This window comes from Silene latifolia, chromosome 1 (genome assembly GCF_048544455.1).
Source record: "Silene latifolia isolate original U9 population chromosome 1, ASM4854445v1, whole genome shotgun sequence".
Classification (NCBI taxonomy): domain Eukaryota; kingdom Viridiplantae; phylum Streptophyta; class Magnoliopsida; order Caryophyllales; family Caryophyllaceae; genus Silene; species Silene latifolia.
The window spans coordinates 19072467-19144555 of NC_133526.1; the positions used below are offsets into that span (position 1 = coordinate 19072467).

Below are 72089 nucleotides of genomic sequence, written 5' to 3' on the forward strand. Positions count from 1 at the left end.
TTCATTGTTCTTTTTTCTTGCCTAGACAAAGGAATCGTCTTATCCTACAGAGATTTCGTGATACCCTAAGGCTATAGGGTCGAAATACTCTAAGGAAAGTGTGTTTAACACGATTCGATTAGGTGTAATAAACCGTCTTACATTGTTTTCATTTCTGTTTTAGTGCCTTTGTTTGTATTATTTACATACTTGTAATATTTGTAATACAAAAACTACAACAACCGGGACGAAGTCCAGCACTTGAGGTTTCTAAGGCCGCCTACTGCATCGGGGTTTCCCAAGCCCCGGCAGTTAAGGCTCAACAGACTCATGATGCCCAGCGGGGTTGAGTAGGCTCAACCACCGCCTCAGGTGAAGGTACACCCATCATAAAATGAAGCTTCTTCGACACAGGACACCATTCCTCCTCCCCTTCTACATCCATCTCCCGTCCCCTCTTCCCCCCACTTAGCTCCCCATCATCATTATTGACACTATCCTCCCTTGCATCTCGTTCCAGCCTCCTCCAAGTGCCCACCTTCGACCCCTATATACTTCCCTTGACTTGCAGAGACATCTCCTCGCCCATCCCAGCATCTCCCACATCCAGATTAGCCTTCTTCCCCTCAGTCCTCCCATCCATCTCTACCGCCATCTCCCCTCCCCCTACCCCTTCTCCCCTCAGCCAAATTATCAGAAACAATCGGTTCTATCCATTCGTCCCTCCTCTCCAACTTATTCTTCTTCCACGAAACTGCAATATTTTGTAGTTTAGAAATCATATTCTCTATATCCAACTCCTCCTTCCTAGTATTTTCTGCCTCAACTCAGCATTAAGATCCTGTGCTGCTCTCATAGGAATACTACCCGCTGGTTTCACGACCTTCCACGGAGATGCACGAAGACACTCCCCATATTTCAGTTCATGATCATCATACGGGCCCTCATCGCAGTCCTTTGCTCCATGCCCCAGTAGCCCACACCCATAGCAGAAAGTTGGTAATCGTTCATACTTAACATCGAAATTAGTTATGCTCCCCCTCTTCATCTTGATAGCTACTGCACTCTTGACTGGCACCCGAACATCATGTAGGATACGCACCCGAACTGCTCTCTCAATACCAATCCCTCCATCCTCCCCCTTCGCAACATATACCCCCAACTGGCTCCCTAACCTCCTGATATTACTATCATTGTTTCTACCACTAATAGGTAGGTCATAAATGCGAGCCCATATTGGTAATCGATGTAAAGGCACATCAGACATCTTGCCGTGTTCATTCGGCTCATTAAAACACCACACAAATTTGTCAAAATGCCAAGGCTGACCCTCCAGCACCTTCTCCTTCTCACGGGCATCAGGAAATTTGAAGATAAAAATTTTCTCCTTCATATCAACTATATTGCCCACTATTGGTTTACTTGGGTTCCATATTTTCGTCATTGTGTCAATAACCGCCTTCGCATTGACAGATTTCGTGGTCCAGATCTTCCCAACCAAAGACAGAGTCTGTTTTTGCTGTTCCACCCCTTCACCAGGTTCCCATTCAAAAACGCCCTCGATCCCCGCTTCGACATCCCCCATAACCTCTTTCCCCAGCCTTCGATTAGGGTTACTAGTACTCATTCCTTCAAAACTTCAGCAGCCACACCAAATCGAACAAAAAAGAAAACAAAAGAGAAGAGAAAGAATAAAACGAGACACACCAGAGAAATCCCCACGTAAAACGGAAGAAGAAAGCCTTGAAATCAGAAGGATTGAGCAAAGACGCGCCTAGACAGACCTCTCCATAGGAAACCCTAGGAAAACCCTTTTTTTTAGAGACTAAGTTGTACTCTTTTTTACATTTCCTCCATATTATTTGATACTCAAAATTTTATAATTTTTATTGTCTAACTATTATCCAAGTAGAATGTTTTTTTTTTGTTTTGCTTCCGTTTAACGTAATTTATTTAGTGTATGTTTAATTTTTATTATCTAACTATTAACTCGAACAAATAGCTATTAACTTGGTTTTTGTTTGTTTGGCCATGGCTGAACAGTGGTTGGACGGCGGTTGGTGGTGGCAGTCGGCTAGGGGGTGGTAGTGGTGGAAGGTGGGTTGTATTTTTAGGGGATTTTGAATTATAGAGGAAAAGGGTGTGTTAGTGAAAGAGGGAGGGTAATATCGTCTTTTAGAATGAAAACGTCACCGATATTTACTAAACGTCATCGATGTTTTACAATTGGGTATGGTAAAAGTAAAACAACCGACTTTCGTAATTTCTAAACCGTATATAATTTGAAAACAAAAATGGGTAAATAATTAATATTATAATTAGTATTAGTATATCTCTCTTAACATCGGTCTTTTTTAAATGCAAAATTAGACGGAGAAAGTTTGACCCATTTATTATAAAATGTGAACGATTTACTATTATAAAAACACAAATTGTTATATAAAACTGTCTCATGATATAAGACCAGTACAATAACAACAAGGCCCAAAAAAATTAAATCAATCACAAATTGTGTTAACTGTGTAATTCCCCTTCTCCTTCAACTGGCTTCTTCAACCACGTTCTCCGTTCTCTAAAAACCATGAATGCGACCTCCACCCGACACCAAATAACGACCATACTCCAAGTCTTCATCCAAATCTTTCATCTAATATACCAGCTTATCCAATTAAAATTGGAGGTTAAGAAGCTAAAAAACTCATCTTACAAAAAATTCAAAGTTTTAGAAAGAAAAAAAGCAATTATAAGGGTTGGGTTTTCATCATAACTAAATCAACTTTTCAAGTTAAAATTGTAAGTTTTGAATGTTAAACTCTATGTACACTTGAGTAAAAATCCAATACTTCACTTAAAATTCAAAGCTTTCACTATAAAACTAGCTTTTGTACCCGTGAAAATCACGGGTGCGTTTGAGATTAATTGTTTAAGTTTACGCAAAATTGAACCTCATTAGAATGAAACATGTTGACATTTTTGTTTCTCATATATTTTCATTATTTTCATCATTAACCGTGTCAATTTCACACGAACACCACTTATCGTAGGCCGTGATTTTTTTTTGGCATTAATTTGTTCTTTTTATTGCAATATATTCTTTTTTGTTTCATAGGATAACATGACTTTAGAAGAGTATACGTGGCGTTCTCTATGTTATTCTTGTATTGATATTTTAATTTACTAAGCTATATAATATTTGAGGTACGTTATATGGAAAAAAAATGTTATTTTATTTTTATAAGCTCTTTTTATATGTAACCAATTCATTAAAATTAATGGCTACAGTTATACAACATAATATTGCACAATTAAATTAATATGATGTTGTAACAATAAAATAATAAAGCTTATTTATATGTTCTAGTAAGTGAGGATAACATTTATAAACGAAGTAAAAGTTATAGTGATGTAATGTGATTTTTTTTTGTACGAGATAACTTATTTTACAATAAAATCTTAGAATTAAAATTTAGAATTTAGTTTGATGTCTAATTGTTGTTTAGGGAATTTAATTTACTTTAAAGTTAAAAAGATAATTTTTTTTTAAATAACAAATAATAGTGTGACATGCTAAAACTCGTTTAAAAGAGAGAATAGTGTTATCTAGTGCTTTGATTTTTTTTTTTTTGGTCTTTTTCTAATAAGTGACTTGGTGATGTAGAGGTGGGTTGTGTAAATACTTGAAAATGTTGATGCGTCATTAAGATAGATGGTGATCTATATTGCAAGTTAAAATAACTACTCATTGTAACAATTTGGAAATTGAATTTTAAAGCTCAAAATCGAAACGTGAGTGAATGTTGTTAGTTGGTGTCCATTGGACTGCCGACGATGATAAAGAAGGGAAGGGGTCAACCAAAGGAGATAGGATCGTAATAGTGGTACGACTATTGAGGTTGTGACGGAGCGATGGCAGCACGCAACAACGATCGGAGTTGGTGTCGGGTGTGGAGGATATGGTGGGTTGGAGGATGTAGTACGGATCTTTGTTTTTTTTTCTTTTTCCTTTTCTGGTTGTGCAGTTGTGTTTATTTATATCTCCTTGTTGGTTGGGCTAGATTCTCCTATTGGGCCATCTTATGCTATAGGACGATCTTATAGGAGAGTTACTGTTATAAAAATAGTAAATAGTTAAGAAGATAAGAAAACCCCTTGTCTTAGGCGTGTCTTTCCAGAAAAATAAACAAACAAACTTTCATTCAAATTCGGATTGAAAGAAGCACAATTGACACAAGACACGATCCAATAGCTGAACACGTGAAAAAAAATTTAAGGCCTTAAACAACTGTTCAAGAAGGACCATTCCAAAGTATTAAGCCTTCTGTAAATCTATTTTGTACATGTATCTTGGGGATACGACCTCTCTCCCTTGTGAAATCCGACAAGATCTTGACAAATTAGGATATTCTCTAGATAACTTCTTCTTTTCGCAAACGCTCCTTGTTCCTGACACAACAATCATTAGACAACCTGTTGCATAGTATCTTGGAAATTGTTATTTATAACATTGCAGTATGTAATGCGCCTGAACTGAAGCACAGTTTGAGGCCTCTCACACTTTGGAATCAAGGTTAGAGTAGTGGCATTAATTTGTTTGAGAATATTCCGTGAAAAAAGAAATTCATCCATAATAACATTCATCACATCTTTCCAAATCACCTCTCAAGCATCTTTGAAAATTTATGAAAATAAATTCCTTAATTTTAACCTTTGTAACTGGAACCAAGAGCTCATTCCAATGGATTTCATAGTTACATACTCGAAGTAGCGGCTTATCAACCCAATTCTTGAACAAGCACAGCGTATGGTGTGCAATAGGACCTAAGGCTCAATCTTTGAACACTACTCTCCACCTGTAATCTCCGAGCAAAGGAGACTAGATGCACCAAAGAAGAAGAGGTCTGATATTAATAAGGCTAGGATGATCCATGAACATAATTACATTTTTTTTTCGAATAAAGGAATTTAGAAATAGATTATCGTATATCAACTTTTCTAACAATGAAAAAGGGACTTAACATGGAAATGGTTAACATATTCTTTTAACCTTTACACTACACAAATGCAAATGAGTATTGTAATACATTAATATATACTAGTATAGATCTCGCGCGTGTATGCACATTATATCTAGAGTTTTTATTTTTTAGTGCTATTATTTATAGATTTCAAGTTAAAATGTTATCAATTTTTCATATTTCACTTCATTGTATTTTTTTATGAAAAAAAAAGAAATGTAATGGATTACAAATAAAGAGAATTGAATAAAGTTGTGTAATGTGTATTTTAATGACTATTTTTTTTACTAAAAGCCTAATGATTTCATTTGTTATATAATCTCAATTATTTTAATGATTTATTTTTTTTGTCATAAAGCTAATAATATTTTTTTATTAGTTTATTTTACACGGAACTAAGTATGTATCAAGTCGTTTTCTAATAAGTAATAATAACACTAACAAAATATTTAACAATTTATAGCATATAATTTTATAGAAGTTTTGTTTCATTTTAATTAAAAGATTATAATGCAGAGTTTAAAAAAAATTATAGTTTAATTAATAGATTACAAAGTATTTAATGAAAAAATAATAGCTTTATGAAAGAATTTTTTTTTTGGTTTAATTACTTAATAAAATGCATTTGGGAGTTTATTCTCTTAGTATATATAAGGGATTATGTAAATAATAGACAACGACTACTTAAATATTTTAATTTGTGCTGTAATATAATCCTTATATTGTATAATATAGCAATTCTTATTATAAATTTTATTATGTGATTATCTCTGCATGGTTTATTACTTCATCACTTAACTAAATAATTCGACCTTATAGTAAGAAATTATGGAGTCTTTTGAATTTATGTCAAACCTCTATAGCTATGAGATCCTTCGTCGCTCATGAATACTGTGATAACACTTCTCACCACTCGACATAAGTCATCACTATGAGTAGTCATAGTTTCGCCTTGACTTCAATTTTCATTTTGTAATAGCTATTTTGCAACAAAAAAAAAACTCAAATAATTTGACCATTTTCAATTAGAGAATACATGGATTTTATATTGACCAATATTTTCAAATGATTTAAAAGATTTTAAATCACTAACCTACATATATCAATGATTTAAAAAAGATCTCATAATATAACTGATGGGGCATATTCTGCACCGCTGACCAAGTCAACACATTGAGCAAGGTCAAGGATATCCACAGCGAAGTCAACGACTTAGACAGTCTAGCCGATGCAACCCATCGGCCTGTCACCTGGGTCTCGGCTAGGCAACTAGCCAGCCGGGATACATATCCGCGTACTCATATCCAAGACCCTCGGCCGGCCTGCCATGGGTCCATCGGCCGAGGGTAGAACGGTCTTTCCACCTGCTAGCCACTTGGCCACTTGGCCACTACGTGACAAAAGGTGAAAGTCTATAAATACTCCTCAACCTTCATTGAGGAAAGGATCCATAAATTAACCTAAGAATCACTATTCATCTGGTAATATCTTCCTTATCTCTCTACAATACGCATTAAGCAAAGTAATAACAACTTATCCCTCTAAGTTTACTGACTTGAGCGTCGGAGTGAGTACGCTTGGCACAAAGCCAAGCCCTCAGTTCGTTCATTGTTGCAGGGGAGGCCGAGAGGAACGATAGAGACGAGGGATCCAACTCAAGACATCATTCCACAAGCCACGGGTGGTAACAATACTTGCTCTGGAATTACACCCGGAACAATTGGCGCCGTCTGTCACACCGACAAGAGCGGTAGTCTCCATAAAGAAGCAGGCGCCGTCGCAGTCACCCCAAGTAGTAGACGCCACGGCAGTCACCCCAAGAGGTTCGACGCCGTCGCAGTCACTCCAAGTGGTAGACACCACGGCGATCATTAACAGGAAGAAGACGCCGCTCACACTCACACACCGACAAGAGCGGTAGTCTCCATAAAGAAGCAGCGCCGTCGCAGTCACCCCAAGTAGTAGACGCCACTAGATCCCCCAAGAGGTTTGACGCCGTCGCAGTCACTCCAAGTGGTAGACGCCACGGCAGTCACTAACAGGAAGAAGACGCCGGCTCACACTGTCACACCGACAAGAGCGGTAGTCTCCATAAAGAAGCAGGCGCCGTCGCAGTCACCCTAAGTAGTAGACGCCACGGCAGTCACCCCAAGAGGTTTGACGCCGTCGCAGTCACTCCAAGTGGTAGACGCCACGGCAGTCATTAACAGGAAGAAGACGCCGGCTCACACTGTCACACCGACAAGAGCGGTAGTCTCCATAAAGAAGCAGGCGCCGTCGCAGTCACCCCAAGTAGTAGACGCCACGGCAGTCACCCCAAGAGGTTTGACGCCGTCGCAGTCACTCCAAGTGGTAGACGCCACGACAGTCATTAACAGGAGGAAGACGCCGGCTCACACTGTCACACCGACAAGAACGGCAGTCTCTATCGGCAAGCAGACGCCGGCTCATACTGTCACACCGACAAGAGCGGCAGTCACCATCAAATAACAGACGCCGGCTCACACTGTCACACCGACAAGAGTGGCAATCACCCTCAGGAAGCAGACACCGCGACGGTCACGACCAGCGCAGTTGATACTCGCTGAAGCGATCAAAATGCCTTGGAAGCGTTAAACGCAATTGAGATACGCACTCTAGACTGCCTCGGCCAAGCCGAGGCGGAAACAAAAGAGACGCTCAATTAATGACGTAAGAAGACAACTCGGACGAAGACGAGAAAAGACCTCGGCCAAGCCAGAGGCAAAGTAAAAACGCTAAGTACAGTTGAGATGCTCAACTATTAGCACAAGGAAAAGAAATGAGGTAAAGACCTCGGCCAAGCCGGAGGCAGAAGAAACGAACTCTTATTAAAAATGATAACAGATTACAAGCGAGGAGAATACGGACGACGGCCGTCCCCATAGGGATAAGCCAAAACACAACCTACCGAGGTTGTACAAAATACAGGGAAAAGAGCAGAGAAGAGTTACTAATATGTCATTTGGAGCGCCAAAAGATGGCAGGGAGGAAGGGCTTAATAATTAGCTCCCGAGCAGCTTAAGCTATCCGAAACGCCGTGTGAGCCTGGTGACAACCGCCCGCCTCCCTATGCCTGTTGCTGCTTGCCATCAGCAGCAGTAGCAGCATCTTCTTCGATGGGCAACCCGGCGCTTTTCCTAGCGACCTCGGCTTGGCGACCTCGGCCTTAGCCTCGGCGGCCTCGGTGCCCTCATTCTCTCGGCTTCCTCCTTGGCGCCTTAGCCTTCTCGGCAAGAAGGGTCGCTTTCTCCGCGACCGCCTCTTCCTCTATCTTCACCCTCACCGCCTCCTTGGCCTTCTCCGCCACGGCCTTCTCCTTAGCTTCGAGCTTGTCGTCAAACAGCTCGTCAAATTTGCCCCACGGAAAGGAACCATCAAGAGGGAAGAGCTCCTCAATCACTTCCCCTGGCAGCGCTTCTTCGGCGGATCCGGAATTCGGCGCACATGTTAGGGAGCATGACGGTTTAGAGCATCTCAATGTCCTCCTCCTTTTGTCTAATGATGGCCTCCTTGCTCCGAATCACCTTCCCCTGGATCTGATGCATGCCCCTGAATTCGTTCCTCTGCTGGAAATAAAGGTCGGCGTGCCTCTGAACAAGGTTACACTTCTCCAGCAGCTTTGCAACTTCGGCCGCGGCAGCCTCGGCCTTGGCCCTCTCAGCCAGGACCTCCTTTTCAGCGTCCTCCCTGAGCTTTCTCTCAGCCAAGAGCGCTTTCTCAGCATCTCCCCTAAGCCTCTGCTCATTGAGGAGATCCAGCTTCGCCTTCACGGCCACCTTCTTAGTGGCATTAAGCTCAAGAGCGGATTGAGCCACGACCTTCTCCTGCTCTATAATACGAGCACCGGCCAGCTCGTTCCACCTTGCCAGCTTCTTGATCAACCTCGCGCTTTCCGCTACAAGCTGGGAGGGGGAAGCCTTCTGGGATGAAGAGTTAGTGGTGACGTTTCGATCACCAGCCTGCAGTCGGGAGGGGGAAGCCTTCTGGGATGAAGAGTCAGTGGTGACGTTTCGATCACCAGCCTGCAGTCGGGAGGGGGAAGCCTTCTGGGATGAAGAGCCAATGGTGACGTTATGATCACCAGCCTGCGCGGGGTTCTCCTCCACTTGCTGCTCAATAAGAGCGACGGCCGACAGCAATGGGGCGATCCGCAAAATTTAACGAAAGCATCGGTATCAACATGCATAGACATGCCAAAGAGCTCATCATCGGCGGCGCTAATGAATCGGCTAAAACTGAGCCACGGGATAGATCGGTACCATGCTTGGCCTTCTTGGCGGAGGACGCATTTCCTCGCCAAGAAGGAAGCAACGATGGCGTAGAGGTCAGTCTCCTTTCTCTTACGGACAAGGGGAGACCCCTCCTCATCGGAGTCCTCCCCATTGGTGATATCAACGATCTCCACCGTTGCCTTCTGAACAGGGGGAATGGGAGGTGGAACTGATGTCGACGCCATCGCCGCCGAAGACTTTGTCTTTCGCGTATGGCGCGGCATGTTACTAACAACCTTCGCCTGGGCCTCCACCACATTCAAGCTTTTCAGCTGCTGATCCATGAGATCATTCGGCGACGTCCTGCGGTCATGGGTTAGAGCCTTAGGATGCAAGTTAGCAATAGTTTTATCTTTGTGCAGCCCCATCCTCCGGAGGATATCCTCAGACAGGTCCGGTCCAAAGTGGTCTGCGAAGGAAACAAAGCAAGAGTTAAGTAGAAGAAATAAATCGAAGTTCGAGAAACAGGAACATTGAGAGCGGTGATGGGCCTCACACCGACCCCACTCACCCTGTGCCAGGGCCGGTATGAGGCCGACATGGCGGAGCGGCTCATCCTGGAGGATGATCTGCGTTGGGGGAATCCATCTTTTCGGCACCCCACTCTTGTCCGCCTCAAAGAGCCTCATCGCTAGCTTCTCATCCTCCTTAAGAGGGACCTTGCTGGCATCCATCTTGAGCTTTTTCCGGGTGACCCATCTGTCGTGCTCCGCCTTAGTCTCACACCGCAAATTAACTTGATCTTTGAAAGGAGCGGGCGGCGGATAGTCATCCCAAGACCTTAACGTACACCCACCGATCTTTCCAGTCCTTGCAAGAAGTAAGTTTGTCAATAGAGACATAACCCTGCTCCGTTTGCACACTGTACCATCCGACGCGGCCAGAGATTGATGGCCGGAGATGATGAAGCCGGCGGAATAGATTCACCGTTGGGGCCTCTCCCTTGAAGAGACAAAGCCAGACAAAGCCGACTATGGTCCTCATAGCCAACGGGTGCAGTTGGGCAACAACAACGTTCATGGCCCTAATGATGGCCATAACGTACTCATTCAGCGGAAACCGGAGCCCGTACTCCAAGTGCCGCATGTATACGCCGGTGTAGCCCGGTGGAGGGCAACAGACGGCCTGACCCTCCTCAGGGATAACAATTTTGTATCCCCTGCCAAAGAAAAAATGGCCCTCGAAAAATTTCTCGCCGGAATAACTGGCGAACTTATGGGTCCAAGCACGGTCAAGGCGGACCTTACAGGCGTCGCCGTGATCCATAACGTGCTGCCTCCCCTCATTAGGACGAGCCTTTTCAGCATCACCACCAAAATCGTCTGCGTCATCATCGACATCATCGTCGTCCTCCCATTCCTCCAAAATTTGAGGATTAACTTCAGGAGAAGGAGACCTAGGGCCCCCAGACCTTATCGGGATGGCGTCTGGCTTCCCCTCCTCATCAAGACGCGACGGGAACCCCGGCGCGAAGTGCTAGTCCCGGCGTCGTGAAAGACATGATAGCAATGATTACTTAACAAAATAAGAAGTGAGGAAATTTGTTTGTTTACCTTGAAGAAAAACACTCGCCGGAGTAACAACTCTGAAAATTAGAAGACAAAGAAGCCCTTGAAAGTTTAAGAAGAAGAAAATTTTGGAGAGAATGAAATTGGTGGCCAATTTCACGAGTAATCGCCCTATTTATAGGAAAAGCCCATGAAGAAGGACCAATCGAGAAACACCCATGAAGCGCCAAACCAATCAAGAACAGACACGTGTCGGACATGCAACCATGAAAAGTCAATCGTCGCAACGATCAAACGTCAATCAATGCAACAGTGATCAAGCGTCTTCAACACGCCCCTTCACCTCTCTTCACCTATTCATATTCCTCAACAAATTCCTAGGTATCGCTCTCCGCCACCACATGATCAACCAAGCTAGGAAGCACCGCCTGGGGCAATCAAAAAACAACCGGCACTCCCACCCTGGTCTCGGCCAAATATCACTTTCTTTTCCACATCGGATGCCCTTTACACATCCATGTGGAGGGGGATATGGTACGGCCTAAGCGAAACCAGGCCGAGGTAGAAGAAGCCGATACTAAAAAGTTTCGAAATTACTTGCGCAGAATATACGCTCGGATACATCGGAGCCCATACCACGGCATAGACTACGGGGGGGCAAATTGATGGGGCATATTCTCGCACCGACCAAGTCAACACATTGAGCAAGGTCAAGGATATCCACAAATGAAGTCAACGACTTAGACAGTCTAGCCGATGCAACCCATCGGCTGTCACTGGTCTCGGCTAGGCAACTAGCCACCGGGGATACATATCCGCGTACTCATATCCAAGACCCTCGGCCGGCCTGCCATGGGTCCATCGGCCGAGGGTAGAACGGTCTTTCCACCTGCTAGCCACTTGGCCACTTGGCCACTACGTGACAAAAGGTGAAAGTCTATAAATACTCCTCAACCTTCATTGAGGAAAGGATCCATAAATTAACCTAAGAATCACTATTCATCTGGTAATATCTTCCTTATCTCTCAACAATACGCATTAAGCAAAGTAATAACAACTTATCCCTCTAAGTTTACTGACTTGAGCGTCGGAGTGAGTACGCTTGGCACAAAGCCAAGCCCTCAGTTCGTTCATTGTTGCAGGGGAGGCCGAGAGGAACGATAGAGACGAGGGATCCAACTCAAGACATCATTCCACAAGCCACGGGTGGTAACAATACTTGCTCTGGAATTACACCCGGAACAATAACTCTCTCCTTTTACTAGAAATTTAAAATGTGATATTCCTCGTTTGTTTTTATTGCCTTATAACAAAACGTTTATAACTAATGACATAAATTGAAATTCAAACGAAATTATTTTCTTCAACTAAAATCAGTATACACGAGTATTTCGTTTTACATGATAGAGTTATTATTATTATAGTTATAAATTTTTTTACTTTATTTTCATGAACTAATGTTTATTTGTAACATGTAAGAATAATGTTTATAATTAGAATTGTTTGTAACTAACGACATAAATAAATGAACTATGGGTAGAAACGTAGTGCATGCTTAGTTGTACTATAAACTTTCACATCAAAACTAAAAATAATATTCCCCTTGATAAGTCTCAATTACAACAAAAAAAAAAAGATCATTAGGGGAAATTAAAGGAATAAATAATCAAATTTTAGGGGATTAAAAAAAAGTAAAAAAACATGTGACTTTGGGGAAATTAAAGGAGTAATCAAATTTAAGGAAAAATAAAAAAAAAAACAACGAAATTACTTCTACAAAATGAAAGGGAAATTACCCAAATACCCACAAAACAAAAGGGAAGCTACACTCACCGCCTCTAAAGTTAGTTAAAGTGAGCATAAAACCGTTGTATTAAAATTACTTAAATACTCCATTCTTCCCATTTTTGAACCCCGTCGTATTTCATACAAAACCCATTCTTTTTTCTCTGTTTTTTTTACTGTAGAGTAAATTCTTCATTCTTGTTTCCTCTTGTTTACCGTTTACCCAATTTTATTCCTCTTTGTTTAATCTTTACCCAATTCTTTAGTCAAATTTTCGTTTTAACCCATATATCTTTAACTTTGTTTTTTCGTTTAGGCAAGAATTATGTTGTTAAACGCAATTTACCCACATTTCTTTTTTCTTTTTTTCTCAAAATATTCGGAACAAATGTCGGGGACGAAATTATGATCGATCATGATGATGATGATCAAATGTACTTATACGTGCATCGTTATCGCCGGGTTCTGAGTACTTTCCTTATTATCCCACACACTTGCTTCATCAAATTCAAATCCGAATTTGTTCTCTACTGTGCTGAGCTTATAGCGAGGAGCGACTTAGTTTCATTGCTATTCGAGTTCGAGAACGCTGGTAGAGTGACCCTTGTGTTGGAGTATGGTGTTGCTCCAAATTAAAATGTGTAGTAAACTTATCCCACATTGGTATAATAGTGGGGAGTTACTACTTTATATATAACGCCGCCGCCGCCGCCGTTTGTCACGAGCCACGTGCCACGTGCCACTTGGGGCTACATTTTTGCTCCGGGTCCAAATTAATTCCTCATATTCTAGCCGTTGAATAGTAGTCTTTGGGACATTATTACACAATTATATCTACACTTAATTTACGATTTTATTAACATTGATTACTGGTTTTATGACAATTAATCTACAGATTAATTTTGGCATCTCTACGTGACTGTTGGAGTAACCTCCCTTCCCTATAAAAGCTTCCATTCTCAAACAATTTATTATGTGATTATCTCTGCATGGTTTATTACTTCATCACTTAACTAAATAATTCGACCTTATATTAAGAAATTATGGAGTCTTTTGAATTTATGTCAAACCTCTACAGCTATGAGATCTTTCGTCGCTTATGAATACTGTGATAACACTTCTCACCACTCGACATAAGTCATCACTATGAGGTAGTCATAGTTTCGCCTTGACTTCAATTTTCATTTGTAATAGCTATTTTGCAACAAAAAAATTCAAATAATTTGACCATTTTCTGTGACACCCCGCGATAACGCGGAAAATATAACTACTAAATTTAAAGCAGAATTTGTGAGATTTTAAAAACTTTTAGATTACTAGTTAAAGATTAACACGCGGGTGTCAAAAACGAAATAAAACAAATACTACAATAGACAAGTTTAGGTTATTACAACCCAAGTCTAAAAAGCGGGGAAAAGATATCCCACGAATAAACATATAAAGGGTTTCTAAACTAGAAACTAAGGTCCAAGGGTTTAGTTCTCGCTAGCCCACACGTCTTCCCCACGTAAGCATCTTCACCACCTGTCATTCATGTAAACATGAACGCCACAGTCAGTGGGGAGTAACTCAAGGTTCTCCCAGCCACAATATGTCGAAAAGCAAGTAAACAACCACTTAATTAAACACATTAATCATGCAACATGTATGAACAAATAGAGAACAAGGAGATATAATGAAAATCATGATGAAACAGGCATAATGCTTTCTTAATGGAATAGGCATGATATATTAGGATTAAATATGCAATCAAGGAAGTAGGGTAATCAAGTCAACCAACTCATATTGACACGACTCAACAAGTGTAAAACCGACGCAAAGTGTAGACGGAGTATCCGGCTCAGAGGCTACCTTTAAAGCATGTCCGAGATACCACACACAAGACTACATCCTAGACTCCAACCTCCTGGTAGGACGACGATCATAATACGGTCCTAGTCTAAACCTGGATCCAGACTCTCGGGATGGACGTCACCCGATTCGACATACGATATACCCATCGTATCCAAGACTCGAAACATGGCACACACTCGTAACCAAAGGTCGAGTAACCTCTAATCGGAAACATGGCACACACTCGTAACCAAAGGTCGAGTAACCTCTAATCGGAAACATGGCACACACTCGTAACCAAAGGTCCGAAGAAAGGCGGAAGGATATCCTAATCCGGAAACATGGCACACACCCGTAACCAAAGGTCCGAAAGAGGAAAGATAACCCAATCCGGAAACATGGCACACACTCGTAACCAAAGGTCCGAAAGGGGTAAAAAGGAAAGTCAAGCCGTCACACAATGTAAAACGTCACACTTGAGTCACAATAAGAGTAAGAATGATCATGCAAACATCATATGACACGGGACCATTAATGTCACATTCATACTCATGGCTTGCATCTCACCATAAGTACAGATGGGAACATCAATGCCGACGATCATATCGCAACTAGAGGGCCTATGGCTCGTCCCTAGTATCCGATAGGACCAAGACTTTCACAACAGACAGTACAAGACATTATCAAGAACACGACTCACCACAAGTAACCATTTATAAATAAATATTTCATAAATGTATTATAGTGAATCCAACCAAATAAGACATGACATGTCCAATACATAGAACATATGAGACCCAACAAATAAACCATGTGAAGCCCAACAAAAATGACATAACAAGCCCAAACCAATGAATATGTTAAGCCCGTCATAAGAAGCATGTGAAAACCAAATAGTCCAACACAACAAGTTCAACAAAAGAATCAAGGTGAGCCCAACAAACAAAACCAAATGAGCCCAATTGAATAAATATGTAAAAGAAAGATAGTTAATGAATTACGTTATGAAAATTACGAGACGGATATTTAATTATTTCAAATAACCCGAAATGGACCCAACAAGCAAAGCCAAATGACAAGGTAAAGTCAAAGGAGTCCAAGAAACACCACCTAATGAATCCAACAATTTAAGCCAAATGAGCCCAAAATTAAAAAGATGGTGAGCCCAAAATTAAAAACCAAAAGAATGAAATACCAAGCATGTATATACTACTCATTTAGCATGCCAACCGACTACTGCCCGAACCCACCGCTAACCGTGGCTAGGTCGTGGCCGTGCCGCCATCTCACAGCCGGCCACCACAACCACCCAGCCGCCAAGCCAGGCCCACGGTCGGCCAGCAAACACCAACAATGCTCACCAATACTCACCCGAGTAGCTACTATATAACCAAAAGACGGAGATATGAACATGCTTAAGACGGATGTATATACTTATGCACACATTTTGCCATACAAACTAACCAGTTTTTACCACCCAAAACTACTCCAAAACAGGCCTCAACCCTCCTGCAAGAGACCACCCAACAACCACTTGCGGCTGACCAGAAAGGGCTGTAAACAGCCGCCCAAAACAGGGCTCTCACGGTCCAAAGCTGAGTTTCCCAAGCGGGAAATATCAAGTGTATGTGTGACGATATTAATCATGGAGAAACAGGCAGGAAAGAGGGGAGAGAAAACAGCTAAGAAAACCGGAAATAAAATAGAGTAGAGCATCCCAGTAGTGCGCATTTTCAGACGGGAAATGAAAGGCAATTTCGAGACGGAAATAGACACGACTATACATGGATAACCCCACATACCTTACCATAACCACACTCAACAAAACCCAGACAAACGCAGCTGTAAACACCCGTCCTTTTGAGACGGAAACTGCACTCAAATCAACAATCCCAAACCCGTCTGTCACGGTTCCAACACAACACCGACAGTCCATTTCAGAAACTAAAATAAGACGGAAAATTTACCATACCAATGAGGTAGGTAAAGAATCGAACTTTATCAGAAAAGAACATATAAAAACGACCCCTAAGACAGAAATTTTCGACATTTGTCGAGTAACCTATCACCGTTACCTCATTGCTCTTCAAATCTCCGTGAAAAACGTCAAAAGAGTGCGAGCCTCCATGCGGGTCTTCGGTTTCATCAACTAGAAGGAGGAAAACGAAATAAAAGAGCTAAAAATCGGAACTTTTAGGAGGCGGGTCAAACTGAAATCATCACAAAATCGAGTCTTTCTTACCTTGAAATATGAAGGAGGAAATAAGGAGAAGAATGGTACAAAAATTAAGATGAATGGTTGAGAAATGAAAGCGGGATCGAATTTTGAAAGAGGACGGAAATGGCGAGCTGTTGTATGTGTTTCGCTGTACTGCTCGTTTGTTGTTTCTAAATGAAGAACGAAGAAGAAAGAGGGGGTGGGGTTCACGGGAGCACCAACCACAACAAATAATAATGATATTATATATATAATAATATATAATAAGAATAAGAATAATAATAATAATAATAGTAATATATAATATTAATAAGAGATATTTTGAAGGGGGGTGAATGTGTTGTTGGTTTTTGATTGGTCCAAATTAAAGTGGGTGCAAAGTGAAATGTGACGATCTATAGCTAGACGGAGGTTCGTCTTAAACCTACTATAATTTAAGACGGAATTTTATTATTATAATCGCTATTATTATTATTATTACTATCCGACTAAAACACGTATTTTTATATAAATTAAGCTTTAAATATTACTTTTATAAAAATCTTGTTTAAAAATAAATCCAATTAAATTAAATAATTCAAAAATATAAAATAAAGTAATTAAATGGTTAAATAAATTTTAAATGTCAAAATGAGAAATTCGCGGGTGTTACATTTTCAATTAGAGAATACACGGATTTTATATTGACCAATCTTTTGATTTAAAAGATTTCAAATCACTAACGTACATATATCAATGATTAAAAAAGATCTCATAATATAACTCTCTCCTTTTACTAGAAATTTAAAATGTGATATTCCTCGTTTGTTTTTATTGCCTTATGACAAAACGTTTATAACTAATAACGACATAAATTGAAATTCAAACGAAATTATTTTCTTCAACTAAAATCAGTATACACGAGTATTTTGTTTTACATGATAGAGGTATTATTATTATTATAGTTATTAATTTTTTTTACTTTATTTTCATGAACTAATGTTTATTTGTAACATGTAAGAATAATATTTATAATTAGAATTGTTTGTAACTAACGACATAAATAAATGAACCATGGGTAGAAACGTAGTGCATGCTTAGTTGTACTATAAACTTTCACATCAAAACTAAAAATGATATTCCGCTTGATAAGTCTCAATTACAACACACACAAAAAAAAAGATCATTAGGAGAAATTAAAGGAATAAATAATCAAATTTTAGGGGATTAAAAAAAAAGTAAAAAACATGTGACTTTGGGGAAATTAAAGGAGTATTTAAATTTTAGGGGAAATTAAAAAAAAAAAGAATAAGAAAAAAAAAACGAAAATTACTTCTACAAAATGAAAGGGAAATTACCCAAATACCCACAAAACAAAAGGGAAGCTACACTCACCGCCTCTAAAGTTAGTTAAAGTGAGCATAAAACAGTTGTATTAAAATTACTTAAATACTCCATTTTTCCCATTTTTGAACCCCGTCGTATTTCATACAAAACCCATTCTTTTTTCTCTGTTTCTTTTTTACTATAGAGTAAATTCTTTATTCTTGTTTCCTCTTGTTTACCGTTTACCCAATTTTATTCCTCTTTGTTTAATCTTTATCCAATTCTTTACTCAAATTTTCGTTTTAACCCATATATCTTTAACTTTGTTTTTTTCATTTTAGGCAAGAATTATGTTGTTAAACGCAATTTTACCCACATTTTTTTTTTTCTCAAAATATTCGGAACAAATGTCGGGGACGAAATTATGATCGATCATGATGATGATCAAATGTACTTGTACGTGCATCGTTATCGCCGGGTTCCGAATATTTTCCTTACTATCCCACGCACTTGGTTCATCAAATTCAAATCCGAATTTGTTCCCTACTGTGCTGGGCTTATAGCGAGGACCGACTTAGTTTCATTGCTATTCGAGTTCGAGAATGCTGGTAGAGTGACCCTTGTGTTGGAGTATGGTGTTGCTCCAAATTAAAATATGTAGTAAACTTATCCCATATTGGTATAATAGTGGGGAGTTACTATTTTATATATAACGCTGCCGCCGCCGTTTGTCACGAGCCACGTGCCACGTGGGGCTACATTTTTGCTCCGGGTCCAAACTAATTCCTCATATTCTAGCTGTTGAATAGTAGTCGTTGGGACATTATTACACAATAATATCTACACTTAATTTACGATTTTATTAACATTGATTACTGGTTTTATGACCATTAATCTACAGATTTTGGCATCTATATGTGACTGTTGGAGTAACCCCCCTTCCCTATAAAGCTTCTATTCTTCAACAGTTTTACACACACAAAATTACAGAATACTTTCTCTCTTATATCTGCTCCATTCTAAATTTGTAACACCCGCGAATTTTCCGTTTTGGCATTTATAATTTAAATAGCTATTTTATTATTTTATTTGTATTTTAAATCCGTTTTTATAAAAATGTAGCTTTACATATATAATAATATTAATGTTGATAAAAGTATCCGCCTTAAGTTTGTAGTAGGTTTGAGATGTATTTTAGTGGAAAATCGACTCAATTTAAGGTTTTGGCCTTAGAATGACCAATGGGCCTTTCTCTTATTTTTTTTCTCTCCATCAATCCCATAACATAAACCCTACTATCTTCATTCTCAAAAAAATTTCAGCAACTTTCCTCCATTACCATCCACCTTCACCTTAAATCTTAAGAGCGCTAAAAAATCTTCGTTTCTTATCGGTTTTCAACGATTTTCGCGCCTATTTCTTCCTTTCCTCGTCCTCCATCTTTCTAGGTAAGAAAGACACCGTCCTTTCATCACCATACGTGGCAGCCGTCCCATATAAGTTTCAGGATTCGTGCTAGTTTCTTACATCTTCGTGTTTAGGTGCAAGTTTGGACAACCCGAAGTAGTTTTGAGTCGAAAGCGTGTTCATTGAAGAGCAAAAAGGTAACGGTGATAGGTTACTCGACATTATATTAATTTTATGTGTTTATATGTTGTAGTTTACTCTTGTGTTTGTTAAAGTTTGAATCTTTACATGTTTCACATGTTCATTGTTGGATAAATTGGTGTGTGAAACCGTCTTATAATTGTTTGAGGAATTTCTAGTCTTTTGTCATATGTTTGTTCAATTGGATGAAATGGGTTGTTTACATATGTTAATTAGAGAATAATCCGTCTTAACTATGCCATGCTAACATGTTTAATTGAGTCATGAGAATGATTGGTTAGAAATATTGATATTGGAACAATTGGGTAAAGATGGTGGTAATTGAAAATGTAAACTATTGAATTACGTCTCATATGTGCTCTAATTTACATGTTTTAATTAGGTTATAAGATAATTGGTTCGAAGTGTTGGAATTGAGACAATTGGGTGATGTTGGACGAGAAATTAATTGCATGTCTTGTTAATTAATTAGATGAAATCACATTAGAAATGTTTATGCTTTTAATGGGTAGAAAAGCATGTATAAAACCGCGTCACTTGTGTATGGAAAGGGTGGAACGGGCTTAGAACGAATTCCTACTCAACTAGACTCGTACCTTGCTCTCCCTTAGGCGTGCCCAACCGTCCCACCGGGACAAATCCATCCCTGACCGGTGTTAGTGATTTTGATCACATTACATTTAAGTGTATTCGAGTTTCTTATGTCAAATCGGTTTGAGCTCGTAATGGATATAATGTGAGTCGGGAATACGGAGTGTATGCTCATATAATCGTATATCGAGTTCATGTATATAATGGATAAGGGACACTATAAAAGTGTTGCCGTAGTATATTATGTCCCCTATCGGGATTATATACTCGGGGTTAAAGTATTTCACATACTTAACGAAAATTAAGAAACACAAACTTGACAATTATCAAATTTGGTACGTCCCCGATCGGGGTTACATATCCCCGACAGGGTTTGATGCCTCTCTGCATCTTCACGTATATGTGCATGTGTTTTTGGCAGTTATCATTCGGTTGTATTAACTAATGATTGGTTTGCATTAAAACCAACATCCTTATCCTCTCAATAAGTGTGCTATGCATGTGTATGTATTGCACATATATAAACTTTTCTGAATGTGTGAAAACATACGATATATACACATTTGCATTTATTTTCGTATTTGACAAAAATAAAGTAAAACAAAACTCTCTTATTGTTCATTGTTCTTTGTTCTTGCCTAGACAAAGGAATCGTCTTATCCTACAGAGATTTCGTGATACCCAAAGGCTATAGGGTCGAAATACTCTAAGGAAAGTGTGTTCAACACGATTCGATTGGGTGTAATAAACCGTCTTACATTGTTTTCATTTCTGTTTTAGTGCCTTTGTTTGTATTATTTACATACTTGTAATCTTTGTAATACAAAAACTACAACATTCTTAGAGTATTTTCTGCATTTGAAAATGGATTCAATCAAGGACATGACTACCAAGTTTGGAAAGTTGGAGAAATTCGAGGGTGTCGATTTCCGTCGTTGGCAAAAGAAGATGCACTTCCTTCTCACCACTTTGAAGGTTGTGTATGTGTTGAGTACTCCTATGTCGGAGATTGTAGGGGATGAAACTCTTGCGGAAATTCAACGAAAGAGAAACAAGTGGGAGAATGATGACTACATATGTCGCGGTCACATCTTGAATGGTATGTCCGACTCTCTTTTTGACATTTATCAAAATGTTGAGTCCGCTAAAGAATTATGGGATCAACTTGAGTCTAAATATATGGATGAGGATGCTTTTAGTAAGAAATTCCTTGTTGGAAATTTCATGAATTATAAAATGGTTGATTCTAGACCGGTAATGGAACAATACAATGAATTGCTCCGGATTTTGGGACAATTTGCACAACATAAAATGGAGATGAATGAATCTATCTCGGTGTCTAGTATCATAGACAAGTTGCCTCCTTCATGGAAGGATTTTAAACATATGCTTAAACATAAAAAGGAAGAGTTGACTCTTGTTCAACTCGGTAGCCATTTGCGCATAGAGGAATCTCTAAGGGTGCAAGATAGTGGCAAGGGTAAAGGTAAAGATGTTATGGGATCCTCTTCCGTCAATATGATGGAAAAGGGAGAGGGTTTCAAGAACAAATTTAATGATGAGTCTAACAAGACACCGAAAGGTGCTTGTTGGATTTGTGGAAAGACCGGGCATTTGAAAGCAAATTGCAAGGTTGGAAAGCACAAAAAGAAAAAGGGTGCAAGTACTAGCCAAGGAGGACAAGGGTCTAATGACCAAGGTCCACCCACTAATCAAGGTCAGATTTTAGACATTGGTTTTAATTCGGTTGTGAATTATGTACCACTAATTTCTGAAGCATTTTATGTGCAGGATGATGTAGTGGCATGGTGGATAGACTCGGGTGCAACCAATCATGTTTGCAAGGATCGACATTGGTTCGAGGATTATGAACTAGTGAAGGATGGATCCGTTCTATATATGGGCAACGAGTCTACCGCTCCTATTGTAGGTCGTGGCATGGTGGTGTTGGAATTTAGTTCCGGAAATATTGTAAAATTAAATAATGTATTACATGTACTCGGAATTAGAAAGAACCTTGTATCCGATAGTTGTTTAAGTAAACTTGGTTATAAACAAGTGTATGAATCTAATAAGTATGTTTTATCTAAACATGGTGTATTTATTGGATTTGGTTATTATTGTAATGGAATGTTTATGTTGAATGTTGTTCCAAATGAAAGTTCCATATTTATTGCTTCCTCTATGAATGATACTTCATATCTTTGGCATGTGAGATTAGGACATGTACATTATAAAAGATTGGAAACTATGTCTAAAGATGGTTTAATTCCATCATTTAACATGAACATTAATAAGTGTAATACTTGTATGTTGACAAAAATCACAAGGCAATCATTTGGTAATGTGTCTAGAATCTCACATGTGCTTGAACTTATACATAGTGATTTATGTGATTTTCGTAATTATCCGTCTTTAGGTGGTAAAAAATATGTAGTGACTTTTATTGATGATTTTAGTCGGTTTTGTTACATATATTTACTTCACACTAAAGATGAGGCAATTGATAAGTTTAAGGTCTTTAAAAATGAAGTGGAATTACAACAATCGGTTTTGATTAAAAGGTTGTGTTCCGATAGAGGTGGTGAATATTATGACCCATTGTATTTTGAGTCAAGTGGTATCATTCATGAAGTAACTCCTCCCTATACACCACAATTAAATGGTGCAGCGGAAAGGAAAAATAGAGTCCTAAAAGAAATGGTTAATTCCATGTTGTCTTACTCGGGTTTGAGTGACGGATTTTGGGGTGAAGCCATGTTGACGGCTTGCTATTTATTAAATAGGATTCCTAACAAAAGGAATAAAGACACTCCATATGAACTTTGGTACAAAAAGAAACCAAGCTTGAATTATCTTCGAGTTTGGGGTTGTCGGGCTGTTGTAAGACTACCCGATCCCAAGATTAAAACCTTGGGGGAAAGGGGCATCGATTGCATATTTATTGGATATGCTGCGCATTCAAAGGCTTATAGGTTCTATGTAATTGAACCTAATGATTCTGTTTCGGTTCACACCGTAATTGAGTCAAGGGATGCGATATTTGATGAGAGTCGTTTCTCATCAATGCCGAAGCCAAGGGATCTAGTACCTAGTTCTAGTCGAGCTATTGAGGGAAGTGACAATGTCACAACTTAAGAAGCAACACTTGAAATTCGTAGGAGTAAGAGAAAAAGGATTGCTAAATCCTTTGGTCCCGATTTTCATACCTATTTGGTTGAAGGTTCAAGGGATGGATGTGAAAACTATTATCCATATTGTTTTCACATTGATGAGGACCCTAAGACATTTGATGAGGCACTGAGATCTCATGACTCTTCCTTTTGGAAAAAGACGGTGAATGATGAGATAGATTCCATGATGGGTAATAACACTTGGGTGCATGCGGATTTACCTCGTGGTTGTAAACCATTAGGTTGCAAGTGGATCTTCAAAAAGAAGATGAAAGTTGATGGTTCTATCGACAAGTTTAAAGCTAGATTGGTTATCCAAGGCTTTAGACAAAAGGAAGGGATTGATTATTTCGATACCTATGCTCCCGTAGCTCGCATTACTACTATTAGGTTGTTGATTGCACTTGATGCAATTAATAATCTAGTGATCCATCAAATGGATGTCAAGACGGCGTTCTTGAATGGTGAGCTTAAAGAGGAGGTGTATATGAAACAACCGGAAGGATTTATTATGCCCGGTAATGAGCATAAGGTTTGTAAATTAATTAAATCATTGTATGGACTTAAACAAGCTCCTAAACAATGGCATCACAAGTTTGATGAGGTTGTTCTATCAAATGGGTATAGACTAAATCAATCGGATAAATGTGTGTACAGCAAATTTGATGACAACGGTAATGGAGTCATTATTTGTCTATATGTTGATGACATGTTGATTTTTGGTACCGACCAAAATCAAGTAGACCTCACTAAGGCCTTTTTGTCATCAAGTTTTGCCATGAAAGACATGGGTGAGGCGGATGTGATACTTGGTATAAAGATCAAGCGTGAGAACAAGGGATTCTCTTTGACACAATCTCATTACATTGAGAAAGTGTTAAAGAAGTTTAATCATGGAAATTGTTCTCCGGTTAACAGTCCAATGGATCCTAGTGTTAAGCTTATGCCTAATAAAGGTGAAGCTATTTCACAACTTGAGTACTCTCAAGTGATTGGGTGTTTGATGTATGCTATGACAAGCACAAGATCTGACATCGCCTTTGCCATTGGCAAGTTGAGTAGATACACAAGTAATCCTAGTCTTGAACATTGGGTTGCGGTAAAACGAGTATTGAGATACTTGAAGCAAACCATGGATTATGGTTTGAACTATGTCGGATTTCCTTCGGTTTTAGAAGGGTATTCCGATGCTAGTTGGATCACCAACATGGAGGATCATTCATCTAGTAGTGGATGGGTCTTCTTGCTTGGTGGAGGAGCTATCTCATGGGCTTCAAAGAAGCAAACTTGTATAACAAGTTCGACCATGGAGTCGGAATTCATTGCTTTAGCTGCGGCCGGTAAAGAGGCGGAAGGGTTAAGGAATTTGGTTTATGAAATTCCGGTTTGGCCAAAACCTATTCCTCCTATTTCTATCCATTGTGATAGTTCGGCGAGCTTAGCTAGGGCTTATAGTGAAGTTTACAACGGAAAGTCTAGACACCTTGGTGTTAGACATAGCGCGGTTCGTGAGTTGATTACTCAAGGAGTTATTTCCGTTGATTTCGTGAGGACATATCATAATTTGGCTGATCACTTGACGAAGGGATTAGCTAAGGACTTGGTTATAAAGTCGGTAATCCGGATGGATTTAAAGTCCGTCTAGATCTTTATGATAAGATACCCAACTTCACTCTTACAAATTTTAGAGGCTAAGTTCAATGTGGAAGGCTTATTGTGGAAGATTGAGGCACATGTTATAATCCCGAAAGGTATGTGCATGACCTGCATGACAAGAGGTTGAAGTTTAATACTTATTAATGAAATCTTTGACAAAGTGCATTTTGCAGGTGCACGATGAAAGATTCACCTAGGTGAGTGTGAAGTGTAGCCGCTTCAAGAGGCTTGGACTTGGCTTCCTATACTCTCATGAAAGGATATGGACACAAGGCGGTCAATAGTGTCAAGTTTGTAACTTTAAGAGTTTATTGAGTCTATGTGTATGTTATCTTCATGTATTCAATATGAGTTGAAAGGTTCAATCCGTGGGACACCTTGATTCTCGAATATTTGGAATGTGTAATATACTAATGTGGAAGTTCAATCCTTGGGACACTTTCATTTATGCCTAGACTTGTTTGCTTTGTTGTTTTATTTTGAAACAAGGGATACACTTAAATGGAGGAGGAATGTTAGTGATTTTGATCACATTACATTTAAGTGTATTCGAGTTTCTTATGTCAAATCGGTTTGAGCTCGTAATGGATATAATGTGAGTCGGGAATACGGAGTGTATGCTCATATAATCGTATATCGAGTTCATGTATATAATGAATAAGGGACACTATAAAAGTGTTGCCGTAGTATATTATGTCCCCTATCGGGATTATATACTCGGGGTTAAAGTATTTCACATACTTAACGAAAATTAAGAAACACAAATTTGACAATTATCAAATTTGGTACGTCCCCGATCGGGGTTACATATCCCCGACAGGGTTTGATGCCTCTCTGCATTTTCGCGTATATGTGCATGTGTTTTTGGTAGTTATCATTCGGTTATATTAACTAATGATTGGTTGGCATTAAAACCAACATCCTTATCCTCTCAATAAGTGTGCTATGCATGTGTATGTATTACACATATATAAACTTTTCTGAATGTGTGAAAACATACGATATATACACATTTGCATTTATTTTCGTATTTGACAAAAATAAAGTAAAACAAAGCTCTCTTATTGTTCATTGTTCTTTGTTCTTGCCTAGACAAAGGAATCGTCTTATCCTACAGAGATTTCGTGATACCCAAAGGCTATAGGGTCGAAATACTCTAAGGAAAGTGTGTTCAACACGATTCGATTAGGTGTAATAAACCGTCTTACATTGTTTTCATTTCTGTTTTAGTGCCTTTGTTTGTATTATTTACATACTTGTAATATTTGTAATACAAAAACTACAACAACCGGGACGAAGTCCAGCACTTGAGTTTTATTAGCCTTGCAGTCGTCCCACCGGGACACCCTCCATCCCACCGGGATGACCCTCATCCGTACTGGCCGAGACACCTATCATACCGGAATGGGACGACCTCCAGCATCCCTGAAACTATGACAGTTAGATCGGTGTCAAAAAATTAAGTGGTTTAGCCACTTGAATCACTCGATTCGGAGTCCGTATGAGTAAATGATGCCCGTTTTACCGTTTCAAGTTCTATAAATATATATCTTTTGTGTATGATGGTTGTTTATACTTTTTATTCGTATTATGACCCAAGTTTTCCCTTGTTGACTCGTATATGCTTATGGGTGGTTTAGATTTTGGTTTGTTTATGTTTTGCCTCGTGTTTCGTATTAGTTAATTTATTTGTTATCGGTTGTTTATACTTTGTTCAAGTAACATGTAAATGTGAAATAAAATGTTTATTCATGATAGGAAAGTATGAAATGATGCTATATACTTCATATTTGAGTTCATATTCATTTGTTTACATTTTGCCATATGTTTCGTATCACTTAAGTCATTTGTTATCACTTATTCCATTTTAAGCTCAAGTGACATATAAATATGAAACATTGTCTATTCATGCTATAAAGGAATGAAATGGTATAGCAAATTTCACTTCTGGGTTGTTACTTCCCCCTTTTCATGTTTTCATCATATTTTAAGTATGAGTGATTTATTCTAAGTAACTACTTGTAATGAGTCGTATTCTTGTGAAATTGCCATAATGTTATGCCTTTTTGCTTGACTTATCTTTACGCCTTACTTGTGCCGTTCTTTCAAGTGTTGGTTAACTCATGCTCTTTCCGCCTCTTTCATGCCGTTCTGCCGAATTCGGGGTACTCGACTTCCGTTCTGTCGATCGAGTCTTGGATGCGAAATGTGTATCGCTTGTCGAATTGGGTAAAGTACATCCCGAGAGTCTGGCCAGATTTAGACTAGGGCCGTATATATTATCGTCGTCCTACCAGAAGGAATTGAGTTTTAGAGAAGTAAATGTTTGGCTTGGTTATGGTCATTGGCATATGTCTTTCTACACGAGAGTTTACATCTTATGTGGTTGAATGTAAGAGTCTTGGTCCTATCGGACACTAGAGGTGAGATGAAAGCCTTCTAGTTACGATATGATCGCCGAGATTGATGCTCCCATCCGTTCTTATGGTGAGATGCAAGCCATGAGTGCGCATGTGACGTTAATAGCCACGTCCCGTGCAATGTTTGTTAGAAGATTTCCAAAGTAATGGCCATGGTTTTCAACTATATGTATTGCGATGATTGACTACACATTTATCTATCTCACACGACTTAAGTGCTAGTCTTGTATAATTTGGATAGTTGCATATGTCACATTTTATTGGAATTCGTGCTTGTGATTAACTAACCGTATCTATGTTCTTTCTTTTACTTCACTTATTTAAATATGCCTATGACATGCTCATTTACTATTCTATCTTGCTTTCTATTATTATTCTAACATGAATGATCCCATGCTTATTTGTTCAAGTGAATTGTATCCCGTATTTATTATGCCTTGCCTTATTTGAGTTCTTTGTTATATTCATTTTGATATAATGTGGCTGAGAGAACCTTGAGTTACTCCCCACTGACTTTGGCATTCATGTTTACATGAATTACAGGTGATAGTGTTGCTTCTTGGGGGGTGAAGACGTGTGAGCTAGCGAGCGTTGTACTTAAAACGATTAACCTTCCTAGTTGTAGTTTAGATTTGTACCTAGTTTTTATCATTGAGTTTTATTTAGGGATTAAGATCCCACTCATCTTGCTAAGTTGTATTTTGTATAAAAGCTTTATTAAAACACAACTTTCTGGTTTGTATAGTGACTCCACGGCTTTCAATATCAAAGTTTTTAAAACATCGCTTTTTCCGCTGCAAAGTTTGCATTTTCTTTTCGAAGAGCTAGCTATGAGAGGTAGACTAGCACACACAATACCCAGAGCACTGTATTACCAACGTTCCTCTCGAAGAGGGTTCAGATAGGACATTAGGAGCATCACCTCATGTGAGTTTAGCTTACTCACATCTTTCTGGCCATAAAGAAGGCAAGTCAACATCCTAAGGAATATGCGAATAGACACATGCTGCACATCATTAATTAACATGGCACTGGAGCTAGGGACATGTCGCCCAGTGATGAAAGGAAGGTAACTAGTGGCTCCACAATCAGACGCTACATCTCTATAGTGCTCATCCTGTGCCTTTTCCATACCCAAGTGTTCCGCTAACTCATCAAGGGTAAGAGTGAAATCTTTGTTCATGAGATAAAAGCTTATGGTCTCCTCATCATCATCATCGTATTTATATGAACTCATGAACTCAAGATTTAGGAAGGGATAAGACTTCTTTTGAAGATAGTATAGACCCTCAAAAGCCAGAATTTCGAACATGTGCCTAACATCTTCCTCGATCCCCAGATCTTTAAGAAGGCTCGGGTCCACACAACGAGTAGGCCAGGTTTCATTGTGCGACCCATCATAGATACAAAAGAAGAATGATGGTTAAAATCTGCAAATTTTACCATCGGGTATTGCGCCACCGAAGGAACGATTGGCCCTGAACTAGCCTTCCCTTACTCGGCTGCGATAGCAGCCCGAGTCTTCTTCTTAGGAGGTGCTCGTGTTTTCAGCATACTGCAAGGATATAAACTTTCAACAAAGATTTTCAAAATCACAAGGGTACCGAGGATGAAAAATTTTCAGATTTGACTCGGTATTAAGACGGATTTTTCTTGTTCAAATTACCAAAATCGGCCATCAACAACATAAGAGTACCACTGATTGAACACTTATGGACACCCTATGAGGAATAAAGTTGATAAAAGTTCAAAATATTTTGAGGCAAAACCTTAAAATTTTCGGTCCAAATATGAGGATTTTGGGGTTGAAATCGACTATTTCAGCACTATTAACAAGATATGCAACCAATTTGAACACTTTTGAAGCATTTAAAACAAAATTATAGAGCTTATGGATCGAATATCAGTTTTAAACTACCAAAACTTTCAATTAGAAAAAGGAAGCATTGGGACACATTCCCTTGAGTTGAAAGGAAGAATCGATTGAAGAATTGACAAGAAAAGAGGAGGAATTACTAGCACCCAAAAGCACTTAAGTTTGCTTAGAGAGAGAGATTATGAGAGTATTTGAGGGAGAGATTTATGAAATAGGGTTAGAAAATAAGGAGAGGATTTGGGGTTTTAAAACCCGACATAGCATACGCGGAACCGGTCGAAGAGAGCGAACTCGGTTGAGTTCTGAACCTACTCGGTCGAGTTAGTCCAACTCGGTCGAGTTACTTGGGCACTCGGTCGAGTAGCTATTTGGCAGATTCTTATCTCTGTCTATTAGGTACTCGGTCTAGTTGTCCTTTTACTCGATCGAACTCGTCCAACTCGGTCGAGTACTGAACTGTACTCGGTCGATTACAACAAACTCGGTCGAGTATTACTTATACTAGGTCGAGTTCCAAAGAAGAATGTACAGCACGTCATTGATTAGAACGTTGCCGGTCCTGCAACACCAAAAGACAATGTTTGGAGTCTAATATGCACTTAGAACTCGTCACGATTAGTACTTATCCATCAATTAGGCATTAATACATCTTAATCTCATTCAACTTATACTAACAGTAACTACATCCTTTTAACAAAACTTACGTACTTAGCAGACAAAACATATATATGTCAATACAATTCAAATTCCGTAAGCTAACAGTTACATCATTTAAACCATACCACATACCATAGACTCATAACGCCCATACCTCCATCATCCCCACCGTAACGCTCACCAAACACACTGGTACTATAACCATGACACATAAACATATAAGATCATTCACATATGCATACACACATCACCATTTCTTACTCCAACCATAGCACCACAAGCTCATACCCATCAAGAACCAAGGTAAACCACATACCACACAGCAATCATACACGCAATCCCATAACTTTTCCCGCGCTTAGTTACTGGATTAAGTGTGTTAGGGTCGGGGTTCCGAGATGAGGGCGCCTTCTTACCCAAAACCGACATAAGAAGGCTCCCAACACACATACACGAGGTTCCTTTTAATTTGACACCCTATGTTCATTTAGTTCATTGGTCCAGGTTCCAAAATCGTCACTCTGATACCGCTTTGTAACACCCCCACTTACCAATGAGCCTTCATCAGACCTTCCCTAGTAAGTAAGGGCGTTACCATCTCAATTTACCGAGGTAAGAATATCAAAAGACAATAATAGAACGTTTATAAAAATGTATCTTTACGATTATACAACATGACAAAAGAAAACAATGTGAAACTACTGATGAGACCACTAGCATAAGCGTCAGCGTGATGACTCGATCCCGTCTATATCCCGCAAGCAACATCAACATCCAAGCTGCTAAACAACTGCTCACTGTAGATACCCGTATCTGTCGATATTGGCATATATAGAAATCTCGTCAAACACCCAATGATGATAGGACAACATGTATTCGTCAGTTGGCATTATCGTTGGTTGCGGCTCGTTTTAAGATGTAGAATGGGCGTCGTCGACGGTTTAATTTTAAATGAAATTTAAAATTATTTTCTCGAATTTATATTATTGAAGATAAGAATACAATTTTGTTGTTGAGAATTTATTTTGATTTGAAAAATCATTTCAAATATGAGTCTTTTTAAAGATGGTTTGGAAAAATCGATTCAAAGTGGTTTTTGATGCTTGTTTCTATACAAAGTCTTTTCTGTGTGTGATTTGGATAAGAATACCAGCAAGCAACACCGGAATAGCACTCACCATAACCCCCACTGATCCCAGGTTCGAACCTCCACAACAGGATCTCTGAATCCGCAATCTTTGGTTCAGACTGGAGTGACGGATCAGTCCCCATTCCAGGGATCAAAAGGGGCATTTTCCGTTAAAATTGTTTTTGTATGTTTTTTTATAAAACCTACTGGCGACTCCTCCATACTTATTTACTTATTTTCAAAAGAGAGATTTTTTCAGGGATCTCACAATTTCCTTTAAACATTTCAAATTATAATTCAATTTGCATTACAAGTTATTTACATTTCATTCCTTGTTCTTGATTTGCAAGTTCTTCCATTATCAAGGTAATTTAATTTCTTGCATTACTTTTATTATTCACTTGTCCTTAGATAATTTACATTATGCCCGAGTAATTTCATTAGTTTAGGGATTAAGGAAGCCATGCTAAATAACTAATCACAATTGTTAAAATTAGATGTCACGATATCAAATAATAGTTTCTATAACATGTTTGCATTATATTGTTTAATCTTTGGTTATTGGCCGTAATCGTGGACTAAGTTTGTTAATTTATTCTATAAGTCGAGAGGCACGGAATTGAATTAGACTAAACATGCTATAGTAGGACGACCTAGCCATATCGAGAGATCGTTAGGACCCGATCTATGGTTGACAATAAGGCCGAAAGGTGGTTGTCTTTAAGCCTAAACAATTAACAATTTTATCAACTCCTATGTTTAACTTGAGTATTTACATAATTTGCATGTGTGACCCGACCTCCCTAGACTATTTCCTTATCATTATTGTTTTCTTCCATTTTCCAACCAATCAATCATATCGTAACCGACCTTGATAGAATTTACTCCATAACAACTTGTTTAGCAACCCCCGTCTCCTTGTGTTCGACCCCTATTACTACATTCATTTGTGTCTAGGGTATTTATCTTCGATTAGGTGTGCGACAAAGCCTATCAGGATGCATATGGGTATTCGGGATTGGGTGGAGGGGAAATGGAAGGAAATGGATGATATAGGTGGGATATGATGATGGTAGGATGTTGGGCTATTTGGGAGGCGAGAAACCGAGTTGTTTTTGAAGGAAGTCAAGTGGAAGTGGGTGATATAACTAAGCGGGTGTGGGACGTGATGGAGGAGATAGAAGGAGCATGGGCTGAGGCTACGGGGGGTGGGAAAGAGGGTGGTAAGGGGCTGGTTGTTGCGAGGAGCGGGGGATGGCAGGCTCCGACAGCAGGATGGTTAGAGTTAAATGTTGACGCGGGTGTGAAGGAGGGTGTTGGGGCAGTATGCCGTGATGACATAGAGAGGGTGTTGTGGGGTTTGTCGATTCAAAGGCGAGAAGAGTGGAATCCTCAAATTGCGGAAGCTGTTGCGGTGCTCGATGGATTGGAGGAGGCTGCTAGAGTGGGCCATGGTGCGATCATGGTGGAGAGTGATTGCCTGGAAGTGCTTGAGGCGTTTAAGCAGCGGAGGACGAGACGTAGCTTGTTTTTTCTTATCTTAGATGATATTTTAAATTTTTGTTCTTCTTTTCGTGTTATCAATTGGTCTCATGTTAGTTGTACTCATAATAAGGTAGCTCATGCTCCCGCGCATGTTTTACTGGTAGCTGTAGGGAAAACTGTTTGGATCGGGAAGTTGCCCGATGTTGTTGATTGTCTTATTGGTTAATGATATGCAAGTACCCCTTTGGGTTTAAAAAAAAAACAATTTAATGTCATTCAATAGAAAAATAAAGGCTAAGGTTACACTCCAAATTGATTCAACACTGTATCTGAGCATTGTTTATTGACATTTGTATAAAGTATATAAACCTACACAACAAGATCCAACATCCTTTTGCTGGTCTAATTAGGAATTTAGGATTGAGTGCAACTGTCAAAAAACATGTTTGATTCTCACTTGTAAACACTAACCGCAACAAGTCAGTAACAGTAGGGTTTTCACCAGTCGTCCATCCGTAAGAATTTCTCAAATGACATAGACCTCCAGAAATCAGAGGCTGGAGAACGCGGAAGATTGCCCATCCTCACTCTGCTCAAATTGTCGGTCGACCACCATCCTCGCCATGGACAACACTGTTGGAGTATGGTGTTGCTCCAAACTAAAATGTGATAATATTGTCCCACATAGGATGAATAATAGAGGAGTCTTATCCTTACATATGAATGTTCACAAATGACACGTGACACATGAGCGTTGTGCGGTGTACCCCTATTGCTTTTGGTCTAAATATTTTCCTCGGATTCTAGCTATTGGAATTCTAGTCGTTAAAGCATAATCACACAATAATATCCGCTCTTAATGTCTTGTTTTATTACCATTCATTGCCGTTTTAATGGCCATTAACTTAATGATTTTTTGGCATCTCTATGTGGTTGTTGGAGCCTTTTCTTCATTATAAAAGCTTCCATTCTCCAACAGTTTTACACACACAAAAATATAGAAACATTATCTCTATATCTTTTATAAACTATATTCTGAGAACAGTTCCCACTTCCGTCTTTGGTGTGCAACAATATGCGGAAGGAGGCGTTAACCCTGGAATCGGTGACCACGGAACCCAAGGAGAACCTGTGTGGGGGTCTAACTGATTTAGGGCGGTGTCTTACATGGTGTCTCGATTAAGGTTATATCGATCAGATAAGTTCATATTTCCTACAATCTAAATCAGTTATTCGAACTTTCTGATCTTTGTTATTGTTTGCTATTTTCGTTTGTTTTTCAACAATTGAGAAACGAAATTTTGTCACTATTAATGTTGTTGTGTTATCATTCTTGTCATTGGAGATTATTTCTATAGGCAAAATTATTGTGTTTTCGTGTCTAAAATTCTGTTCGCGGAAGGTGACACAGTTTTTCGGTATTTTGGCCATAACTTGATCTCTAGACCTTCGTTTGAGGCGTGTAATATGGCGTTGGAAAGCTAATAAGAAGGGATCCAACTTTGTAGTCTGATCCAGGAGCAGATTAAGTCATGTAACATTCTTAAAATGGGCTGCAATATCATGGTTGTGGTGGAAAATTTATAAAAGAATGGTATAATACTATTCTCGCAAGGTATGGTCTTACCCTTTATCTTATAAGTACTCATATTGGGTTTGTTGCAAGCAATACCCAGCATCTTTTATGGGTAATGATATTTTTGTTTAAGTACATGTTGGCTATGGTGATTTACTATATAAGTAAATACAATATTTTATCCTGGTTAATATGAGTGTAATTGATCATTGTTGCCATATTAATTGGTTTGGCCTTTCAATGCATTGTGGATTAATTATTACATTACACATGTTGACCAAAGTGCTAATCAATATGTATCATTGTGTTTACTCCGTATTTATTTTACTTTTTATTTAAAATCGAAGTATCGGGAACAACTGTTTGTTGAAGTGTCAGACTCGGCTATATCTATGACAGTATGGACACTTTGGTTTAAAATAAGGTATTTAAGTGTCATATAGTTATCTCAAATTGTCGAGAAAATATGAGGAATCGAAGTAATATAGGATATAAGTATCGTTCTTACTCGTCCAATTATATAGCTTAGAGTTCATATGTTTGAGTGCTTGTATTAAGTTGCAAATTGAGCACTAATTGGTCATAAAGTACGTGAACTACAAAAATCATATGTTTCACTTGATTGAAGTTGTTTTCACTAGTGTATATTGAGAAAACCTGTTTATCATACAAATTGCTATGAAATAAGAATTCGTTGCTTTGAGACTTTTGTTTTGTGCATAATGTATAATATGCGAGAAGTTGTGTGCCTATATTGTTTGTACACAAGTGTGGGGTTCAATATTTTGTTCTCACTTGATCTATTATCTTGGATATATTTGCGTGACTAATAATTGAAAGTGTTTATTTGTCAATTTTCATAAGGATAGAGCTTTAAATTGTCGTATACGATTATATGATATCTAAAAGTTGAGATGATTAATTACGTAAATAATGTGTATAGTTTGTTTGAACGATTATGTTTGTCACTAATTTGTGGCGTGACAACATGTGGGGGAAGGCGTTCAACTTATTATTTGATAAATTATTCATCAAGTTTAGATTTGAAAACTCATTAATTATGAGGAGTGTATATCTAAGAAATATTTTGATTGTGGGGGGAAGCTGTAACACCCCACGGTAATTGAAGAAGTCCAGTGATAGGCTTAAATGACTAGTGCTTAAAGGGATTGGAAGTACTACTCATATCAACAAAGTGCACTTTCTTTTATGGTCATCCATGCGAAAGAACTCCAAAGTTAAGCGTGCTTGACTGGGAGTAGTCTTAGGATGGGTGACCTCCTGGGAAGGTTTCCGGGATGCGCATGAGTGAGGACAAAATGCGCTGTAAAGGACCCGTGTTGATCTGTGGGCCATGTACACATCCTGGTGAGCTATCATAAGTAACCGCTTCCGACCCGGTTTGGGTCGGGGTGTTACAGAAGCTATTCTATCTGCTTGTCATGTTTTAAACCGTGTATCTCGTAAGAAATTTGATGTGACTCCTTATGAAATTTGGAAGGATTATACACCTAATTTGAGGTTTCTAAAAGTTGGGGATATTTAGCCAAAGTTGGCTTACCTGCTTCTAAAAGAGACAAAATAAGCCTTAAAATCATTGACTCGGTTTTTTGTGGGTTATATTGATCTAATAGTGCAGCCTATAGTTTCATGACCAAAGATGTGGGTTCGGGACTTTATGGTACTATTGTTGAATCTAGAGATGTTGTTTTCTTTGAGGACTTTAATTACTTTGAAACCTTCTTGGGGACGGATTTGACTTTTGATGCTTCTTCCCATGTGGATTTTGATGGTAGCTCTCCATCTCTTTTTGACACATCTAGTGAACCACCTTTAGTTGCTAAGAGTAGTAAGAGATCTAGAGTTGAGAAATCTTTTGGGCCTAATGTTATTATGGAGGAGGATGGTAGATATCTAGATAATGAGTTAGTTGACATGTATATTGTGGAGGGAGATCCTGAGATCTATGACGAGGTTATGAGATCAGTTGACGCTTTTTGCGGAAAGAGGCCATTGATAGTGAGATTGAGTCCATTATGTCTAATCATACTTGGGAGATTGTTTACTTGCCTCGTGGTTGTAAGCCTACAGGGTGTAAATGGGTGTTTAGGAAAAAAATGAAAGTTGATGGGACTATTGATAAATTTAAGACCAGGTTGGTGGTTAAGGGTTTCACCCAAAAGTTTGGCTTAGACTATTTTGACACATATTCCCCGATGACTAAGATTGTCATCATGTATAACTTGCTTGTGCATCAGATGGATGTGAAAACTGCTTTTTTAAATGGTGATCTCGATGAAGAGATTTATATGGATCAACTTGATGGTTTAAAGTGCCTGGTCAAGAACATAAAGTTTGTAAATTTGTTAAATCTATCTATGGACTAAACAGGCACCGAAACAATGGTATGTTTCATAGTGCGATTGTTTCTCTTGGTTTTAAAACTAGCGAAGCTGATATATGTCTATATGAAGTCTAATGCTAGTAGTAGTGTTATTATGACACTTTATGTTGATGATTTACTTATCTTTGGCACTTCACTAGATGTTATCGATTCCATTAAAGGCATGCTTAAAATTTCTTTTGGAATAAAAGAATTGGGTGAAGTTTTTGTCATTCTTGATTTAAGAGTTATAAAACTAGTAAAGATTATTGTCTTATTCAGGCTAATTATGTTGAAAATTTTTAAAGAAATTTGGTTATTTTGATAAGAGCTTGCAAGAACACCTTTTGATGCTAGTTTACATTTAAAGAAGAATTTGCCTGATAGTGTGGATCAAGCTGGTTATGCTAAGATTCTTGGCAGTGTCTTACACGGCGTCTCGATTAAGGTTATATCGATCAATAAGTTCATATTTCCTACGATCTTGGTAGTGTCATGTATCTTAGGTGTTTATCTCATCCTGATATTGCATATTGTGTTGGGAGATTGAGTTGATATACTCATAACCCTGGTCACGATCATTGGAGTGCATTAGTTTGTTTCCTTAGATATCTTAAAGGTACTGCTGATTTTGGATTATCCTATTGTGGTTATCATCCAATTTTGGAGGGATATTGTGACGCTAACTGGATCTCGGAGAGTAATGATATACACTTTACCTGTAGTTATGTTTTCACTTTAGCAGGAGCAGCGGAGATCATCCAAGCAAACATGTATTGCGAGATCTACAATGGAATTGGAATTTATAACTCTCGAATTGGCTGGTCGAGAAGCTGAGTGGTTGAAAAGTTTAGTAGTGGACATTCCTCTTTGGCCAAAGCATGTGCCATCTGTGCCGCTATATTGTAACTCACAAGCTGCCATTCATGTAGCCAAGAATAAGGCTTATAATGGCAAGAGTAGGCATATACGCCCAAGGTTTAATATTGTTTGTAACTTGATCAAGTTTGGAATAATCTCTTTAGATTATGAAAGTTCGAAAAGTAATATTGTCGATCTGTTGACAAAGGCTTTAAACAGGAAACTAGTTTCAGAAACTGCTAAAAAGATGGGATTGTGCCCACCTACGTAGTGCTTTTACGATGGATACCAAATCTGGTTAACCAGATTCAATGCGGTCAAACGAAATCGTCTGGCATTGCTTGAATATTATTTATTTTGATGAATAAAGGATGTTATTCAGTTTATCCCTATTAGCATATTTATTTACAGAGTTAGGTTGACAGGTGGTAATCCTTAATGAGTTCCATACCTCAAAGGTTTGAGTGGTGTGTGCAGTACACACTTGATGGACTCACCTACGTGATTGTGGAGTGTTGGCCACCTCCGGTGAGAATAGATGTGGGTTATTCTCTAATGCAATCATGAGACAAGGTTTTTATGGGGCCTTATGTTACTCGAGTGAGCTGTTCTCATATTCCAGTTATTGTCAGGTTCAAGACTATGTTCAACTGATAATAGCTAATCTCCTTTCTTTTCTATCTATCAGTTTAGTTTGGACCAAGTGGGGATTGTTGGAGTATGGTGTTGCTCCAAACTAAAATGTGATAAAATTGTCCCACATAGGATGAATAGTGGGGGAGTCTTGTCCTTATATATGAATGTTCACTATCAAGTGACACGTGACACATGAGCGTTGTGCGGTGTACCCCTTTTGCTTTTGGTCTAAATATTTTCCTCGGATTCTAGCTATTGGAATTCTAGTCGTTAAAGCATAATCACACAATAATATCTGCTCTTAATGTCTGGTTTTATTACCATTCATTGCCGGTTTAATGGTCATTAACTTGATGATTTTTTGGCATCTCTATGTGGTTGTTGGAGCCTTTTGTTCACTATAAAAGCTTCCATTCTCCAACAGTTTTACACAAAAAAAAATACAGAAACATTATCTCTATATCTTTTATAAACTATATTCTGAGAACGGTTCCCACTTCCGTCTTTGGTGTGCAACAATGTGCGGAAGGAGGCGTTAACCCTGGAATCGGTGACCACGGAACTCAAGGAGCACTTGTGTGGGAGTCTAACTGATTTAGAGCAGTGTCTTACACGGCGTCTCGATTAAGGTTATATCGATCAGATAAGTTCATATTTCCTACACACAAAATTCATCAACGGAGGATAAAAAATTTGGTACCATTTGTAGCAGCAGATGAACTTCTTCACCAACTCGAAGTATCCGTATCTTGATATCCTTACACTTTTTCCTGCACATCAGCATTCCCCAACTTCCATCTTCATATTATCAATCTGGGGATCCTCAAACTCATCCTCTCAGGTACCACAATAAGCCCTCCACCTCTATAAGTAGTTTCATCACTTCCTATATCCTTCATTCTTCCTGGTATCACCGTAGTTTGTGACTCGAGCAGATTGCTTAGTTCCTCCACGCCATCCTCATAATACGGCGTATCAGAAGAGTGTTCACCATTAGAAAACCGACTAGACAACTGATCCAGCGTTGACCAATCTGGTGTAGAAAAGGCTGATGACGAGTCCAACTATCCTAGACTCCTATTCCCGAGTTTAATGGTTATCAGGAATCATAAGCCAAAGCCCCCGAACTTGGTTTTTGGGTGGAAGTTCATGATTATGGCAGATCCTGTGGTGCATCAATGAATGGGTTATATCCCCTTACGGCCTTTACCTCATCACCCTGCACTCTTCCGATAATTGATCAAATGCAAACTTCGTTTTCCCATGGCTCCCTCACAAGAATCATGAATCAGCCAGCCGTGATGATGATTATCTGGTGGTAGCCTAGTAGGACAGCATTACCATGATTCAATCCAAATCATCCTCCATTCCCAGCCTCGCCATACTTCACCCCCTGACAAAGACCGCTGCATTGCCACTACTATAGAAGCATCGTTAAATTGAGTGTTTACAAGTGAGAATCAAACATGTTCTTTAGCAGTTATTACATGCAATCCTGAATTCCTGATTATACCAGCAAAAGAATGTAGGATCTTGCTGTGTACAAATGTCAATAAACAATGCTCAGATATATTAATGAATCAGCCAATCTATACATTAAGATCATAAGGTTATAAAATGCATATGACGGTATGATAATACTAGATAATTGATGATAGAATTGGGGCTTGTACCAACCAAGCTACATGACATAGTTCATGAGCGAGTCATTTCAGAATGAATTTTAGCCACCAAAGCAGACAACTCAAGCTTCCTCTTCTCCAGTGTCTCGTCAGACGGTCGTAACTTGTCATTATGAGCCATGGCTGTAGCTACCAAAGCAGACAACACTTTTTTCTTCGTTTTAAATGCCTCATCAGACAAAGTTGAACTCTCAGCAACGGCTTTAGCAATCATATCAGACAACTCCTGCTTCCACTTCTCGTACTCCTCTTCGGACAATGCCCTTGGCCGATTCTCAGACTTAGGTTTAGCAGGCAAAGCACCATGCAGCCGCCTCCTCTCCATCCTCTTCTCCAACCTCTCCATCTTCAGTAAGGCCGCTGCTGATTTTTCCGAATCGCAATCGATTTCAGCCTTCTTCCTATCAGATTCCACTGGACTACTGTTCAAATTCGAATCCATAACAAGAGATGTCCTGACAACAGTAATTAGTAACACCTGATAATTTCTTTGCAATCAAAATTCTACAATTAATTAGGATCCTCCTGACAAATTAGACGCAATTTGGCATAACACGAACCCTAATTTTGATTCCCTAAAATTGAAGAAATAATACTATACTATAAACAAATTATGCAATTACAATCAAATTAGATTAGGGAAACAACTTACTTGGTATTCCAAGTTATGAAATCAAACCACAAAATAAAACCCTTTCTTTTACGAGAAGTAACATGTAACGGATTGATTTGACTTTTGAGAAGTGAGAACCAGATGTGGCAATCGGTCATACGGGTCGATTATGGATCGGGTTGCATCGGGTATGGGTTGTGTTGGTCAACAATGGGTTTGGGTCAGTTACGGTTACGGTTCATGTCGTGTTGACTCATGTTATGGTCGAGTCCGGTCATAATTGGGTGACAAGTCCACTGGGTTCAGTTCGGGTCACTACCAGTTACTCCCTCTGTCCCGGTCATTTGTTGTCCTTTTCCATTTTGGGGGTGTCTCATTCATTTGTTGTCCTTTCTATTTTAGAATTGGATTTGATTAACAATTTGGCCATTCACACTCAATTTGGTCCACATGTCATTTACTAATTGGCCCTCTCCTCTTTCCTTGGTCTTTGTGCCAAAACCAAAGGACAACAAATGACCGGGACGGAGGGAGTAGGTTTTAAACATATGTAAATTTTAGAGTAGCTATATATACCCGATTCTTGAGTTAGTCTCTCCCATCCAGGTCCGTCTCGGAAATTTTCGTGGTCCTGTGCAAAATTGCAAACTATCAAAATGAGGCCCTAAATATTAATACATTCACGGAAAAAAAATTACAAAAATGGAGTTCACAGCCCAAAAATTATTCTCCGATAATTGTAGTAAAGTTTAGTCATTTACAATTACAAAACATCATTTCTTAAACAAGGAAGCTCTTCTTGCATTATTTGAAGCAAAATCTTCGACTAGTTCTCAAAACAAAATTGTCCAAAACTTTGTTCAATAGCTATCAATTTTCATTCTTTATTCTCGTGTTAAAAAAAATTGACATAAAATCGTCCTTTATAGCCTATAAACATAAAACACAAATTCTTGTTTAAGATGGGTATCCGTCTTAAACCTGACGGGTTAAATAGCATACCCTATGCGTAAATAAGACAAAGAAATGCTTAGATATTAGCAAAAGACTTGTATTATCTATGCAAGTGATACGCTATTTGACCCGTTTTAATCTTAAAACATATATATCCGTATCCGTCTTAAGAGAGATTTTTGTAATAAAATTATGAAACAAAAAATATTGAAAACAGAAAATGAAACTTTACACAAAGTATGAATTTATGATTAAGGTAATTGAGAGAAATATTGTGATAAAACCCGTGATTTATGGAAATTGGGAGTAATTGAGGAAATTAGTTGAATAAAACTTTAGAAAACAGAAAGTTAGCGTTTTTTTATTGATTTGGTGATAAAACAGAGAAATAATAAAGGAAGTTGTTATTGGGAAAAGGAATTAGGGCTGAGAGTCGGTCCAGATTCGGACCGAACCGAGAACCGAATTTCTGAAAATCTTGGACCGAGCACTGGACCCCTATTAATATACGGAGTATGCCCTAGGTAGCGTTTTAGAGACCGTGTGAATTTTTGGTGAAAGTAAATGCGGAGGCGAAAATTGAGCGGAATGTGTAAAAAAGGTTGAAGAAAAATGCTGCCATCCAGGTTCGAACTGGAGACCTTCTGCGTGTAAAGCAGACGTGATAACCACTACACCATGGCAGCTTAGTTGATGAAGAACTACATGTGTTATTATTTAACGGTTAAATACACTGACATCCTCTAATATACTCCGTAGATTGCTAGATTAAGAACCTCGAATTTGTTTCTCATATAGACGTAACATACTAACACTGAGAGTCAGAGAATAAGAGTTAGCTAAAGTGATAAAAATTCCTACGTAAATTGTAACATTTTTTTTTTTGCAAGTCCTAGAAACATACGAAAATGAAATACACTTTTTTAATGCAGAGTATTACATGTGTTCAACACTCAACACTTCATTCACGGCCATAAACAATACGAGTAATTTTTTTCAATAAACTACTCCCTCCGTCTCGGTCAATTGTTGTCCTTTTATTTTGGCACAAATTCCAAAGAAAGAGAAATGGACTAATTATTAAATGAAAAGTGAAACAAATTGAGTGTGAATGATTAAATTGTTTATCAAGTTTATTTTTAAAATAGAATGAACAACAATTGACTGAGACAGTCAAAAAGGAAAAGGGCAACAAATAACCGAAAAAGAGAGAATAACATAGTTATGTTCAAGGATGTATTAAGAGCCGTTTCTGTATACGTTTCACGAGCTTGTGTTGCTCGGACTTTTTAATTGTCCTTGATACTTAGAAATGGATTCATACATTGGTATTTCATTTTGGGCCAAAAGTTAAACATCATTTATAATTAGCTAGACGTGTACTCGTGTTCAATCAACCTCAACTAGAAGAGGTATCAAAACCTGAATTCAAGCACAAAGAACAACTCAGTGGCGTCTAAGGCCCCGATCAACCATGAGCGCAAGAAATAAGCATTTCTATGTTGACGGCCAGGATTCAAGAGCATTCATCTTCCTTACTCTTCAGGTGTTCATAGTCAGGGGTGTCTAAGGCCACGGGCAACCACGGGCGGTGGAACCGGGCCTCCGATTTTCGCCAGCGAATTTACAAGCTTTGTTAATGAATTTAATATAAAACTCGATGTATATTATGTAAGATTAACTTTACGATTTCAACGATGAAATCAGTCCCAAGAATCAATATAGACTTGAATTAATTCAACCCTAATACAATCAATAGACGGAATAAAGGACTAACCTTGGTCCATGTCTTACAGACGCAATCAATTCAATAATAAGAAGTATAAACCAATTGATTCTCCTCCTTAACCCTTTCTTTACTGTTTCTTGATGATGGAGAAGAAACTGCCTTTCACTTTCAATGTACTATGTTTGTTTTTGTCAGGGAAGTTGTTTTTGTATCTTAATTTCTGTACGTAGATCCTCTTATTTATATAATGGGCTACGTACCTTTTCGCAAAAACAAACCCGATCGTACCTTTTCGTGAAAGACGACTTATTAAGGTAAGGTAAGAGGGAATAATAATTCCCGGACTTTAATTACGTTAATCGGGACCGATCCATCACGATACCGTCTTTTATATTAAAGTCTCGTAATAACAATGTGAACTTAACTTTTATTAAAAACCCGAAACACATAGGCCATACGAATATTATTAATTATTCTAACATTCTCCCACTTGGCCTTTGTGTTGACTTAATGGTTTAATAACTATAATGTGCACTTTTATGTTAAGCTCACTAACTTTCATATCTTTAATCGAAATAGAACTAATTGGATCATGGCGGTCACACGTCATTTACTAATCGACATGATTCCTTCCATGTATCACAAATCAATTCCAAATCTAGGTAAAACTTTAATTTGAGAAGAACATTAACTCTCACAATTAGTCACATGTAATCTAATAACTGTAATGTATACATATACTATAATGATTAACATGTCTATTATAACAGAAACAATACTATAAGTGAATTCTAGATGTCACATTTATTATAAGCATATTAACTTCATAATAACAAGGCCTTTGATACAACACCCATGCGTTCTACATGGCCAATGAACGCCTTGGGTGGTAATCCCTTAGTTAATGGATCTGCCACCATTTTATCCGTTCTTATATGCTCAAATGACACTCTTTGCTTCTGTACCTCCTCTTTGACCGATAAGAACTTTAATTCCATGTGTTTAGCACCCTTGGAGTATTTATCGTTCTTAGAGAAGAAGACGACGGCAGAAATTGTCACAATAAATTCTCAGCGGCTTGGCAATACTATCGACAATCCCAAGTCCCGAGATAAAGTTTCGCAACCACAATGCATGAATAGTGGCCTCAAAGCATGCCACAAATTCGGCTTCCATAGTAGAAGTAGCAATGACAGACTGCTTCCCACTTTTCCATGATACTGCCCCTTCAGCTAAAAGGAACAAGTAGCCAAATGTTGATTTTCTACTATCAACACATCCGGCATAATCTGAATCTGAATAACCAATCACCTCAAGATGATCGGATCTCCTATAAGTAAGCATGAGCTCCTTAGTGCCTTGCAAGTACCTAAGGACCTTCTTTGCAGCTTTCCAGTGGTCCATCCCGGGATTACTTTGGTACCGACCCAACATTCCAACAAAGAAAGGCGATATCCGTCGAGTACATGTCTGAACATAGTTCAAACTCCCAACCACAGATGCATAGGGAATTCTCTCCATTTCTTTTCGTTCCAGTTCATTACGGGGACATTGCATTTTACTAAATTTGTCCCCTTTTTGTATAGGAACTATCCCTGCGGAGCATTCATTCATTCTATATCTCTCTAAAACTTTGTCAATGTAAGCTTTCTGAGACAACCCTAACAATCCTTGTGATCTATCACGAAAAATTTCAATTCCGATCACATAGGATGCCTCACCCATATCTTTCATTTCAAAGTTTTTAGATAGATATTTCTTTACATCATGCAACATGCCTAGATCATTCGCAGCTAGCAAAATATCGTCAACATATAAGACTAAAATAACAAATCTGCTCCCACTGATCTTAATGTAGATACACCGATCAACGGTAATCTCTACAAATCCATATGACGTGATGGTATCATTAAACTTTAAATACCATTGTCTAGAAGCTTGTTTTAGTCCATATATCGACTTCCTCAGCCTACACACCTTATCTTCATTACCCGGGGATGTAAATCCCTCAGGTTGGTCCATATATACTTCTTCCTCAAGCTCACCATTTAGAAAAGCGGTCTTTACATCCATTTGGTGAAGCTCTAGATCATAATGAGCTACCAAAGCCAAGACAATTCTTAAAGAATCTTTCTTTGACACCGGAGAGAAAGTTTCTTTATAGTCAATGCCATCTTTCTGAGTAAAACCTTTGGCAACAAGTCGAGCCTTATACCTTTCAATGTTACCTTTAGAGTCCCTTTTGGTCTTATAGACCCATTTCGACCCAACGGCCTTAGAACCCTCAGGTAACACTACTAAGTCCCATACTTTGTTGTCATTCATAGATTTCATCTCCTCTTTCATGGCAATTAACCACTTTTCAGAATTATCACTTTCCATGGCCTTACGGAATGAGACGGGATCCTCACTAATGCTCAAGTCACATTCAACGTTATATGTCTCGTAGTCATCTGGGATGGCTGATCTTCTTTCTCTTATAGATCGCCTTAATTGTTCCTCTGGAACATTGACTACCCTTCTTCGCCTTACAGGTTGCCTTGACTGTTCACGTGACATATTATTCTCCCCTTGAATTGTGACTTGATCATCATTGTTATTGTCATTTTGTGGGTCTTGCACTTCATTTTGTTGTTGTCTCATTATGTCATTTGACTGTGACGACGCGATTGGTACAACAATTTCACGTGCAACTTCAGGAGAAGAAACTTCAACCTTAATTTCTTTAATGTCCACTTTTCGTGGTTCAATGCTCCCACTAGTTTGACCGTTCTCAATGAATCTAGCATTTCCAGTCTCTACTATTCTCGTACTGTGATTAGGACAGTAAAATCTATACCCCTTTGACTTTTCAGGATAGGCAATGAAATAACCACTGACTGTCCTAGGATCTAGCTTCTTTTCATTTGGGTTATACAACCTTACTTCAGCTGGACAACCCCAAACTCGAAGATGTCTTAAACTCGGTTTCCTTCCCGTCCACAGTTCATAAGGAGTCTTAGGAACTGCTTTACTAGGAACCCGATTTAAAACATAGGTTGCTGTCTTTAATGCATAAATCCATAGTGAAAGAGGTAAAGAACAATTACATAACATGCTCCTAACCATTTCCATTAAAGTACGGTTCCGCCTTTCAGCAACACCGTTCTGCTGAGGTGTACCGGGCATTGTATATTGTGCACAAATACCCCTACTTTCAAGTAACTTTGCAAATGGACCAGGACATTGTCCATTTTCAGTAAACCTTCCATAAAACTCACCACCTCTATCCGATCTCATAATTTTTACTTTCTTTTCTAGCTGCCTTTCCACCTCATTTATGAATATCTCAAGGACATCCACAGAATGAGCCTTTTCATGCAACAAATAAGTGAAACCATACCGCGAGAAATCATCTATAAAAGTGATAAAGTACTTTTCACCACTCCAAGATGGAGTGTCAAAAGGTCCACAAATGTCGGTGTGTATAATTTCTAAAAGCCGAGAGCTTCTTGTAGGCGATTTCTTTCTTTGTATGTTTAGTCTGCTTACCTTTAATGCAGTCTACACACACATCTAAGTCACTAAAATCCAATTGAGGTAGAATTTCATCTTTTACCAACCTCGTTAACCTTTCTTTGGATATGTGACCTAGCCTTTGATGCCACAAGTAAGCTGATTTTTCATTCGATGCACTACGTTTAATGCCTTGACACTCAACATAAAATAGGGAATCGGAAAATTTAACATCAAGATTGAACCTATAAAGTAAATCAATCAAAGTACCACTACCATAAAAGTATTCATTACGGTACATAGAAAATACACCATGTCCAAACTTAAAGTTAAAACCTAAATTATCCAATTTACTTAATGATACAAGATTTCTAGCACAATCGGGTACATAGAGACAATCTGTAAGATCTATATGACAACCAGTGTCTAAGATTAATCTGTAAGTCCCAATGCCCTCAATGCGTGCTTTCATCCTATTTCCCATGGATACAAACTGTTCAGCTCCTCTTATGGGCTGGATCATACGATATCCCTGTTTAATGTGAGAAATATGAGTAGTTGCACCAGAATCTAACCACCAAGTATTACTAGGTACTTTTATAAGATTTGATTCAAAGCAAACAAAACTATAATGTTTACCTTTCTTTTCGAACCATGCCTTCCTTTTAGGACAATCCTTCTTGAAGTGTCCCGTTTTCTTGCAAAAGTGACACTTCTTTTCTTTCTGGATCGCACTTTCAGGTCCCTTAAAGAAAGACTTTCCCTTCTTACCATTCTTACCCTTCTTACTCGGTTTAGCTTTGCTGCTGCTGGCACCATCATGACTCAAGAAATGAACAGCTTGATCTTTCATCTTCTTTAATCTCCCCTCCTCCTGTATAATCATGGCTTTTAACTCTTGATAGTTCCATTTATCTTTTATGGTGTTATAATTCACCTGAAACTGGCCAAACTCATAAGGTAGAGAGTTAATGATGAATTGGACCAAAAAAGTATCACTTACGTCCATTCCTAAAGTCTTCAACTTTGCTGCCAGGTTAGACATGTGTGTCACATGATCATGAATCGGTTGAGACCAGTCAAACCTTTTAGTACTCAGCTCACTCATTAAACTACCAACAATTGACTTATCAGCTAAATCCGACTGTGAACACTCCTTTACTTTAAGCATGAATTCCCTTGCTTTCTCTGTTTTAGGCATGGAGGACTTAATGTTATCAGCCATTGTCATCCTCATGAGGTGTAAACCCAACCTGTTAGATTTCTCCCAAGCCTGATAATGACACTTTTCGGCTTCGGAGCTTTCAGGTGTAATTTTTGTTGGTACCTCATCTGTCAGGATGGCAATGTCCAAAGCCATTATACCCAGTGTATACTGGATCTTTAAGGCCCACTCATCATAATTAAGCCCATTGAACTTTACAAAAGAGTCAGCAGATGCAAACAAATTTGGAGATGCTGCAATCATTTATACATGTTACCAATTAGTGCTTTGAAAAACTATCATACAGATTCAAATAATATTATATAAACTTTTATACATGTATTTAAATGACCTTTGGGCAACACTTAAATACAAGTAACCATCATTGATGTTAATATATACTTTAACAATTAATTATAACACACATGAATCAAATAAGAATGCTATCTTTGGATATACATACTATTAGACCCACTTTATGAATAATTAATCCTTTCATATTGTCAACTATATTTAATGACCCACCTTTGGGTGATCTCCCAAAAATATAGATGACAAAAAATAATTGATCAATCAAACTATAATGTCATTTATACATCCCTTTTAATCATGATCAATTAAAACTTTAATTTCAAATGTTTAAATGCAATATAACAAGGCCACTTTGGTGACTAACATGTAATATATACAAAATAAACATTTAAAGTTAATGGTAAATATATTATCTTAATATGTTAACAATTCATAACATGAATTTACCCATTACTTTAATGTGAGTCATTCTATTGTCTAACTTTATGTGTGTCGGAATAAGTAGAAATATGTTAAACATTTAATCTCCAAAAACACAGCCGAAAAGCAATAGATATAATACCATTAATGAACATTGATCTGTTATCAAAGTGCAAAATTTATCATTATCATTCTGATCCATATGCAAACAAAAATATAACAGACCATAAGTTCAAATTTCTAATAATTACTTACATGCCAAAACCTTGAAAGCACAAACTTTAATGCATAGATAAATTTTGCAGCGGAAACAAACATTGGTCTGTCATTGCTTAATAATGCATATCAAAGTGCAAAAAATGGTTGTCACAACTCCAGAGAACAAACCATAAGCCCGAAAGTGTGAACTTGGTCCATTCATATGCAATTATAGAACAATGTTCCATAGAACAGTCTGAATGAACATAATGGCAGACAAAAAGGACGTTATATCCGAACATTACATGCACTGAAACATCTGAATATTGCATGCACTGAAACATCTGAATGAACATAATGACAGACAAAAAAAAGACGCAGCGGCGAAACCCAGTGAATAAGGATGATAGTAAACCAAGCGGAAGAACATTCACTTGGTCCAATCATATGCAAATATGATACGTAAGATTTCAAGAAGCATATGACAATGTTTCATACCACTCAATCAAAAAATACCATTTACTTTATTTGATACGGGTCCATTAATATGCAATTATACATTCTTGACCAACAAAAATTTCAATTCATTTATACCGACATTATTTCTCATTATACAGTGATGAAAAGTAATGGCAGTAAAACACATTCATGGTAAATTAATCAAGTCTATACCGCTCTAATACCAAATGTAAGATTAACTTTACGATTTCAATGATGAAATCAGTCCCAAGAATCAATATAGACTTGAATTAATTCAACCCTAATACAATCAATAGACGGAATAAAGGACTAACCTTGGTCCATGTCTTACAGACGCAATCAATTCAATAATAAGAAGTATAAACCAATTGATTCTCCTCCTTAACCCTTTCTTTACTGTTTCTTGATGATGGAGAAGAAACTGCCTTTCACTTTCAATGTACGTATGTTTGTTTTTGTCAGGAAAGTTGTTTTTGTATCTTAATTTCTGTACGTAGATCCTCTTATTTATATAATGGGCTACGTACCTTTTCGCAAAAACAAACCCGATCGTACCTTTTCGTGAAAGACGACTTATTAAGGTAAGGTAAGAGGGAATAATAATTCTCGGACTTTAATTACGTTAATCGGGACCGATCCATCACGATACCGTCTTTTATATTAAAGTCTCGTAATAACAATGTGAACTTAACTTTTATTAAAAACCCGAAACACATAGGCCATACGAATATTATTAATTATTCTAACATATTACACTCGTATATTCATATTTGGGGCCTCATTTTTCTGTGATGCACCGGGCCTCCATTTATTTTAAGACGCCCATGTTCATAGACTTCACAGTTCAGACTTCAGACTAAGGCTCACAGTGCCAAGAGATGAATCTTGCTGTGTAAATGTACAGTCGAAATTCACAAACGGTAAAGAACGCTAATCAGTTTAAAATCAAAACCTTAATTTTGAGCATTAGAAAGAAAAAAAACGTTTCAAACAATCGACAGTTGAAAGTCCTAAAGTGTCGAGCTGCAAGAGATATAAGTGACTGAATTTTGGCAATGGCGTCAGTTTGATCAGGCGAACACTTGGAGAGAGAGATGTTCAAGGACTGAAGCCCTTCCTCAACTTTCCCTTGAGACAATGCTACACATCCAAGCTTATAAGCTTCCTCGGCAATCTGGACATCATAAACGGGACCTGAACTTTGAATGGGAGTCATGTTGGACTTGTTCTTTAAAGAGGATGGAAATAGCTCGAGCATTGAACTAGCTTGAGCCGATCAAATTGACATCATCCAGTATCTACGAAAGTCCATTGATGATTAGATTCCGAAAACAAAGCTAACCTCCTGCTTTTACCAAACAAGAGTAAAAACCTTGACCAATCAGGGAAAGGTATAAGCTTGTGAACAAAAGGCATCCTATGTTCAATTGTGGAAGTATTATTTTTCCTGCAAGGACTGTTTTCCAAGTCAAAAGCATGATGGAGAGTATACAAGTTTGCCACATCAAAGATGCGATACTCATCTAGCAGGTTAAAACTGAATTGATTAAAGGGACTAGACGACTCCTGGTAATCGTCTTTCCAGGAACAAGGGTTATGAAGCAACCACTTATTGGGTCCAACGTCCTCAGCACGAATAAGCCAAACACTGTCATTAGTTTGGGAACCAGGAGAGACGATAAAATAATAGCGAGTGCGCCTTACGAGAGAGTAATACTTGATGTCTTCACAGCGACAGTACTCAACGTTGTTGTTAAACAGACCACAAGTGCATATGTAAGGAAGCTTAGTTATTGATGGAGGAGTTGGAGCTTTGGGAAAAACGTGGGACACACAACGACGCCATGTGGTACATAAAGACGAAGCCCGTCGTCGAGCCACATCATTATTATCTAGATTATCAAATACATTTGATACAAGTTCATGTGGCATACTAGACCAATCATATGCCCCAACTTTCTTCGTATTCGTGTTCATTTTACACACACACAAAAAAGAATGGATGATTAGCGATTTATTATGATCTGTGCGGAGTCTATTGATCGAATACGGAAGAGAGGGGGATGAATTGAGTATTAAAAATCTAACCCTACTTTTTCGAAATATATGATAAATAATTAATTACTTGATTTTATGAATTAAAATCAACTAAATAATTATTTCAAGCAATATAAAAATAACGAAAACAATAAAGTAGAGAGAGACACGGGATTTTGAAGTGGTTCAGTTTCACAAGTCGAAAGCTACGTCCACTATTCTCGATTAATAATTTTTAGTTCCTTTCTACGAATTACAAAAATTATCAATCCACTCGTATAATCAACACTATGATTATAACTCAGATTGAGTATCGCTAAATACTCTAGTTTTGCTTCTTACGTTAATAAGAAAAGTATAACGATAAATACTAATCTCACGTTAATGAGTGAGTATAATATCCTTGTGTACTTAGTATTCTATAACGATTTTCCTTTGAGTGATTGACAAATTTGATGCGCAACTTTTGTTTAAGCAATAGATAATGAAAATGAAAGTACAAGAATATTTTTGCTTAAATATAATTTTTCCAAAAGTCGCTTTAAATGTTGAATGAATGAGAGTATTTATAGTTGTAGGGGTTTAGGGTTTTAGGGTGTAAAACCCTAGACGACTTGATGAGCAAGTCGACGGCTCCCTAGGGTTTGGCCGGACCTAGGGTTTTCCTTGGGTCCAATTCGGCCTCCTCTAGCCCACAACAAATCGATATAGAATTTAAATGAAACCCTAGGTTGCATGACGATGTACATATCGTGTTACAAACCAATAGTCCATTCAAATTAAATTCTAATTAAATAATTCCAATTATATAAATACTCTTTCATTTTTGTAAAACATTTAAAAATATATTTTCCAAAAATTAACGCATCATTTTTGTCTAGCAGTAAAGTTATAGCTCTGAGGTCATAACTTTACTAACATTTATCAAACAAAGTAAAACCATTACCGGATGACGACCTATACTATCTAATCTTCGGAAGATCTTCAGTACACGAATCGTCTCTTCACAAGCCTCTCATCTTGAGTCTCGTGATTGGTTTCTGATCTTGATCTTGCTTGAATACAACGATCAAGTGTTCTTTGAAGTTGTACCTTCTTGGTCCAAACTTCAAGCTTGCATCTTCAAAGTTGTATCTCATTTGTAACACCCCGACTCAAACCGGATCGGGAGCGGTTACTTATGATAGCTCACCAGGCTGTGTACATGGCCCACAGATCAACACGGGACCTTTATAGAGCATTTTGTCCTTACTCATGCGTATCCCGGGAACCTTCTCAGGTGGTCACCCATCCTAAGACTACTCTCAGCCAAGCACACTTAACTTTGGAGTTCTTTCGCATGGATGACCATAAAAGAAAGTGCACTTTGTTGATATGAGTAGTACTTTCAATCCCTTTAAGCACTAGTCATTTAAGCCTATCACTGAACCTCTCCAATTACTGTGGGGTGTTACATCCTTGGTCCAAACTTCAAGCTTGCGTCTTTGTAATTGTTCCTTTCTATATTAAGACTTGAGCACACAATTACACGCATATGTTTATAATATTAAGTCCACATACAAATCATTACTGTCATTATCAAAACAATTAATTAGGACTAAAGGTCCAACAATCTGATTAGCAAATGGATGGGAGAGACGAAACATTTTATTTATATAGATTTAATATATTCCTTTGATCTTCTTCTCATACTTGGTTTAAGGAAACCACAAAACAGTTTATTTATTTATTTATTAATTAATCAATTTAATAAAAACACGTTTTATTTTTATTTTCCTAAATTCGATTACCAAATTACGGAGTAATAGGTTTATTTTGGCAAAAATTACGGAGTAATAACAGTAGAATGACTGGAATTCCAATAATATATGCAGTAGGAAAGTTACCAAATTATTAGTAACATATATAAAGATACAAAGAAGGGAGTCTTGAACGCTCGATTCCCCCAATTAAACTTGCGATATATCAAGTAAGTCTGCTCCCTACACTAATCCACAATTTAAATATTTTGATTTTAGGTTTCGAGTATACGACTCATACAATTTGTTCGAATTACGTTTTAATTTGATTATTTTTCTTCTTTTAAGTTACACAAGTTATTGTATGTTTTCAGATCAGAGTATTTGTTGCTATAGATTCCAAGACCCTCGTAATATGATCAATATTTATCCAAAAAAAGAAGCAATGGACCAAAAGTTGAAGGAGGAATTGGAGGCGGCCCGGAGAAAGAGAGACGAGTTGCTTGCTTTGCAAGGATTTATGCGATCAACCTGATATAGACCGCCTCAACACTCTCATCAACGTCCACCAAATTATGTGGTATGATATGATATGATATGATATGCGAATTTGTTTCACTTAGGAAAATAAATTTGATGTGAATTTTCGATATTATTGTGATTTTGTTTGTTGTTCTTTTGCTGCCTTGTACAAGTAGTTTTTAAGCCCAACAATTTGATTTCTGAGCTCAAGAGCGGAGAATCCTCTAGTATCCGTTCTGTCGGTTTGTTGGATAATGGTCCTGGATTATTTATGCTTGTTGATTTAACGTTGGTAGTTTATGGACTTTGAAATTTAGTTGTTTTATGTGTTGAGTTTTATACTGTTATCAATAAACAAAGCATTGGCAATTCTAACATTCAAATGTTTGATATGCTTATTATTACGATTTGAGTTTTGATCAGTTTCATAACTCAAGCATCAAACGTTTGTGGTCTTATAGCAATCATTATTACACTCCGAACAAAATGACCCAATTACGGTTTGGAATCATAATGAAACGACAGTTAATCGCTCGTAATAATAAACAGGGGAAATATCTGGCTGATACATCGACATCCAAATTTGCCCTCGATTATTGTAATCTCGTAGCAATCATTATCACAACCATGTATAATACGGTGTACTTACAACTATAATACTACGATTTTATGAGTCTTTGGGTACTCTATCGAGTAGGGTTTACTCTGTCGAGTAAGTAGTGTTTGACGCAAATCAGTAGTCTGCCTGTAGGGTACTCGATCGAGTAAATTGGGTACTCGATCGAGTAGGGGGCACTCGATCGAGTAAGTCACTTACTCGATCGAGTAAGTGTGTTTTACGGGTTTGTTTTGACGGGTTTTGCTGAGAACGCGAGATTAATATAAAAGGCTTCCGTCATTTTCTTTAATCACTTTTCACCTTTCTAAACCTTTCAAAAGAAAAAGAAGTTACGTAGTTCTCTCTCGTCGCGTTTTTGGCAAATCCTAAGGGCTAGAGTCATCGGATCGTTGTGTTCTTTATGCCGTTGAGACCGTCGTATTGTGGGTAAGGTCCTAGTACAATTTTTATGTTGTTTCATTGATTTTAGTTGAAACCCTAATTGGGTAATTTGGGGGTTTTAGGAGTATTGTGTTTTTAGATGTTGATTGTATGATTGTATGTTTGATAGGAGGTGATTGTGTTGAAGAACGATTTTGATTAGCTGCTAGACCGTCTGTGGTGGTTGGTTGCTTTCCAGGTAGGGTTTCCCTACTCAGTATTAGTTACATGATGTGTGTGGTGATTGTGCTGTAGTTAGTGATTGTTGATTGATTCAGACGGTTGTGATTTCATATTGTTGATTGATTCAGACGGTTGTTGATGTTGTATTGTGGTTGCTGTTTATCTGTCTGTGTTCTTTGGGGTGCGTCCCTGGCTGAGTGAAGTCACTTGCGGGAGTGGCTTCACGCCCTTGATTCGCCTTCTGTGAAACCCGCCACAGAAGGGATGTACACATTAATGAACATGGGTTTATCGCTCGATGGAGATGAGTGAGGCTTAGGTGGGAACGGCTGCGGTCCCCCACTGGCGGCGAGGAGTGTCTGTTGCGATGGGTACTCTGGCAGGGCTACACACTTTAGTGTGTAGTCAATTATGAGGTGACTGGAGATGGAGACTGGGATTGTGTGTGAGCTGTTTGTATGATTGTTTCAGTGTGGCTTTGATTGTGTAATTAGTACTGACTCCGTTTAAATATTTTAAAAACTGTGGTGATCCACTCGGGGATGGTGAGCAGTTATTAAGCAGGTATGATCTGACGTGTATGGGATAGCTGGGATGAGTCATCACGTAGCATTTAGAAGTCTTCCGCTGTGTCAGACGATGTTTTATAGCTTTGATAGTTTTATTAGTAGACCGTCTGAGAACCTTGTATTTTAGTTTAACAGTTTTGGTGTTGAACATGTAATCACTTTAAACTATATTGTTATTTAAATGATGTTTCTTCATTGTCATTTGATTATCATTGCCTCGGGTAGCCGAGATGGTGACGTTCTCATACCTTAAGTGGTCCTGGTAAGGCACTTGGAGTATGGGAGTGTCACAACAACATAGACGGATAAAGGTTGGAAATGTGGAATACACTCCGAACAAAATGACCCAACTATAAAAATTCCTAATCGGACATCTCGAATATACATGCAGTGGACAAAAACGGTTGAGCACAACAAGCCTAGTAGTGATCCTAAACTTAAACTAAAGAAAAATAGATTGTAGTTCCCCCTTATTAACCTCGAATACAGGTCTATGACCATCTCGGTCGTAAATCAACCAAAACCATCTGATATGGTGGGGAGGTAGCTTGAGAAAAGCGAAACTTGGGCTGAATAGTCTCTCCAGTGGCTCTGAGATATGATTGTCTTGGAACCCTTTCAATTTGTAATGATGGTGATCCGTGAATCGTTTATCATGAGTAAGGGAAAACACAAAGGCATCGTCTTCATTGACAAGACTCACTACAAATATACAAACTCGATCAAATATTGAAGATTGATTGGGTCATTAAACAAAGTCCATGACAAATTCATAACAATATACTATATATTTCACATCAACAGAAAGGCAGTGGATATAGTGCAGAAGACGAGCTTAGGGAAGCAAATCGAGTTTGGAGCAACTGAAGGTGAGTGCTCAAGGTGCTTCATAATTCCAACGACTACTTACAAAGGCTTTGCCTCTACTGCACTCGCTCTAGCGATGCTAATAACCCAACAATCCTAACAAAGTTGTCTCAGGCATTCTAGTTAAGTTTTTAAGTCTTTTCATTAACTTTGGTATCAGTCAGTATGTGAAGCTAAGAAGAGTCTACAGCAGGCTAACAAAACAATTCTAACTTGACCTGCGACAGACAGTTGTTTGCTTTCATAGTTTCGAATGTTCCTACAATTTAATTGGATTTTCAATATAGCTACACTAAATAATGATTTCTTTTAACATATCAAAGATTACTTAAATTCGAGTTAACGAAAATACAGAACTAGCAAAGCAACAGTTGATCAATCATAAGAAATCGTTATCTAATTCACCATCCCCAACACAAGAAACCAGTAGCACTGATCAGCATCAAACTTAATTACATTCTCCCCAAGGCAAAATTGTTACTCCGTTGTTACTCTTTCCGTCTCAGTAATTTGTTGTTTACCTTTTTCATGTTGTTATTGTGAGTAATATCATCCACACAAATTCAATCATCCTCTCACCAGAGTAAAGATACAGTCTTTCTTGCTTTAATCAACTCAATTAAAAATATCAAGGCATAAATCAAAGCAATTAGTAAAAACGAACTGTGATTTAACCAAGGTTACCAGATTCACCCGGGTACCCTACGAACTGCGAATAGTAAACAGCGAATTATATCCCGTGGCTTACTGAAAATCATATATTATATCATCCTACAGCAGTACACAGTGACATCCATGACAATCGTCCACACAACATCAAGGGCATAAATTCTAAATAATAGCCGGGCATCAAAACCAGCTATATAACCCACAAGTAAAGATACATAAAACCCGAAATTAAAGAAACCATAAACATAAACTTGCAAACTAGTAGATTCATATCATATACAGCATTTACTAAACTCATTAAAAGATAATTGAGACGAGGTGGAAGTATACCTTCAATCTTATTGAAAAAAGCCCTCCAGAAGACGCGTTCCACATTAGAGGCCAACACACACACCGACGACTTGTTTACTTGCACACCCCTCACCAAAATACCTATAGGAAATCCCCCTATAAACGGCCTCAGGACATAACTACGACTAACATCGTCAGACCTTATCAACAAAATACCTTCCATTACATCGAGGGTCACTCTACCCGCCGTCTCGAATTCGAATAATAATGAAACCAAGTCTCCTCTCGCTATAAGCACGGCACAATAGGGAATACATTCGGACTTGAATTGGATGAAACATGTGCTTGGGATACTAAGGAAAATACTCGGAACCCGGCCATCGCGATGCACATACAAGTACATTTTATCATCATCATGATCGATCACAATTTCTTCCCCAACATTTGTTCCGAATATTTTGAGAAAAAAGAAAAAAAAATGTGGGTAAAACTGCATTTAACAACATAATTCTTGTCTAAATTGAAAAAATCGGGGTAAAATATAATGGGTTAAAACCAAAATTTGAGTAAGAAATTGGGTAAAGATTATTCAAAGATGAATAAAATTGGGTAAAGAGTAAACAAGAGAAATGAAATTCGGTAAAGAGTAAACGAGAGGACACAAAAATGAAGAATTTACTACAGTAAAGAAGAAACAGAGAACAAAAAAATATGGGTTTTGTATGAAATGCGATGGAGTTTAAAAATGAGGAAGAAGGGAGTATTTAAGTAATTTTAAGACAACTGTTTTATGCACCCTAACTAACTCTAGAGGCGGTGAGTGTAATTTAATTTCTCTTTTGTTTTGTGGGTATTTGGGTAATTTCTCTTTCCTTTCCTTTTGTACAAGTAATTTTCATTTTTTTTTATCTTATTTAATTTCCCCTAAAGTTTGATTACTCCTTTAATTTCCCCCAAATCTCGTGTTTTTTATTTTTTTAATCCCCTAAAATTTGAATATTGATTCCTTTAATTTCCCCTATCTTAGCTTTTGTGTTGTAATTGACACTTATCAATGAGAATATCATTTTTAATTTTGATGTGAAAGTTTATAGTACAACTAAACATGCACTATATTTCTACCCATAGTTCATTTATTTGTCGTTAGTTACAAACAATTTTAATTGTAAACATTATTCTTCCATGTTACAAATAAAAATTAGTTCATGGAAATAAAGTAAAAAAGATATATAACTATAATAGTAATAATAACTCTAGCGTGTAAAACAAAATACTAGTATATACTGGTTTTAGTTGAAGAAAATAATTTGGATTGAATTTCAATTTATATCGTTAGCTACAAACGTTTTGTTATAACGCAATAAAAACAAACGAGGATTATCACATTTTAAATTTCTAGTAAAAAGAGAGAGTTATATTATGAGATCGTTTTTTAAATCATTGTTATAAGTAGGTTACTTATTTAATATTGATCAATATAAAGTTTGTGTACTCTCTAATTGAAAATTGTCAAATCATTTGAGATTTTTGTTGTTGTTGTTGTTGTTGTTGTTGTTGTTGTTGTTGTTGTTGTTGTTGTTGTTGTTGTTGTTGTTGTAAAATAGCTATTACAAAATGAAAATTGAAGTGAAGGCGAAGTGGTGAGAAGTTTTATCACAGTTTTCATGAGCGACGAAGGATCTAATAGCTATAGAGGTTTGGCATAAATTCAAAAGACTTTATAATTTCTTACTATAAGGTCGAATTATTTAGTTATGTCCTGTTCTTTTGGACTGAAATTGTCTGAACTGAACTGAACTGAAATGAACTGAATTGACCTTAATGGAGCTGAACTGAACTAAACTGAACTTAATAGAGCTGAATTGAACTGATCTGAATTGAACTGAAATAAAAATAAAAGATAATAATAATAATAAAATTAATACCAATAATAATAATAAATATTAGACCAATCTTATACGCTTCCTCGGCAATCTGAACGTAATAATAAACGGGACCTGAACTTTGAATGGGACTCTTGTTGGACTTGTTCTTTAAAGAGGATGGAAATAGCTCGAGCATTGCACTAGCTTGAGCCGATCAAATTGACATCCTCCAATATCTACGAAAGTCCATTGATGATTAGATTCCAAAAACAAAGCTAACCTTCCGCTTTTACCAAACAAGAGTAAAAACCTTGACCAATCAGGGAAAGGTACAAGCTTGCGAACGAAAGGCATCTTATGCTCAATTGTGGAAGTATTATTTTTCCTGCAAGGACTGTTTTCCAAGTCAAAAGCATGATGGAGAGTATACAAGTTTGCCACATCAAAGATGCGATACTCATCTAGCAGGTTAAAACTGAACTGATTAAAGGGACTAGACGACTCCTGGTAATCGTCTTTCCAGGAACAAGGGTTATGAAGCAACCACTTATTGGGTCCAACGTCCTCAGCACGAATAAGCCAAACACTTTCATTAGTTTGGGAACCAGGAGAGACGATGAAATAATAGCGAGTGCGCCTTACGAGAGAGTAATACTTGATGTCTTCACAGCGACAGTACTCAACGTTGTTGTTAAACTGACCACAAGTGCATATGTAAGGAAGCTTAGTTATTGAAGGAGGAGTTGGAGCTTTGGTATTAACGTGGGACACACAACGACGCCATGTGGTACATAAAGACGAAGCCCGTCGTTGAGCCACATCGTTATCATCTAGATTATCAAATACATTTGATACAAGTTCATGTGGCATACTAGACCAATCATATGCCCCAAATTTCTTTGTATTCGTGTTCATTTTACACACACACACAAAAAGGATGGATGATTAGCGATTTATTATGATCTGATTAGCAAATGGATGGGAGAGACGAAACAGTTTATTTATATAGATTTAATATCTTCCTTTGATCTTCTTCTCATACTTGGTTTAAGGAAACCACAAAATAGTTTATTTATTTATTTATTAATTAATCACTTTAATAAAAACACGTTTTATTTTTATTTTTCTAAATTCGATTACCAAATTACAGCGTAATAGGTTTTTTTTAGCAAAAATTACGGAGTAATAATAGTAGAATGACTGGAATTCCAATAATATATTCACTAGGAAAGTTACCAAATTATTAGTAACATATATAAAGATACAAAGAAGGGAGTCTTGAACGCTCGATTCCCCCAATTAAACTTGCCATATACCAAGAAGTAAGTCTGCTCCCTACACTAATCCACAATTTAAATATTTAGATTTTAGGTTTCGAGTATACGACTCATACAATTTCTTCAAATTACGTTTTAATTTGATTATTTTTCTTCTTTTAAGTTACACAAGTTATTGTATGTTTTCAGATCAGCGTATTTGTTGCTATGGATTCCAAGACCCATTGGAAGAATTTGAAGAGTTACTCAATCCCATTGAAGACGCCACTAGAACCACGTAATATGATCAACATTTATCCAAAAAAAGAAGCAATGGACCAAAAATTGAAGGAGGAATTGGAGGCGGCCCGGAGAAAGAGAGACGAGTTGCTTGCTTTACAAGGATTTATGTGATCAACCTGATATAGACCGCCTCAACACTCTCATCAACGTCCACCAAATTATGTGGTATGAGATGTTATGATATGATATGCGAATTTGTTTCACTTAGGAAAATAAATTTGATGTGAATTTTCGATATTATTTTGATTTTGTTTGTTCTTCTTTTGCTGCCTTGTACGAGTAGTTTTTAAGCCCAATAATTTGATTTCTGAGCTCAAGAGCGGAGAATCCTCTAGTATCCGTTCTGTTGGTTTGTTGGATAATGGTCCTGGATTATTTATGCTTGTTGATTTAACGTTGGTAGTATATGGACTTTGAAATTTAGTTGTTTTTTGTGTTGAGTTTTATACTGTTATCAATAAACACAACATTGGTAATTCTAACATTCAAATATTTGATATGCTTATTATTACGATTTGAGTTTTGATAAGTTTCATAACTCAAGCATCAAACGTCTGTGGTCTCATAACAATCATTATTACGCTCCGAACAAAATGACCCAATTACGGTTTGGAATCATAATGAAACGACAGTTAATTGCTCGTAATAATAAACAGGGGAAATATCTGGCTAATACATCGACATCCAAATTTGCCTTCGATTATTGTAATCTCGTAGCAATCATTATCACAACCATGTATAATACGGTGTACTTACAACATAGACGGATAAAGGTTGGAAATGTGGAATACACTCAGAACAAAATGACCCAACTATAAAAATTCCTAATCGGCCATCTCGAATATACATGCAGTGGACAAAAACTGTTGAGCACAACAAGCATAGTAGTGATCCTAAACTTAAACTAAAGAAAAATAGATTGTAGTTCTTCCTTATTAACCTCGAATGCAGGTCTATGACAATCTCGGTCATAAATCAACCAAAACCACCTGATATGGTAGGGAGATAGCTTGAGAAAAGCGAAACTTGGGCTGAATAGTCTCTCTAGTGGCTCTGAGATATGATTGTCTTGGAACCCTTTCAATTTGTAATGATGGTGATCCGTGAATCGTTTATCATGAGTAAGGGAAAACACAAAGGCATCGTCTTCATTGACAAGACTCACTACAAATATACAAACTCGATCAAATATTGAAGATTGATTGGATCATTAAACAAAGTCCATCACACATTCATAACAATATACTATATATTTCACATCAACAGAAAGGTAGTGGATATAGTGCAGAAGACGAGCTTAGGGAAGAAAGTCAAGTTTGGAGCAACTGAAGGTGAGTGCTCGTGGTGCTTCATAATTCCAACGACTACCTACAAAGGCTCTACCTCTACTGCACTCGCTCTAGCGATGCTAATAACCCAGCAATCCTAACAAAGTTGTCTCAGGCATTCTAGTTAAGTTTCTAAGTCTTTTTATTAAATTTGGTATCAGTCAGTATGTGAAGAAGCTAAGTAGAGTCTACAGCAAGCTAACAAAACAATTCTAACCTGACCTGCGACATACAGTTGTTTGCTTTCATAGTTTCGAATGTTCCTACAATTTAATTGGATTTTCAATATAGCTACACTAAATGATGATTTCTTTTAACATATCAAAGATTACTTAAATTCGAGTTAACGAAAATACAGAACTAGCAAAGCAACAGTTGATCGATCACAAGAAATTGTTATCTAATTCACCATCCCCAACACAAGAAACTAGTAGCACTGATCAGCATTCAGATAATAACGAAACCAAGTCGCCCCTCACTATAAGCCCGACACAATAGGGAACACATTCGGACTTGAATTGGACGAAACAAGTGCTTTAATTTCCTCTAATGATCTTATTTTTTGTGTTGTAATTTACACTTATCAACGGAAATATCATTTTTAGTTTTGATGTGAAAGTTTATAGTACAACTAAGCATGCACTATATTTCTACCCATAGTTCATTTATTTATGTCGTTAGTTACAAACAATTTTAATTATAAAAATTATTCTTACATGTTACAAATTGAAATTAGTTCATGGATATAAAATAGGAAAAATATATAACTATAATAATAATAACTCTATCATGTAAAACAAAATACTCGTATATACTGGTTTTAGTTGAAGAAAATAATTTGGGTTGAATTTCAATTTATGGCGTTAGCTACAAACGTTTTGTTATAACGCCATAAAAACAACGAGGATTATCACATTTTAAATTTCTAGTAAAAGGAGAGAGTTATATTATGAGATCGTTTTTTAAATCATTGTTATAAGTAGGTTACTGATTTAAGATTGATCAATATAAAATTTGTGTACTCTCTAATTGAAAATGGTCAAATCATTTGAGATTTTTGTTGTTGTTGTTGTTGTTGTTGTTGTTGTTGTTGTTGTTGTTGTTGTTGTTGTTGTTGTAAAATACCTATTACAAAATGAAAATTGAAGTGAAGGCAAAGTGGGGAGAAGTGTTATCATAGTTTTCATGAATCAGAAAATTTGTTGATATGAAGTTGAATATTTTCATATTTTATTAAGTGTTCGATGTGATAATGTTAAATGTTTTCTTCAATTTGATCGACTTATGAATTCGGTAAGTACATGTATTTTGTTGATGTCAGTTTATAACATTTTCTGAGATTAATGATAATTTTAGTATGTTTGTGACTTCTTAGTTTCAATTTGTTTTCGCTAATTAAAGTCCTCTAATATTTTTTTCAAAATATTTACTTTAAATGTTTTCGCTTTGTTAATTTTCTAAAGAGAGATATTTTTTTTTTCTGTTTTTTGCAATAGTTAGTCCAACTAAATTGTATTCAACGTATTTCAAAGATTATACTTTGTTAGTATTCTCAAGATGTTCACGTTTGTACATAAAATGAATGATTGATTGATAATATCATCTGATCCTTTAAATTTTTCATTGAATCAATATTTTATTTTTTCAAAAAAAATTTCGTTTTTTCTTTTTCGAAAATCTTTTGATGTATATTGCATGGTTTTTAATGTAAGTATAATATAAAGAGGAATAATAATGAAGGAGAAGTGTAGTAGTAAGAGTCTTAATTAATTCTATAGATATCATGGGGGACCCCACATCAGAAGAAAAAAACCAATAACCAATAGGAATCCTTTAAAAAACTCATCTTTTATACTATATATAGATTGTAGTTGGAAAGTGATATATGGCCAGGCATGCAGCACATATAGACAGTACCTTATTCCTATGGCAAAGAAGTTCTAGGAGTCTTGCCCCTATAGCATAGCCTGCATCTTCTAACCTGCTCCGAGATATATTTAGCAGTGCAAGTCACATGGTTACCGAAGGAGTTATGTCCATTGTTCTATACGAATTAACTCACTTAAGTCTATGTAATCGATACTTCTTGCTAGATACTAATGTCGGTTTGACACTAAGGTGGTTTACGTATCTGGTAGTCTTAAGTGGGCTTATTGGGTTACACTCAAAAGGTACGGGATTAGTATAATTATAAGTCGCTCTAATATAGATTAGGCCCAGCTGCGCTACGCTAGGGTTAGTTATATAGCAATAGTGTGTATCTCACCTATATAAGAAAGGGTTTGTGTGACAAACCCTAATTCATTCCATTCAGTTTAGTCTGACAAAAACTGTGAGAAAAGCACAAGAGAGAAAAGGGGTTTTCTCTAAGGCTTACTCCATCCCTTCAGTACTAGCATATGAAGCGCATATTAATATCTGTGTGGATACCGGTAGAGGCATCACAAGTGGGGTGTGTATTATTCGTCTGGGGTTTCGGATTTCTACATCAAATATACTTCTTATTATCGTTATTATTCCGTTGCGCTAAGAGGTATGTGATTCATCTTATTTCCTATGTTAATTTGTATAATACTTGCGATTAGATCGAGGCTCATAGGGTGTTCAAAACCCTTTGGTTGGCTCTCTTGGAATGGATTTGCTCCATTCCAATGTTTGGTTTGAGTCTTTTGGAATAGAGTTATATACCCAATGGATTCTAACTCCATTCCAACCCCCTATAATCACATACCCAACTTCCCCCCTTGGTATCGAACTTCATTCCTATCTTCTACAATTTTAAGATGAACCAAATAAGTTTATGAGGGAATGAATTTAGAACCCCATACTAGTATGGATTCATATTACAATCCATTCCATTCCATGCTATTGAACCAAACGCCTGGTATCAGAGCCTATGTCGCATAGTATTATTCAAATCGACTTAAATCTTGCCTCATAATTGGTTATGGGAGATTCAATTGATATGATGAATATGAATATTTGTAGATCGGTTAGAAACATGTGTATGGTAGTTTGTATATTATGAAATTGAAGTTTATATAAATTAAACCCTAATTTTGAATTAGTGTATATTTTGCCTTAAAATCGTTTTCTAAAACCCTAAGAGATGTTATTTCATTATTAATGATGAGCCATAATATGATTAAGGCAAGATTCGATTGAAATAAGATAAAGGGAGGCCAAAACCATAAACAAAGAATCGAAAAACGTGGCTTAATCAATTGGTTTCAAAGGCTGAACAAACCAATTAACGTGTTTTTTGACATTTGAAAATGTTTCGACTGTTTATTACCTGGTTTTGATGTTAAACAGACCGGTTCCATATAAATTAGACCGTTTTATGCAGGGAACCGGTTTCACCTTTGATAAAACCGATTTAATTAAAGGCGAACCATTCTATTTAACATTATAGCACGACTAAGCATGTTTAGCTCGGTTTTCGATTCATATGGACCTGTATTAATGTGTTCTTTCCGGCTCTGATTTTATCACGCCGGGATTGGTTGGGAACCGGTCATATGGTAGTCGTTTATAAAAAAAACTATTAATTTTGTTTGAAAATCATTTGGTGTAACTTTGGTTTTGGTGGATTTTGTTTAGAACAATGAATTGGTTATAATTGTGAATTGTTCTAACAATTATGAATATTTTTGGGCAGTTATGTTTTATATCTCGAATTAAGAAAGTCGTTTCTTTAGTCGAGTTAATGTTGTCATGTCTTTTAAAATATGAAGTTTTGTGTATTTAGATGAATCGTTCATCTAAATTACAATTATGAATTGCACAATAACTTGGTTATGATTGTGAATTGTTTTAAAATTATGAATCATTTTGGGCATTTACTTTTGTATCTCGAATTAAGAAATAATTCCTTTGGTCGGGATAATGTTGTCATGCCTATTAAATATCATGTTTGTGTGTATTGATAAATTGTTCATCTCAATTACAATTATGAATTGTCTATTGATTATGAATCAAATTTTAGATATATTTTTTCTCAATTTTCCGGGTCGGGAAATATTCTTTTGGGTCGGGAAAATGAGAAAGATTCTCAATTAAATAGCAATTATGAATTGTCTCTTGATTATAAATCATATTATGAGTCTTTTAAATATTTTCATTAAGACATGTGATGTATGAATTATTATTGTTTTAGACTTGTATGGCTAAAACTGGTATAACTTTGAGATAATGGCCCAATATTATAGCTGGAATTGGTACAACTCTGAGGGGGTGATAAAGTTATAGTTGAAGTTGGTATAACTTTGAGAATTGAGATTATGGCTTAATGTTATAGCTGAAACTAATACAACTTAAGTCACATGTCAATGTTATAGCTAAAGCTAATGCAACATCGGACTAATGTAGTTGACGATCTAGTGCCATGGTTAGGACCCATATTGCATTTTATCCCTCATAAATATTAAGCATTGCCTTTCCATTATTAACCAATACAATAAGTTTGCATCGTTGGTTAAAGTGACTGCCAAAGTAGTGCTTTGCCGATTATGTGAATTGAGTAGATGGGTAACAGTTTACATCGTTGGTTAAAGTGACTGCCAAAGCAGTGCTTTGTCAATTATGTGAATTGAGTTGTTACTCATACGTTGCAATTTGGTTCGCTTAACATGCCTATCAAGTCGGACTTGGGCTTTGAGGCAAGGAGTTGGTGTCATATGATGACTAACCGACAAACCGAGAGTTACATGGAGATGTAATTGACATAGTGATGTCTACCTAGACATCTCGGGTTTGGCGATGAGCCAAAGCTCACTTAAATCACAAAGTGAATGGGATCTTGGAATATTGTTCATGTATGAGGGTTACATGTTCAATTTTAATTATTAATTATCATTTCATTTTGCATGTACATTTTGGTTATATTTTGTCTACATTATCACATTCTGATAAAGATGATTTTGCATTGTTCAAATACATAGATTGGTATCTTGAGAATTGTTCTCAGTACTAGAGAAAAGATTTTTCCTTATGAAAGATGTCTTACAAACTAGAACCGATGCTAACATACAGTTTGGGCAGTATGGTTAGAGTCATGAAGATGACTAGATGTACCAAGTATTTCAACCGTCTAAATTAAGGAAAACGTCCCCGTTAAGTGAGAAAGGTAAAGTTAAGATGGTCCGATTAGTTCATATGTAACACCCCCATTTAATCAGGAGCCTTTAGCTAGACATTCCCAACTAAATAGGATTGTTACCATCTCGGTTTCCTGAGGTAGTGAATAACAAAGTACAACAATACCAAAGTACTTTAATTAAAACTTAGCGATTACATATTATTACAACTTATTCAATCTAGACATAATATAAAACTTGATACAACTTGCAGCGGAATAAATAAAGTGATTACTAATCTAAGTGATCTAGACAACAACTATGGTCCAAGTCAAGCTCACGTCCTAATGCTCCCAAGTCAGCTAATCTTTAGTACCAGATAATTCTGCTCCCCATTATGGTTCATCACAGGTGTCCACGAATACACTGTCAACCACGAGATTGAGCGGGAATAACTAATAACAGTAGATAACAATATGAATATGCATGATATGACTCAATGGATCCATTCAGCCGAGTTCATCACTCGCAACACTATTCATCCCGCCAATCCCTGGCCGGGGCAGCCTCAAACTGAAGGTGAGAAAACACACTACATTACTATAAAGGAATGTTTGCCTCAACACACAGTTGATAAATATCCACCAGACGGTCTGCAGCACCAGCCTGGGGCCTGCCTCGCGAATTCACGATTATAACCGTCTGCCAGAATAAATCTAATAACCACTATACATTACTATAAGTAATGTCTGCCAGAATAAATCTTGATAACTAATGCAAATGCCATTCTTATATGAATGCAACGAACAATACTAATAATTAGCCGCATATAATCCACAATACTCAACCACAACGATATAACAAGTATACTTCTAGCCACAATACTCATGTGAGATACAACAATAACACCCAGTTGAGTAGTTATCTTATCTGGCAAGCAAATACTCCAAATAGTGCAATCCAAGCTAATCAAACAATATTCCTTCACAAGATCGTCACCTAGAAATTCCGATAATTATAATCACTAACTTATCAATTCATATAATTAATTACATTAATTATAAATTAACTATTTTAATTATATTCCTCACGTAAATTATTAATTATTAAACCCGTCTTAAACATTGGTTAAAACCCGCCTTAAAAGTCAAAACCCGATTACTCATTAAAACCCGAGTTAATCCGTCTTAAAAATAAAACCAACCCATTACCCAAAACCCATGATAATCACGTGAAACACTGATAAGTGCATATTTTATATATTTTTATCCCCTATATTAGCTCCATTTTATATATCTTTTAACACTTATCATAGTGTTTTGAGCTAATGTTTGCTTTTCTAGTTGCAATTGTTTGTTTCCACGTGTTTTGTAGGAGTAGTGTAAGCTTTTAAGAGCCAAAATCCAACAAAAATGCAAACTAGAGTGCAAAGGCTACACAAGACCAAATATTGGACTAAGTATATGAAGTTGCATGGGTTTTGCATGAAGATTTAGTGGATTGAAGTAAAAATTACAAATAAAGCCAATGCAAAGTCAAGCCCAAAATGAAGGTCCATATTAAGGTGTGAGCATTGGATGCTAAGGAGCTTTGGATGCTAAGAATTTAGAGCATTACCGGGTGATTAAGGAACATTAAAGCACGAGCATATAGATTCCTCAAGTGATTAATCAAGGAATTAAGGCAAAGGAGCTGGAAACCCACGTCCCCGATCGGGGTTGCATGTCTCTAGCCTATTTACATTTCACTCCACTCCCCTATATAAAGGGGAGACACTTCATAGCTTACGCATCTAATTTTCTTACGTCTTTAATACACTTTACAATAGCCTTAAGCATAATTTCTCTCTTTAGTTTTCATAATTAGTTTCAATATTGTCAAGCTTGTAGTTGTTAAACATTTGGTTCCAAGTTAATTCAAGCATTTGGTTCTCTTTGAAATTCAAGCTCTAGTTCTTATTTCGGTAATTCTTACTCTTGTTTATTTAGTTTACATTTCTATTTACGTTTTCATAACTACATCGCTAGAATTTCATTTCTACCACTTAGTTTAATCTCACATTACATGTTATATCATTTAGTTTATATAATCTTACAATCATGTTTAGGATTTCTTACTACAAGTTTTATAGTTTACATTGCATTATGAGTAGCTAAATTTCCCTAGTATAAGGGCTAGGGGACCCATGCAAAATCAAGTATATAACATGTTAAAATAGGTTGATAATAATATTGTTCAAATTGCTTCTATCACATGTTTGCACTATAATGTTTAATCTTTGTTTAAGGCCTTATTCAATTGATTAAGTTTGTTCATTCGTTCTAAAGTCGAGAGGCACGGAATTGAATTAGACTAAGCATGTGTAGTAGGACGGCCTAGTCATGACGAGAGTTTCTCTAGGACCCGGTCTATGATTGACACTAATGTCGTAAGGTGGGTGTCTCTAAGCCTAAGCAATTAACAATGTTTTTAATACCGAGTTTAACATAATTATATACTTACCTTTGCATGTGTGACCCGACCCATTTAGACTCCTTTTTATTTTATAATTTACATCATAGTTTTTGTTAAGTTATCAAAACAAACAAACAAACTCAAAACGAAATCGATCTTGATAGAAATCTTCCCATAGCATTTCACAACGTAATTTTCGTCTCCTTGTGTTCGACCCCTATTGCTACATTCATTTGTTGTTTAGGGTAATTATCTTTGCATAGATACACGACAAGCCTATCAAATTTTGGCGCCGTTGCTGGGGAAACGGTTTTATTGCGTTTTTGAATTGTTGATTTTTATCTTGTTTTCTTTTGTCTTTAGGAACACTTGTTCCTTGAGACTGTTACTTATCATATTCCTAGAAATTGTTGTCTTATGCCCAGGTCCTCTCGTAGTGGAGACTTGCTTTCACCGGATTTCGATCCCGAGAAAACCTTTAGGAGAAGACAACGTTTTTGGAAGGAAGTGAAAGAATTGAAGTCACTTCTCCCGTACAAGTTGAAAGTGCTAGAAAGTCTTACTTAGACGATCTAGAGGTTCTTGAAGAGGAGGAGGTTTCTAGCTCATCATCTCCACCACCACCACCATCTACTACCAAAAAGATGGTGAAACTTTCCGATCGCTCAAAGCCCTTCGCGGCCATGCTCCCGGTCGGTATCACAACTACTCAAATTACCGCGCCAGAATTCGAGATCAAACTGACTTTCATTAGCCTTGTGGAGAGGAAGAAATTTGGGAGAAGTCCTTTGGAGGATCCCAACTTGCATGTGCAAAATTTATGTGATTATTGCTCCATGATCCGTCAAACGGGCGTCACTCAAGCCCAAATAAGGGAAATACTTTTTCCTTTATCTTTGAAGGACAAGGTCAAGTTTTGGATCAATAGCCTTGACCGCACCGCCATGGGAATCACCAACTGGGAGACATTGGCTCTTGCTTTCTATCAAAAGTTTTTTCCAACGGAGAAAACTCAAACTTTGAGGAGCCAAATCACCGGATTTCGTCAACAAGGTCTTGAGAGCGTATATGAGGCTTGGGAGAGGTACAAGGAGTTGCAAAGACAATGCCCACATCATGGGCTAGATGATTGGTTTCTAGCTATAACATTCTACAATGGATGTTGTGCTGAGTCCCGAAGGATTCTTGATTCCGCCAACAATGGGCGGTTTGATCAAATTGACACCTACCTTGCTCATGCCACGATCGAATCTATGGCGGTCCATGGTGCACAATATGTCAATTCCCGAATTGTGCCACCCAAAGGTAAAGAAGAATCCTCCAAAAACTTCGTCTTGCTAGCTCAAATTGCCTTACTCCAACAACAATTGGCGGAAAGAGATGCTAGAGACTCCCTTCAATAACTCAATGTTGTGTCTTCAACAAGTCAAATCATTGCTTGTGACAGTTGCAGAGGTGCGGGTCATTACACCGCTCATTGCCGAGCTCCTATTGAAGAGGTAAATGCGTTTCAAGCTTTTAGAGAAAGTTCATATCCACCAGGTACCTTTTCCAATACTTATAACCCGAATTCAAAATTCCATCCGAACTTGTCTTATACTAGCAACAATGTGCTAAACCCTCAACCCCCACCACAACAAAATGCTTATGTCCCTCAACAACAAAAGTATAATCCTCCACCGGGTTATCAAAACAAACAAAGGCCACCTCAACAAAACTACCAACAAGGGCCACCACCTCAAAATGCCCAACAAAACAACCAAGGAGGAGGTAAACTTGAGCGCTTGATAATCCAAATGCAAAGAGAATTATTGTCTCAAATCCAAAATAATGACCAAGCTCATAGTGCCGCAATCAAGATGTTGGAGCAACAAGTGGCTCAACTAGCCACTTCTAACTCTCAAAGGAAAACCGGCCAACTACCATCCCAAGGTACGCAACCATACGAGATCATTAATTCTATCTCTTTGAGAAGTGGTACAAGTTATGATGGGCCATCCATGACCTTGGATGACGAGGTGGTTGTTAAAAAGGCCAAGCTTTGGGGAAATGACAAAAACAAGGCTAGTGAATAACCTCTTGTTAAGGATTGTGTGTCATTTCCTCATCGATTATTGATGCTTAAAAGATAGAGCAAGCTTGATGCCAAGAATTTTGAGTCCCCATTGCCCAAAGAAAGTGACGTTGAAATTTTTGAGGAAGTCTCTCCTAATGCTAAGGAGGGTGATGCCGTTTCAAAGAAGGTGGATGTTCTCATTGAGAATGAGAAAGTGAAAGTGAGAGATGTGGAGGATGCTCCTCCAAAGGAAGTTGTTCAAGTACCGTTTCCCCATCGTCTAGCAAAGCACGACGAAGGTAAGTTCGGTAAGTTTTTGGAATTTTGTAAGAATTTGCAAGTCACCGTCCCATTTATTGAATTACTTACCCAAGTCCCCTCCTACGCAAAGTTTATGAAGGAAATTCTCTCAAGGAAGCGATCCTTCAATGAGGTTGAGACCATTGCTTTCACCGAAGAGTGTAGTGCACTCTTACAAGACAAGTCTCCCCCGAAACTTAAGGACCCCGATGGCTATTCTATTCTTTGCACTATAGGCACATATACCATTGATAAGGCCCTTTGCGACCTAGGTGCTAGTGTAAGTGTCATGCCCTATTCTCTTTGTGAAAAACTAAACATTGGTGCTCTAAAATGCACAAGTACAACATTGCAAATGGCAGACCGTTCTTTAAAGCGACTTTTAGGTTTCTTAGAAGATTTACCCGTCAAAGTTGGTAAGTTTTTCATACCCGTTGACTTCCTCATACTTGATATGGTC

The 72089-nt window shown here is 37.5% G+C and overlaps 4 protein-coding genes, 1 long non-coding RNA gene and 2 other non-coding genes across 11 annotated transcripts; 1 reads left to right on the forward strand and 6 right to left on the reverse strand.

The window, feature by feature from the left end:
- Positions 1 to 13920: 13920 nt before the first annotated feature.
- Positions 13921 to 16851, reverse strand: LOC141654335 (uncharacterized). Its single transcript, XR_012547945.1, has 3 exons — positions 16655 to 16851; positions 16488 to 16561; positions 13921 to 14103 (listed from the first exon to the last, which is right to left on the reverse strand). It is a non-coding gene; the product is annotated as an uncharacterized LOC141654335 (long non-coding RNA).
- A 15263-nt stretch (positions 16852 to 32114) lies between these two features.
- On the forward strand, positions 32115 to 32756 carry LOC141641404 (uncharacterized). The gene has a single exon (XM_074450067.1). The coding sequence runs from the start codon at positions 32115 to 32117 to the stop codon at positions 32754 to 32756; it is 642 nt and encodes a 213-aa protein (XP_074306168.1).
- A 6708-nt stretch (positions 32757 to 39464) lies between these two features.
- On the reverse strand, positions 39465 to 40574 carry LOC141654436 (uncharacterized). Of its 4 annotated transcripts, none has more exons than XM_074461844.1 (2): positions 40321 to 40574; positions 39465 to 40069 (listed from the first exon to the last, which is right to left on the reverse strand). In XM_074461844.1, exons 1-2 carry the CDS (start codon positions 40437 to 40439, stop codon positions 39682 to 39684), a joined length of 507 nt encoding a protein of 168 aa, XP_074317945.1. In that variant the 5' UTR covers positions 40440 to 40574; the 3' UTR covers positions 39465 to 39681. The 4 variants fall into 4 exon arrangements, with proteins under 4 accessions (XP_074317945.1, XP_074317918.1, XP_074317914.1 ...); XM_074461817.1 differs by having other exon boundaries at positions 39465 to 40090; XM_074461813.1 differs by having other exon boundaries at positions 39465 to 40156; positions 40321 to 40573.
- A 1274-nt stretch (positions 40575 to 41848) lies between these two features.
- TRNAV-UAC (transfer RNA valine (anticodon UAC)) lies at positions 41849 to 41921 on the reverse strand. The gene has a single exon. It is a non-coding gene; the product is annotated as a tRNA-Val (tRNA).
- A 4789-nt stretch (positions 41922 to 46710) lies between these two features.
- Positions 46711 to 49537, reverse strand: LOC141654768 (uncharacterized). 2 transcript variants are annotated; one of them, XM_074461950.1, is made up of 4 exons: positions 49388 to 49467; positions 47463 to 47917; positions 47099 to 47402; positions 46711 to 46991 (listed from the first exon to the last, which is right to left on the reverse strand). In XM_074461950.1, exons 1-4 carry the CDS (start codon positions 49395 to 49397, stop codon positions 46957 to 46959), a joined length of 804 nt encoding a protein of 267 aa, XP_074318051.1. In that variant the 5' UTR covers positions 49398 to 49467; the 3' UTR covers positions 46711 to 46956. The 2 variants fall into 2 exon arrangements, with proteins under 2 accessions (XP_074318051.1, XP_074318011.1); XM_074461910.1 differs by having other exon boundaries at positions 47099 to 47917; positions 49388 to 49537.
- An 823-nt stretch (positions 49538 to 50360) lies between these two features.
- Positions 50361 to 51050, reverse strand: LOC141641422 (uncharacterized). The gene has a single exon (XM_074450082.1). It carries the CDS (start codon positions 51048 to 51050, stop codon positions 50361 to 50363), a length of 690 nt encoding a protein of 229 aa, XP_074306183.1.
- A 19239-nt stretch (positions 51051 to 70289) lies between these two features.
- LOC141619044 (small nucleolar RNA R71) lies at positions 70290 to 70396 on the reverse strand. The gene has a single exon (XR_012531575.1). It is a non-coding gene; the product is annotated as a small nucleolar RNA R71 (small nucleolar RNA).
- Positions 70397 to 72089: the final 1693 nt, after the last annotated feature.

What these genes read in the sequence shown, in the direction of transcription:
- LOC141641404 (XM_074450067.1), top strand. Translation starts at nt 32,115, where the DNA reads ATGGTAGGATGTTGGGCTATTTGGGAGGCGAGAAACCGAGTTGTTTTT.
- LOC141654436 (XM_074461813.1), bottom strand. Translation starts at nt 40,439, where the DNA reads ATGACCGATTGCCACATCTGGTTCTCACTTCTCAAAAGTCAAATCAAT. An exon ending in TTCATAACTTGGAATACCAA is followed by an intron (nt 40,157 to 40,320) that starts GTAAGTTGTTTC and finishes TTGATTGCAAAG; the next exon opens with AAATTATCAGGTGTTACTAA.
- LOC141641422 (XM_074450082.1), bottom strand. Translation starts at nt 51,050, where the DNA reads ATGAACACGAATACGAAGAAAGTTGGGGCATATGATTGGTCTAGTATG.
- LOC141654768 (XM_074461910.1), bottom strand. An exon ending in GGCATGGTTCGAAAAGAAAG is followed by an intron (nt 46,992 to 47,098) that starts GTAAACATTATA and finishes CACATTAAACAG; the next exon opens with GGATATCGTATGATCCAGCC.